Source organism: Mytilus edulis, chromosome 6, assembly GCF_963676685.1.
Source record: "Mytilus edulis chromosome 6, xbMytEdul2.2, whole genome shotgun sequence".
Classification (NCBI taxonomy): Eukaryota; Metazoa; Mollusca; class Bivalvia; order Mytilida; family Mytilidae; genus Mytilus; species Mytilus edulis.
In genome coordinates this window covers 317,838-389,926 of record NC_092349.1, presented here as the reverse complement: position 1 = coordinate 389,926, position 72,089 = coordinate 317,838, and the positions used below count along the sequence as shown (strand labels likewise).

Sequence of the window (72,089 nt, the reverse complement as noted above, 5' to 3'; positions counted from 1 at the left end):
TAATTTTGCAACAAAAAGACGTATTTTCTATGTTGTCACTATATTAGCTATTATTCATTGTGATATTGGTCAATAAATCCAAATTTGAAATTTAGCCTAAAAAAGGGGCCAATTGAGGCCCTTATCGAACCTACTTTTTTGGAGCTTTCAGTCCCCCCTCGCTAGGAGACTTTGGAATAACTTCCGATTTAACTTTCGGAGTACTACCATTCCATAAAAAAAAACTACTAATATCACGTTGTATTTTAATTACATGAGATGTTGGTACATGTGTAGATGAAATGACATAAATAAGCTTCGATATTGCAAGTGATTTAAAAATTACAATTTTACCGATCAAGGAAAGGTTTCTGATCCTCCATAGTTTAATTATTGATTCCATTTTTTCTATGCATGTATCTAAATTAGAACAAACCATTTCTTCAAAAACATTAAATTTTAAACCTAAGGATTTAAAACCATCTGTCCATTTAATAGGAAGGGAACCTTCTTTGTTAAATTTATTTCTTCCAATCCATGTTGCTTCGGTTTTAGAAAAATTTAATTTTAATCCTGAACACTTCTCAAAATCGTTAAAGGAATCTAATAAAACTTGCGCGGAAAATACATCTTTCAAAAAACAAGTGGTATCATCAGCCAACTGTGAAATTTTGATTTCAGTATCCCCAATTTTTATACCAGATATATGATTGTTCTTACGAATACTTATTGCCAGCAGTTCAACGGCCAAAATAAATAAAAAAGGAGACAAAGACACACACCCTTGTCGAACACCTCTCTCAGTTGTGAATGGACTAGAACTAAATCCATTATTAACGACAAGACTAGATATATTTGAGTATAAAGTTAAGACCCATTTCCGGAAATTGCTACCAAAATTAAAACAAACCAATACTTTTTGAATAAATTTCCATTCTAGCGTATCAAACGTCTTTTCGAAATCGACCAGTAATATAAGCCCTTGATAATTCTTTAAAGTAGTTAACAATATAATATCAGCAATGAGTCGTAGATTTTCACCAATGTATATACCAGCCACATATCCCGTTTGGTCCGGATTTATAAGCTTTGGAAAAAATAATTTCATTCTTTCCGCAATAACTTTGGCTAATAATTTATAATCAAAATTTAAAATAGAGAGGGACGCCAGTTCGACAAGAGTGTTCTATCTTTATCTTTCTTTTGAATAAGAGTAAGAATACCCCGTCTTTGGTCTATTGAGAGGGTTCCGGTTTCGAAGGAATATTCATAGCTTTCTAACACATATTTTTTTTTATATCAATCCAGAAAAATTTGTAAAACTCAGCAGTAAGCCCGTATGTACCAGGGCTTTTATTATTTTTAAATATTTTTTAAAACTTTAAAGCACTCAGAATCTGAAATATCTGCATCGCACATATCCTATTCCAGATCTGTAAGCTTAGGAATAAAATTTAAGTAAAAAAAATTAGAATCACCTGAATATTTATCAGGGTCTTCTTTAGATGCGTATACATTTTTCATAGAAATGTCTCTCTTCGTTTTGAATTTTTTCTTGTGACACAATTTCAATGTCGTTTACAACTAATTTGTTTATACATTTATTTTTATAGTTGCGTTTTTCTAATAATAAGAAATATTTTGAATTTCTTTCATTGCCTTCGCAGTGCTCGGCGTGTGATCGTATAATAGCCCCCCCCCCCCCCCCCCCCCTTGTTTGATTATTTACTATTTCCTCTAAATCTTCTTTAACAGTGTCTAATTCAATCAAGAGATTATTTATATCTTTATCTAAATATGTATAAGAGAGAGTTTTTTGAATTTCGTCTGGTCGTTTTTTTAAATTGGACTCTCTTTCCCGTAATTTCATGTTTTTATATTTCGAATATTTGACGGTTGCGCCTCTTATTTCACTTTTTATGGTATCCCATTTCAAATTTTTATTTTCTAAATTGTGATATTTATTATTACATTATGATAAAGTATTTTCTACTATATCCACATAATTTTTATCTGTCAGTAAACCCGAGTAGAATTTCCAGAAACCGGGACCTCTCTTACTAAAGTTTTCGCCGGACCATGTCAATTTGATAAGACTATGATCAGTTTTTATAGACGGGACAATGGATGTTTTGGTAACACTGCTAGACAAAAAATTCGATATCAGTCAAAAATCTAAGCGATATTGTATAAGAGGGGTTCTTGGACGCCAAATATATAATCTAGAATCAACATTTTGTGTCCTCCAAATATCACATTACTCAAATTCTTCTATAAAATCTTCTAATTTACTCGTATATTTGGCAGGTGTGTTATATTTTGAACCACCCATTTTTTCTAAGGGCATCCGATACAGTTTCAAGGGAGTTAACTCTTGGCGCGACGTTAAGCGTTTGAATTCCCGCAAAACGTCACTTTTTGCGGGACGTAATGCGTGTCATTTTCCGTAATACGAAACCTAATGTGGAATTTCCATGCTCCAATTTCTGTTTCTCCAATTTCTGTTTCTCCCGAATGCTAATTTCTACGCCATTAATATTAGTCAGTGCATTTGATTATACCAGGATAACAGTCTATTAATAACATAATAAGAAATAAAACATATTACTGTTTCTTTGAGATCTTCAACAAATATCGTATAGTGAGCAATCTCAAGACGACTGACCCTTTTGGTGTTACTAATAGAATGAAATTCAAAACAGTGTAGCTGTGGCCATTGATTGACACATTAAAATCATCCATTGACTGGGACAATTTAGGTGAACGTTTGTATGTAACGACCAATGCTCACTATGTACTTTTTAAAGACACTTAAACTATGGGGTCACCAAAGGTTCTCAACACCTAAATAAAGTAATTCGAAAAATTAATCAGAAATAACACGATATTTTGATTTATATCAATTATATAAATCAAAACACAAAGGTTATTCCTGATTAATTTTTCGAATTATTTTATAATTAAAGGCGTTAAGAAACCTTTGGTGACCCCACAATTTAAATGTCTATCGTAGGTACGTCGTGAACAGTGGTCGTTACAGACAAACGTTCACGTAAATTGTCCCAGTCAATGAATGATTTTAATGTGTCAATCAATGGCCACAGCTACACTGTTTTGAATTTCATTCTATCATGCATGTCAATTAAAATTTTATTATCCACGATTTGGTCCGGATCCGATTTTTTATTACAGCACAGAAAACCAATGATATTTTAAAACTAATACCAAAAATGTATGTACACGAAGAAGTCAATTTCCTTTCTGAAAAATTTATTTAATTTATTTATGTAAACAAAAAATAATGCCGCTAATACAAACAATGATACAACTTTTATAAAAGAACAAAGTTTCTATTTCCTCCACGTTGCACGTAGTTTATCTAACAAAAGGCAATAGCAAACAATATGTTTATGCACCCGTAAAATTTTTTACGGGACGTAAAATGGTATAGAAATGCCCGCGTCCGTCTGTCCGTCGTAAATATGGTACAGCATATTATCATTAAACTGAACATGGTTGTTTTTTCAGTCATGATGGTCAAACGGTTTGTATCATTTTTGGTGAACTTTTTAAGTTATAGGACTTTGTAACGAGAACAGTTTCTTTTACAGTTCGCGCTGCATCTAGAAAACGTTTTATGACTATTGCTCTAAACTTTACGCACTTCTTAGTTATATAATTCTGAAGAACTTGTATATACTTTTGAGAATGATTCAGAATTTGATTTTAGAGTTATTGAGTTTATGACAAAAAGGGGCTGGGGGTTGACATGTCGTGCCGTATCTCAGGAAGTCAGTCCTCCAAGTTAATTTCATTGTATTGTTCACACATGCTTGTAAAAATTGTACCTTATAGTTATATTTATGTATGTTCTCTATAACTATGTAATTGTAGTTTTATGAGAAATAAAGTATAGTATAGTATTCAGAAACTATCTATAATAATTGCATAGAACTTCACATACTTTTTAGTTAAATTATTCTTAAGATCTGTATACCTTTTCGTGATGATTCTTTATAATTCATTTTTGAGTTCTTGAATTTTTATTGAGCTTCAATTTGGGGATCATATAAAACATGTTGTGATATATAAACTTATTATTGAGCAAGAATAATGAATGAGTCAGGATATACCTAGCATGATTTCCGTACGACCCCCGTGTATTAAAAACATATATTATGTTGGGGTTTTTTTTCATGAGACGAAGGGCGTATCATGCGCTCGAAGCGCAGCTGTTTATTTTTTCTTTATTTTTTTTATAAATATATTATAGAAATGACAGAATGACAGAAAATACAATGCAATTTTCAATATAATTAATATTTCCAAATGGCATAACTCTTTTAAAGAATAGTTGATATGCACTGATCCATACGATATCAGTTTTATAGAAAGTTGGCAAGAATCGTACACTTGAAAAATCTAATTAACCAGAAGTCCGGTAGGACAGACAGGGGAATGGACATGCGGTATTTTATGTACGCGCTGCGGTGAAAAAAATATATAGTTATTTACCAATAAAATTACGCTATGAGAGAATGATTTTAATTGCAACTAATCGTAATATATCCAGTCCTCTCGCTATTAATTCAATCATTTTTTTGCAAAATCAAAAATTTCAAAATTATAGTTTCTCTGTCTGGACAAAAGCATCCATTAGCAAATTGAAGATTCTCCTTTGTAACATTTTGCTTCTGTTTTCTGACCACATAAAACAGAAGATGTGATATAATTGCCAATTAGACAACTCTCATCAAGAGACAAACATGACACAGAAATTAACAACTATAGGTCTTCAACAAAGAGCAAAGCCCATACCGCATAGTCAGCTGTAAAAGGTCTCGAAATGACAAGGTAAAACAACTCAAACGAGAAAAGTAACGGCAACTTTGATTACTGTCCAAACGACGCTAACTTTTTTAAAATTCGTATCAACAAAAACGGATTTTCTCAGTGATAAAAACGTGAATTAAAGGATATTAAGGAGTATGTGTAATGAAACAGCAGCCAACCAAACAAAACAAAACAAAGAACAACATCTAGAGGTCATCATACAGTATGAAATAATATACGAGTGTGTACAGTAAATGTACCTGTATGTCATGTTCTAAATTGCCGAGTCTTAAATTTTTGAAAGCCGTAAAAATTATCAACAGTCCGTAATAACTTTCCTTGAGAAGTTTCTCACTTAGACCACAAACACAGAGAGGTATTTGTTATTCACATGATTTTACTTCCGAAAACAATGTTACCAATTTATAGATAGTACTTTACAAGTAATATTTATACATCTGAAAAATGTCGCCGGTAATTTGAAGCGATAACGTCGAAATTGTCTGCCAGCGACGTCGTGCACTTTAGCGCTAACGTTGAGGTTACAAAGGGGTGACGCAATTTTTTAGGATAAATCGTGATTATCATGGAATCCAGCACGGTGACCTATATTTTTTATTTGAGATTTCGAGAAAGCATGACAAAATGCAGTTTATGCAGAAAAATGATAAAAATGACATTTTCAGAAACAGTTTTTTTCCATTTTTTTAGATTTAGAAAAATACCACTTTGAGCATCTGGTCCGCAATGATTGATTAATTTTATAGTTATTCGTATAGTGATTTATTTTTTTCCTTATTGCCACTTATCACAGCTTCAGATTGAACCCGATCTTAATAATTTACGACGAAGAATATCTGCTCCAAAAATTTTATAACATTGCCTAATTTTTTTACAAAATTGCAAAAATCCCCAATTTTCAGCCTCAATTTTCTCGAAAACAAGCACGGTGACCTATGTTTTATTTTGTGTTTTATTTTATAACTCGCCAAGGCCTACAACATATTTCAAAATTATAAAAATGACATCATATCGAGAAACTGTATCGGATTCATCTGCTATTTTTTCCTTTAATATATAATCTGTTGAGCTTTTAAACAAAATAACAACACCTCTAGAGTTCGTTTCCCCGTGCGAAAAATAAATATCTCCACCCCATTCTTTTTTCCATATAGTTTCATAGGATTCAATACTGTGTGTTTCTTGTAAGAAAATGATGTCGCTCTGAAATTTTTCCAACCAAAGAAACATGGATTTGCGTTTAAAATCGTTTCCAAAGCCATTTACATTAAGAGACGTTAAATTGATACAATAATTAGCATTTTCTAGTTTTGGCTTCACTCTTATTAAATTCATATGTAATACACGTAACGTAGTTGAACATTATATAACTAAGTAGAACAAAATACAGAAAAACATCTCAAAAATACAATACAATACAAAAAGAGAAAATTCTCTCTGTTCGGTCTGCCTGACCTTAACCATATGTTTAATATTAATGTTTCTAATATTCATTGTTCAGTCTCAATAAAACAAATGTAACTTTCTTTCATTCATGACAACAATACACTATAAGTAAACCAGTTACGGTTTAAATTACATGTAACTTTCATTCATACATAAAAGCAATACAATTTACAACCTTTACTATAGATGACCCAATTACGGTTTAAAGTACACGTGCACAGGTACACATACATTCTTGTCGTAATTTTTTGTTTACCTTTTATTGTCGACGTAAGAATATGGAACACAGTTGTAATTGCCAATATATATATATTTAATAGCAACAGTTGGTTGCATTTATCATTGGATTCATGAATGGATAGTTGTTTGCATATATCCGGTTGGAATTACAAGATTTGCAATGGGTGCAAAACGTATAAAATTGCGCTTATACATGTGAATGGATGTATATACTTTTTGATCACCAACATAGGCTAGCTGGGGAAATGTATTCGTGCGTTACAAAAAAGGAAATCCGGATTCATTTTATAGAATACCCTCTACTAGAGGTAACATGTTTATTCTAACGTGTGTATGTGCAATTTATGTAAATATATTGTCAACAAAGAAAAATGTGGGATTTTTTTTCACCGGGATTATAGTAATACACAAAGAAGATGGTTACATTCATGATGTCTGCGTACCGGTACCGTAAGTAAATTATGTTATATCAAATCGCAATATATGCTGCATGTATCTTTTTGACTTTAGAATCATTGTGTATGTGTCTTATGCAGTGAAACACGAACTTAAACGAGTCATGATTCGAGTAGTCGTTACTGATGATGCTATCATTACTGTTTCGCTATTCCATGACATAGGGGTAGACGAACTATGGATTGTGTTTGGGATGGCAAAAAACTTTGGATTAATATTTATCAATGGCCTTTCAAATGCACTAGGAATATTGAGTGATCACACACACTTATTGTGATCCATGCCTTTACCGGTGGTGATACGGTTCTCTGTTTGCTTGAAAACGAAAAAAGTATGTGTGGGAGACATTGATGGCATTTGAAGATGTGACTTTAACATAAGGAATGATGATTGATCAGCCTAAATCACCGGGGTTTTACTGTAAGATCGCACAAACTTATCCGATCGGGCTAACATGGTAAACGAAACAAGAAAATAACTAAGGGGAAGGCTAATTGAGGCTATTCCCACGACTCGGCCTAGTCTTTTCCAGCATGTAAAGCGTGCAATATACCATTGCGGATGTGAATGAGTACCAATCTTGGCAACTAGTCCAGACGCTTATGAAAGGCGAAGGTACAAATATTATTCATAGGAACTCTTTGTGAGGCGTCTTCATCTTATCATGAGGTTGTACATTATGGATGTAAGAAACAATACCAGTCTTTGTAAATCAGGGAAAATTAGCTCTCCGATTGTGAATAAACATGTATTTGCGGCCTAACGAGTATGCTGATTGGGTATAATGTCCTTACCTTAATAAAATACCTTGAAACTGTAACACGAGTGGAAGAAGTCTTGGATGCGTATGGTAGTTGTAGCAACAAATGCTCAGGATATTCTATCTTATCCACCACATGATGTATTTCAAGCTTAGGTCTAAGTTCACATTAAGAGGCAGGGCAGACACTAGAATCATTGTGTATGTGTCTTATGCAGTGAAACACGAACTTAAACGAGTCATGATTCGAGTAGTCGTTACTGATGATGCTGTCATTACTGTTTCGCTATTTCGAGACATAGGGGTAGACTAACTATGGATTGTGTTTGGGATGGCAAAAAACTTTGGATTAATATCTATCAATGGCCTTTCAAATGCACAAGGCAATGCGTGATCACACACACTTATTGTGATCCATGCCTTTACCGGTTGTAATACGGTTCTCTGTTTGTTTGAAAAGGAAAAAAACTGCGTGGGAGACATTGATGACATTTGAAGATGTGACTTTAACATAAGGAATGAAGATTGATCAGCCTAAATCACCGGGGTTTTACTGTAAGATCGCACAAATTTATCCGATTGGGCTAACATGGTTAACGAAACAAGAAAATGACTAAGGGGAAGGCTAATTGAGGCTATTCCAACGACTCGGCCTAGTCTTTTTCAGCATGTAAAGCGTACAATATACCATTGCGGGTGTGAATGAGTAACAATTTTGGCAACTAGTCCAGACGCTTGTGAATGGCAAAGGAACAAATATGATCCATGGGAACTCTTTTTGAGGCGTCTTCATCTTATCATGAGGTTGTATATTATGGATGTAAGAAACAATACCACAGTCTTTGCAAATGTGGAAAATTAGCTCTCCGATTGTGAATAAACATGTATTTGCGGCTTAACGAGTATGCTGATTAGGTATAATGTCCTTACCTTAATAAAATACCTTGAAACTGTAACACGAGTGGATGAAGTCTTGGATGCGTATGGTAGTTGTAGCAACGAATGCTCAGGATATTCTATCTTATCCACCACATGATGTATTTCAAGCTTAGCTCTAAGTTCACATTTAGAGGCAGGACAGACACTAGAATTATTGTGTATGTGTCTTATTCAGTGAAAAACGAGCTCAAACGAGTTATGATTCGAGTAGTCGTTACTGATGATGCTGTCATTACTGTTTCGCTATTCCGTGACATAGGGGTAGACGAACTATGGATTGTGTTTGGGATGGCAAAAAACTTTGGATTAATATCTATCAATGGCCTTTCAAATGCACTAGGAATTGAGTGATCACACACACTTATTGTGATCCATGCCTTTACCGTTTGTGATACGGTTCTCTGTTTGCTTGAAAACAAAAAAGTATGTGTGAGAGACATTGATGGCATTTGAAGATGTGACTTTAACATAAGGAATGATGATTGATCAGCCTAAATCACCGGGGTTTTACTGTAAGATCGCACAAACTTATCCGATTGGGCTAACATGGTAAACGAAACAAGGGTTAGGGTTAGGGTTAGGGTTAGGGTTAGGGCTAGGGCTAATTGAGGCTATTCCCACGACTCGGCCTAGTCTTTTCAAGCATGTAAAGTGTGCAATACACCATTGCAAGTGTGAATTAGTACCAATCTTGGCAACTAGTCCAGATGCTTATGAAAGGCGAAGGAACAAATATTATCCATGGGAACTCTTTGTGAGGCCTCTTCATCTTATCATGAGGTTGTACATTATGGATGTAAGAAACAATACCAGTCTTTGTAAATCAGGGGAAATTAGCTATCCGATTGTGAATAAATATGTATTTGCGGCCTAACGAGTATGCTGATTGGGTATAATGTCCTTACCTTAATAAAATACCTTGAAACTGTAACACGAGTGGAAGAAGTCTTGGATGCGTATGGTAGTTGTAGCAACAAATGCTCAGGATATTCTATTTTGTTCACCACATGATGTATTTCAAGCTTAGCTCTAAGTTTACATAAGAGGCAGGGCAGACACTAGAATCATTGTGTATGTGTCTTATGCAGTGAAACACGAACTTAAACGAATCATGATTCGAGTAGTCGTTACTAATGATGCTGTCATTACTGTTTCGCTATTCCGTGACATACAGGTAGACGAACTATGGATTGTGTTTATGATGGCAAAAAACTTTTGATTAATATCTATAAATGGCCTTTCAAATGCACTAGGCAATGAGTGATCACACACATTTATTGTTATCCATGACTTTACCGGTTGTGATACGGTTCTCTGTTTGCTTTAAAAGGAAAAAAAGACAGTGTGGGAGACATTGATGGCATTTGAAGGTGTGACTTTAACATAAGGAATGATGATTGATCAGCCTAAATCACCGGGGTTTTATTGTAAGATCGCACAAACTTATCCGATTGGGCTAAAATGGTTAACGAAACAAGAAAATAACTAAGGGGAAGGCTAATTGAGGCTGTTCCCTCAACTTGGTCTAGTCTTTTCCAGCATGTAAAACGTGCAATAAACTTAGGCGAGTGTTTTGGGGGACGAGCTTAGAATTGGTTGTATGCTACTCAGTCTAGGCGCTAATGAATTGCACAGGGGCAAAGAGGATCCCTTCTAAAAAAACTCTTTCTTAGGCCTCATCATTTTGTTAGAAGTTTGTACGTTGTGGATGTAAGAAAGGATGCCGCGGTCGTTGTTTATGGGAAAAATCAGGTTCCCCGTCCACTGTCTTGTATGCATGTGGTGGTGACTGTGAATAAACATATATTTTTGGTCAAATAATAGTTTTTTTTAAAATGTTTCAGCAATTTAGTGATTTTATTTTGTTTTAATCAATCTATCCAAAACTCTACATCGAAGATATGGATTGAGGACTAACCTTTGAAATTTACGCCATATTTTTTACCGGAAGTGTCAACTTTGTATTTAAACAATTACAACAGAATAGAATAAGTGGTTTTGGGGATAATTTTAAGCCAAAAGTTAAATGACCATCACAAAAAAACAACATTTTCTTTACATGTTGAATAAAGTTGAACATTTAAATAATAAATTGAGATATTTCTATGTCCGCCATTTTTGATATTACCGGAAGTAAGGGTTTTAAAGATATACGTCTTATACATTGTATCCATGAAAAGCACTAAAGAAAGTTTCTTGCACAATGTAATGATAGTAGCAATACGTTAAAACACACTTCAATTACCCTCCCTAAAAAATAAGCTTATTTTAGTACAATGTCCGCCATGTTGAATTTTACCGGAAGTAGGGTTTTTAAAGATATCTAATCTATATAATATATCCACAAGTAGTATCAAACACATGTTTGTACTAAATATCATGATAGTAGCATGATAATAACACCTATTTATATACTAGCCTTCGATATTGGGCTGATTTAAGTATGATGTCCGCCATTTTGAATTCTACCGGAAGTGAGACATTTTTTGCAAATGCCTCCCTATCTGAAATCAAAGAGTTATAGTTGAGGAAGGTCTATGACAAATTTCATGCTTGTAGCAGGATGTGCACAATTTTTCACAAAGCCGAGGTACACCAGATAGGAAATAAGGTTTTTTTTTTTTTAAATTTATATTACTGCGTTTTATGCATGACGTCACAAATAGTACCCATTTTGATTTCCAACAAAAAACAATGAAAATGGGTTAATTTATATTGAATATTTGGACTGGAAACAAACTTTGACATAAATAGTTCTATACAACTTTCTAACATGTCTTTAAGTCAACTTAAAAAAAAATCGGGACAAATGTGGCCCTTACCGAACCTACTTCTGTCGTTTCAGGGTTTATGAGTCAGCCATACCGTGGGTGTGTTTTCAAATTCATCACTCAACAAATTCCTGTTTACTGAACTCTTTCATATTTTTACACTATTAACATTAATTTACCCAGTTGTTGCGAAATATAATCATCACTCACGAAATACCATTACAAAATATTGTTCAAGTTAAGAAAAAAATATGTAATAAGAATATATGCATTTAATACGGAAGCCCTGGAGTGCCATGCAAAAAAAAAATTTCAACTTGTGCGCACAAGTTGAAATTTTTTTTTTTGCATGGCACTCCAGGGCTTCCGTACATTTAACATAATTTAATGAACATATCTTAACCAAAAGGAATAAGAGAGATATGAAATTAAAAATATGAAAATGGGCATGAACATGAATATGAACATGTAAATAGATGTTTTAAAACATGCAAATACGTTTATTGAAAAGTACTATTTTTGTTCCGAGATAACGCCGTTTTAATATCAGCTTGCCACCGTAACCTTATAAGTTATAGGACCTTATACAACTCGATTTGTTTTTTTATGAAAGTTTAAAAAACATTTTTACATGTTTATGCTCATTTTCTTATTTTTCTACAACATGTACAATACATGTATTGCTCAGGTAACGGTGTGTTGTGAGATTCGTATTTCTCTGTCTTTATATTTAGTGTCTTTTGTATATTCTAGTTTTCCCACATGTATGATAAAATTGAGACTGAAAATGGGGAATGTGTCAAAGAGACAACAACCCGACCATAGAAGAAAACAACAGAAGAAGGTCACCAACAGGTCTTCAATGTAACGAGAAATTCCCGCACCCGGAGGCGTCCTTCAGCTGGCCCCTAAACAAATATATACCAGTTCAGTGATTATGAACGCCATACTAATTTCCAAATTGTACACAAGAAACTAAAATTAGAATAATACACGACTAACAAAGGCCAGAGGCTCCTGACTTGGGACAGGCGCAAAAAATGCGGCGGGGTTAAACATGTTTGTGAGATCTCAACCCTCCCCCTATACCTCTAGTCAATGTAGAAAAGTAAACGCATAACAATACGCACATTAAAATTCAGTTCCAGAAAAGTCCGAGTCTGATGTCAAAATATGTAACCAAAGAAAATAAACAAAATGACAATAATACATAAATAACAACAGGCTATTAGTTTTTTTTAACTGTTTTTTGTCATGGCATTGCCAGTTTCCCTTTGACCTATGAGTTATGAGAGCCCATTTGCAATTCAATATGTTTTGTGGTCTGTCAGGGTGGCTTTGGAATTGAAAATATAGAATAAGGATGTGCTGATGCTATCTTTTCAGAAAATACGCATAAACTTTGTAGTATGGTTAGTTTTTGGAATAAATTTCATATACATCATTTTATTCTTTCTTACTTAAAAGGAAAATAACATCTACTTTTATGTAAATAAATATTTAAGAATTGACTATTATATTTTTTCTGTCTATGAAGAAATAACATAAAATATTTGGTGCACACTGAATAACGCGCGTAGCAGGTTATTTAACAGTGTGCACCACATTTTTTATGTGATTTCGAATAGACAGAAAAAATATTGCAGTCATTTCTTATAATTTAATCATAAATTCCTTTTTAAACCGTAGAAAACCATGAAAAAACGTTGATGGCGTCACGGTCACATGACTAAATTATGTCTATGGGCTCATAACAAAATAACGTCAGCCAATCAGAAGACGCGTTACATCCAAAATTTAATTATTCGATTATATTATTTGATGATTAATTTGGATATAGTTGGGGTTTTTTTGTTGTTTTTTTTTGGCAATGTATAGTCCTGTTATTAGAATCATCAGCATGACAAGACAGCAATAACGGGATATCGATCATTGTTTGTTATAGCGATCTGTGTACAAATTATGTGATAAACATGACTTAGCTTGGATGTCAGTGATCGATGGCTATCATATTTGTTTTAACCGTTTATCAGGCGGGTAGGTTTTTCGTTTGAATTTTTTCATCTTTTTAATTTGTCAGTGTCGGGATAGTTACTAATAAACTCATCATAGATAACAGGACTAAATTTAGTATTTACGCCAGACGCGCGTTTCGTCTACAAAAGACTCATCAGTGACGCTCGAATCCAAAAAAGTTAAAAATGCCAAATAAAGGACGAAGTTGAAGAGCATTGAGAACCAAAATTCCGAAAAGTTTTGCCAAATACAGCTAAGGTAATCTATTCCTGAGGTAGAAAAGCCTTAGTATTTAAAAAAATTCCAAAATTTTGTAAACCGTAAATTTATAAATATTACCATATCAATAACAAATTCATGTCAGCACAAAAAGTGCTGACTACTGGGCTTGTGATACCCTCGGGGAAATAAATCTGCACCAGCAGTAGTCCTATAATATATATGACCTCGGGGGCATTATTTACTATTTCTATTTACTGTTCTGCAGCTGGGGCCGTGTCAATGAAAGTATCCTAGGACATGTCCTAAGATAGGTCTTAGGACATTATTTAGGATGGTCTTAGGACGTGTCTGAGACATGTCTTAGGATGTAAAACAAAGCTGTCTTAGGACAGTCCTAACTACGATGGTCCTAGGACCATCCTTACACATTTATTTTATTGAAAATATATGTAAAGATTTGTATGTCATAGATTGCATTGTATTTTAGAACCTATATGTAAAGAGAGGGGGTGACTCTTATATAGAAAACAATTAACGCAAAATAAAAGTTAAAGTTTAGACGGAATACTTATACAGGCCCGTAGCCAGGAATTTCCAATGGGGGTTCGTTGGACTCATGAACTCGACTTTCACAGTCACAATTTGAACAAAACGTTGACTTTAACAGTGCTTATTTGATTTCAAGGGGGGTTCGTCCGAACCCCCCCCCCCCCCCCCCTGGCTACGGGTATGTAATAAATACGTTATTAAATATGATAAAAGATATAAATGAACTTAATACGAAAACAAAAGTAAATGGTCACAAAACTTTGTGATATTTGTGCTGCAATTTTAGTACATAAACTAGTTTTGTCCTTAGGTCCACTCGATTTCATTACATGTATCGAATCAGGATTAGGTAAAAAAGAAGTAAACTTTTCCCCATATTTGAATTATTTAAAATATGTTGCTTATGATGATAGTATTGTTTAGGCTTCAAAACAGGCAGCACGAAATAATTTAATATAATACAATTAAATCTTTAACAAACATCAAACAATATTTTTTTTATTAATTTTATCTAATAATAGTTTAATAATGTATTAGTATTTTTAGTATTGAGTTTATGCCATATTTGTTGTTTTTATTACGTTTTAGGACGATGTAACCTTTAGAACTATCCTAAGACACCTAATTGTATATCCTAACTTTAGGATCAAATTTAGGACATATTTTATTTTAGGAGACTTTCGTTAACCTGACTTAGGACTAAGACGTGTCCTAAGACCATCCCAAGACATGTCTTAGTCCTAGGACAGCTTCGTTGACACGACCCCTGATATTTATTTTTACTATCAATGTGCCACCCTCGCATTCAAAAAAAATAAAAAATGAAAATATCAGTATAAAAACGTTAAAAATTGAATAAGGATGCGAAGTCATATGTTATACATATGTAGGACTATGCCTGAGGTAGAAAAGCCTTAGTATTTCAAAAAATTCCAAAATTTTGTAAATAGTAAATTTATGATATTACCATATCAATGACAATTCATGTCAGCACAAAAAAGTGCTGACTACTGGGCTTGTGATACCCTAGGGGAAATAAATCTCCACCAGCAGTGGCATCGACCCAGTGGTTGTAAATAAATTTAGGACTAAATTTAGTATATACGCCAGACGCATATGTGTTTAGCTCATTTTTGGAAGCTGTAAAGTGAGTTATCTAAGTAGCTTACGTCTACGCTATTTCCTTTATGGTTGTGTCAATAGCAATCTTAGCACATCTTCTTATTCTTATATAAAAACTGAATGTTTTGTCTTGTGTTCTTTATTCAAATGTCCTGTTATTAGAATCTTCAGCATGACAAAACAGCAATAACGGGAAATCGATCATTGTACATATGTATATGTAAAGTTAATGAAATTATTTGTTGAATTAGTATTTTTTTTAAGTTGGATAAATTTCCATTGTGGCAAAAATAATATCATCAAAGTAAACTTTGCGACATGTTTGGAACGAACCTAGCATTCAAACACGGAAATTACCCGTTTACAAAGGTTTAATTTGACTTCATTAATCTATTTTCCCTTTTTCAAACCATTCTCTAACGTTTTTTGGTTTATTTTGACGTTAAATTGGTCATTATGGGATACGAATGTTAAGCGTCAAATGTTTGTAAATTAAAAACAACGAAAACTCATTTATCATTTCATCATTTTGCCTCCAGTGTCTTTTGGGTCTTTACATCTATGGTAAAACGAATATCACTATCCGAAGCTTCATTTGTATTATCATATTAAAATAAAATTTAGAAAGGAAACGGGGAATGTGTCAAAAATTCAACAAACCAACCGAAGAACAGTCCAACGCCACTAATGGGTCTTCGTCACAACGAGAAAACCCCGGAGGTGGGCTTAACTTGGTCTCTAAACTAAAATATACAAGTTCAGCAAAAATGGACGTCACAATAAACCCACAAACATATAATGAACCAAAATTTGAAGAAAAAAAACATTAAATTTAATGAAAATCTTTTAATTCAAATGCATCATTGCTACATGTAGGAAACTGTCAATGAACACCAGACCTACACAAAAGTTTGTTATCAGTTTTCTTGTATTATATCATTAATGTCACATGTTTTCTCACATTTCTTTGACCTTTCATCACAATACTTCCGACACTGGCTATCGTCTTTTCGTTCTATACAGCTATACGCTTCAATGCACTTGAAGAAATCTGTCGCACATTCACTTCTACATTGTAAATCTGCTGATACAGTTCCAAATGCCAAGAAGGCTATTGAAAGGATGTAAAGAACAACAACCATGTCTGTTCTGAAACAATGATTTTGAATAATTAGAACATGGAACAAAAGTGGGTTCAATCATAAGGTGGATGCGGGACCTAAATTACTCAATTGTTGAATCCGGTTCCTTACTTTGAAGAAGAAGAAGACGAGGAGATGTCGTATGAATGTGGTTTATTTTTGCCAATTAAATACTTGATTAATTGATCTTCGTTTACTTAACATCAAGTGGCTACACTTTCAAATGTACTTTTGCTTCAAACTGTGGCTACACGCGTTTAAGGTTTTTCACACGTGTCCACCCGTACGTATGTATGGTATCTTCCGCAAATGAAGACAGCATGAATAGTTTTCCTCTTTAAAATTAATTATTTGTCCTTATGTCTTTTGTGAATGTAATTTACTGTATTTCTATAAGACATTTTTTAATAATACTAATTTATAAAAGAGAACACCCGTTTCGGCTATTGTAAAATGATTTTTTTAATTTATATCTTTTACATATAAAATGAGATATAGAACATATACAATTATACGATTCTACAACAATTACATTTCTAATTTTAAAATCACATTTTTTTGTTTAAGTTTCTTAAATTATCAAAAGTCAAATACATTTCACTCCTTCAATTCGAGAATCACTTCTTTCGGTTAGTGTCTCATATCATTGGCCTACTGTCAAGATGCATATTTCTTTACGTGTTACATATTTTTTTTTAATTTCTTGTCGTTCATTTTTTTATATGAATAAGGCCGTTTTTTTTCTCGTTTGAATTGTTTTACATTGTCATTTCGGAGCCTTTTAAAGCTGACTTTGTGGTATGGGCTTTGCTCATTGTTGAAGGTCGTACGACGGTGACCCATAGTTGTTAATTTCTATGTCGTGTTGGTCTCTTGTGGATAGTTGCCTCATTGGCAATCATATATATACCAAATCTTTTTTTATATATTAATTTGATGTTAACAAAACATTACTTACCTCTTGTTATAGACTACTGATGAGACAACAATGTTGACTTGCCGAATTTAAGACCTGCTTGAAAATGAAATTTTGGTGTGTAGAAATGTCAATATATATCTAGGCAGCTAAATATAATTGTTATTTTCCTGACCACTCACGCCATGACATTTGTTCATTATATTTCAATTATGAATTATAAATTATGGTCATTTTATAAATATAATTCTCTTTGTCTTCCATTTTATATTTTTCAATGAACTTTTGCCCGCAATTATCAAATGTTATTTAATTTGATACAAACACTGCAACTTTCAAAACAAGTTGAAGGTCTCGTTAGATATTATAAATGATGAACTGTTACTTTTGTAAAAGCGACTTTCATATGTAGTTTCCTTTGCAATATTAAATGTCTATAAAATGTTCTGTGACCTCACCCTTCTCATATAATATAGATTTTAGAAATCTATAACTATTCAAATATGTTTAACCTCAAAAAGGAGATAATATTTAGGCGGCACGTCCTTTTATTACCTTGCATATACATGTAGGAAGTGCCCCTCTCCGAGCAATTATAAAAGCACCATACCCTTGCTTCTGAAATATTTAACTGGTGAGTTGGCTTTTTTTGTGTCATGACTTGTTACGCCATATTCTTGAATTCATAATATTGATTAATGGATGTCATTTAACATGGTTGAACAATTTGAAAAGTGAAATATGTTAAAAAATAAAAATACAAAAAATACAAAATTCCTAAATATCATTGCTACGTCATTTTGGTGTTTGGTGAAATTTCTTTCATTATTAATCAAGCATACCAGATTTATGAATAAGAAAAAAATAAAGATATCCTATATCCTTCGTGTGTTCAGAATAAAATTAACGGTACCAATTTTGTTGCACCAGATGCGCATTTCGACAATACATGTCTCTTCAGTGATGCTCGTGGCCAAAATATTTGAAATCCAAAGCTTATATAAAAGATGAAGAGCTATAATCCAAAAGGTCCAAAAAGTATAGCCAAATCCGTGAAAGGAATCAGAGCTTTGCATGAGGGAGATACATTCCTTAATTTATAATAATTTATAATATTTTGTAACAGCAAATTTTAATAACACAAAAAATCCGTATGTTCATGCCAGTAACGAAGTACTGGCTACTGGGCTGGTGATACCCTCGGGGACTAATAGTCCACCAGCAGAGGCATCGACCCAGTGGTAGTAATAAAATTAACGGTACCAATTTTGTTGCACCAGATGCGCATTTCGACAATACATGTCTCTTCAGTGATGCTCGTGGCCAAAATATTTGAAATCCAAAGCTTATATAAAAGAGGGACGAAAGATACCAAAGGGACAGTCAAACTCATAAATCTAAAACAAACTGACAACTCCATGGCTAAAAATGAAAAAGACAAACAGAAAAACAATAGTACACACGACACAACATAGAAAACTAAAGAATAAACAACACGAACCCCACCAAAAACTAGGGGTGATCTCAGGTGCTCCGGAAGGGTAAGCAGATCCTGCTCCACATGTGGCACCCGTCGTGTTGCTTATGTGATTACAAATCCGGTAAATAGTCTAATTCGGTAGGTCATATTCATGAAAGGGAAGGGGATTGTAGTTACGACGTAAGGAACATATCCGATATCATTTGTGAAACGGTTATTCCATAACGGTCAACCAACTCGTGATGGCGTCCGTAAAATTTATATAAAAGATGAAGAGCTATAATCCAAAAGGTCCAAAAAGTATAGCCAAATCCGTGAAAGGAATCAGAGCTTTGCATGCAGAAGACGTTACATTTACTTTATCAGTATAACTAAAAAAAAATATTGCGTTTAACATAATTGCTTGAAATCTACAAACAAAAGATAAGAAAAAACAATAAATTTAAAAAAAAAGTCTCAATTTAAGATCTTGCCATTACTATTTGTACATAAATTAGGCCGTAAGTTTTCTCCTTTGGATTATTGAACAATTGTCTTTTCGGGGCTATTTTTGCTGAATATGCGGTTTGAGCTTTGCTCTTTGTTAAAGGACGTTCGATGACCTATAGTCAAGTTACATGTAATTTCTGTGTCCCTTGGTCTCTTGTGGAGAGTTGTCTCATGGATACCACACTTTTTGTATTTGAATTCTTCATGCAATTAAGCAGCTTCCCAAGTAAAACTGTATGAAACAGATACAAACAAACAAACAAACAAACTAACAGATACATCTCAGCTGCCAAACAATGTCAGTTGACAGTGACTTCGACATTTTCCATACAATTTACAAATGACATTATACCACACAGAGCTTGGGTTATGTTTTAATCTAATCCCAATCTCAGAAAAGGAGCTACATGTCTTGAATAATATGTTTCCTAAATATTCTATTATAGTATTATTGTATGAAATTGTTTACTTGCTGAATTTTCGATTCAAGGGCAATATCTGATATTGGATTGGATAACTATAGGACAAGTTTGTTTATTTTATTTGGACAGTAACCTAACAACACAAAAATATTGAAAGACTGTGTTGTATAATCATGTTGCGGAATATAAAGCTGATTTAGTTTTTCAATTGACCAAATCTGAGCAATTCATTAAGTAAAAATACCTAGAAAACAAAATAGCAAATATATCGACCTCCAAGGCTTATTCATAAAGGGAAAATCCATATTTGTTCCCCCAAAACAAACGCTATCAATCAATGGAACAGATGAAAAACAACTGCCATATTCTTTTTTACAATACTGACCGTTAAATGGAAAATACTACATTTTGTATGTATCATTTTGAAAACAAGTTGAAAACCCACCCATGTTGACATTCGTTTAACAGAGATTTAGACCAGGGCTATTTTTACAATTTGTTTTTATACAAAATTATAAACAGGTGTTGTGATTTCAATTAATGTTAATTTATTCACATAACGGTTAAAGAAAAATTACCTGCAGAAATAGGTTGAGATGTTGCAATTTGTTTTTATACGAAATTACGTATTTCCCAAAACAGGTGTTTTGATTTTAATTAATGTAAATTTGATAACAATACGATTATAGAAAATGACCTGCAGAAACTGTTTGAGATGTAGAACATTTACATATATTTCCTACCAGATGCACAATAACTTGAGTTAGCCCTTCTCATTATATTTTTTTGCAGTGTAATCACGTGTAAACATTTGTAAAAGATTATCATCTTCCTCGCTGTTGGCGATTCAAATTTATATCTTTTAATACCTAAATATGTGCGAAAATTTAGAAATTTTGTTTTCATATCGCTTCATCAGCCTTAAGGGGAAATATTTAACTTGTAAACAGCTTCAACCACCACCTGTATTAGACAAGTAAATTCATTGTTCATCCATTTATCTCGTGTTCGAATAATAAAAACAACACATGTAAAATTGTTCATCTCCACTGGGTCAATTCAGAAGATTATTGTAAAATAAGTGTGATATAGTATGTGTAATTTCGCTGCATATGGTCAAATTACTGAATATTTGGCGAAGTTAATTTTAAATTACTTTAAAATGATTTTCACTATGGATGCTTCAAATCTGACGTAAATATGCGAGAAGAGATCACTGTGACTTTCAAATAATAATTATTAACATCAATTATTTACGAATAAACAGAGATTAAATTTATTGTTGAGCACTATGAATCGTCATGGGATACGGCGTCAAAGGTGCTTCAGCTTATACGTTCCTCCGCAACAGGACAAAACGGAGCGAAGACTTCGATCGTTCACACACGGCAGTACTAGTTTTGATGAAACTCTTTGTAAATCAATCAGTAAAATGACCGATATTCTATCAAATAGTGATGGAGATATTCCGGCCGGAAGGAATGAAAACTTTCACCGGAAGCTATGCAGATCCGAGGCTCATTTCCTTCGGAAGACGTTTCAAAACAAAGAGGTAAGACGTAACACCACAAAGTAACAAGTAAAACAGAATGTAAGTAAGAGAACTGACGTACTGTACGAAAGATGACTATCAATCCCTTGTATTATTTGATTTACCTAACTAACTCATCTAAACAAAGAACCTCATGCATGTAATATATTGTTGAGAAAAAATAGAAATATATTTTGGATAAATAATGACCTACATATTTGTAACTAACCGGCCCTCCACATGAGTAATATGGATCGGTATCAGGGGATGGATGTCTTAACTAGCAAAATTTCAAATAGGAATACGCTTGGCTGCTATCCCTTGATCAGTGAACGTATTCTTTAGTTTCCTATGTTGTGTCATGTTTACAATTGTTTGTCTGTTTGTCTTTTTCATTTTTAGCCATGTCGTTGTCAGTTTATTTTCGATTTATGAGTTTGACTGTCCATCTAGTATCTTTCGACTCTCTTTTAAAGCAGACCGTGGGTTGATATCATGTATGGTTTTCTAGTTACGTTGCTCTAATCGATATGCTCGTTTAAAATGTACTATCAAGTTCTAATACACCTTGCACTGTTGCAAAGTAAACAAGACATTTTCATGTTCAGATGGCAATGACCCTGCCGGGAAGAAAAGTAACAGGATAATGAGGAAACGTAGGGCTATATATAAAAAAGAATATGTGGTATGATTGTCAAGGATAAAACTCTCCACAAGAGACCAAAATGAAACAGAAATTATAGGTCACCGTACGGGCTTCATCAACGAACAATTTAAAGCCCGTGTCAGGCTATATCTTTTTGCTGAAGGGGGGTTATATTTTGGAGACTGGATCAGCTAATGAATGAACTAAGGATTAAAGATTTTTCAACTATGTGAGAATTAAACCAGCCTTGTTTAATGAGCTGTTGTAAAGAGTTGGTGCACGAATCAGGAAGGCATTGTGAGAGCGACAATATCCGTATATAGACGTAGTCATATCGTAATTTAGGCGTAGCGGTTGTAATACAAGCGTGAAATAATCGTAGTTTCAATCTGCGACTAGCGCGTATTTAACTACTTCCATTGCGCTCCGTCTACGACCTGCATACGAGGTTACAGCGACTACTAAACACACCTGCATACGATGTTACAGCGACTACTAAACACCCCGATCTTGCTAAGTTAATTTTGAGCGTGTTCTAAATTGTCGAAGCTTTGTCACGCTCTACCTGGCTCCGATACCACTCCGTTGCTAATACCCTCCTTAATATTTCACCTCGACCATGTATGTATCTTCCACGACCTGGACTACTTTAGATAGTTGCGCGGTCTTCGTCTAATGTGAATCTCTTTATAGTTTGTTCTCTCTCTCATATGTGCGTAAACAACATCAACCACTAACACAAATTCCATCATGATACATTAAATAGTAACTAGTGGTTGAAGGTCAACATCATTAGTCATTATCATGTTTAGAACACCAATAATAAATTTAATTTTAAATTCTTGACACTAATAGTCCTATTAAAAAGCACAGAAGTCTAATTCGTGGCGTTTAGAATAGCACTTTTAAAAGGGCCGTAACTTAGTCATTTTCAATTATACCATAACCAATTTAAGACAATTATGATATTTATAAACGGAGAAATTGCCAGAAAGTTTTTCAAAAGAGTTGGTATTACTAAAACCATCTGCATTTTTCTTTAAGACCATATACATGTATAAGCGGAACAAAATTGAAAAACAATACCAATCGTTTTATAGCCTTATCAACTAATGATATACCAAATGATTGTTTTCTGTTTAGTCATAAAGAGCTACAAAGCAATGTTTTTAGATTTTTATAAAAGGTCGTCCAGTTAAAAGTTAAATCAAATTTTATATGCACGATTCATTAGGTCATTGGAAAAAAAGAATCCAGTCATAATGATTACTCCATTAGAGGAGAGTCATGCTATTACATATTTGAGATTCAGTTTGGGGCTTGTATCCCTTTTCATTTAGCAAGATAAACTAATTCATCAAGATGTACATTTTGTAGTGGGTTTTATGTTGATCACAATTTTCTTAAATAATGTAGTTTTTGGACTATACTAATTAACTGCTTTGTGTATTAGAATGGCTATGATGATGTCTGACCCTTTTACACTTTTGTCCCCTTTCGTCTTCCTAATCTTCCTTGACGTAATGATAGACAGCTTATGATAGATAACTAATTTTCGTCACATGCTCTTTCTTCTTTTTATTATTCGTAGTAAATCTAAATTTATTCCATTTTATTTTCACTGTATTAAATTAACTTGCACTTATCCCTTCGATCTTAAAATAACAGAAGTGTATACATCTTGTTCCTCTACTAGAAAATAAGAATAGAGGGACACCACATATAAACTCTTATGTGTAAAAGTAATTGTAAGATTGTAAGGATAAGAGAAAGTTAACATCAAATATGAGAAAACAATTTGAAATATTAAAGAAAATTTACTTTGACCTAGTATATATTTGTTTACTTTCTACACATTTTGACTTTGATGGAGAGTTGTCTCATTGGCAATCATACCACATCTTCTCATGTATATTCATAAAATTTTCAACACAAAAAAGGAAACAATAAAAAGAGGTACAAGTGGCTGTGATTTGTGTAAAAGATGAATGTCCCAAATGAAAAATAGTAGGAACATTATTTTCAAACCTTTTAAAATATTGAAGTGATGGCACAATGCAACATTCTTCTAGAACTTATAGCAATATTTTAAATAAAGAATTAAGTACTGCAATATTAGGCCTGCAATCAGCCAACTGTTGTGGAAATCACAGTCATCACGGACGCCCATCAATTAGCATAAAAGGTGTTAGCTGCTACAGACATCATGACAGTGGCATGCAAGTCGTAATCCGCTAGGAAGTATGGAACACCTCAATGTCGGCATTAAGTCTGATTATGAGCAAATTTTTGTTTGCTGAAGTTGGCACTTATTCTGGGATTCACTTATTTTTGTGGGTATCAATTTTCGTGGATTGCTGAAAACTTGCCTTTTCGTGGATATGTGGTTTCATGGTTTTGCCATATTCTGCATACAACCTGATTATGAATTCTAATGCAACAACATTTGTAACGTTCATTTTGATTGGATAACGTCACTTTCTTACATGGCATCAATTGACAATTGATGCTATGGGACGTACGCGCAAGCCCAGACGGCATATGGAAGATTTTAAATACATGTTTTAACGTTGTTTTCTGTCAGTTTCATTAGAATGGAGATAACAATATTGTATTTTAAGCTCCGACGGCATCAATTTGGGATTTGATGGTCGCAAATACCCGTTTACTGTCTCCGCTAACGCGTCGCCAGTAAACTTAATTTGCGACCATCAAATCCCTACTTGATGCCGTCGAAGCTTAAAATACAATACAGTTATCTCCTACATTTGTAAGTAGTAATTCGTTGAACATTTGAATTTGTGTTTCACATTTTTCTTCGAAAACCATGAAAATTAGTATCCAACGAATAATAATAAAACCGCAGTATTCATGAAAAATAAAAGCAAAAAGTGTTTCATGTTGAAAGCTATATCAACTGTCATAGTTTATGTTGTTGTTATTGAAGTCGGGATCTATCTGTTTTATCTTAACCGATGTCATATCAATAGCGTTTAGAATGTATTCTGTTAGTCATACATATAATAGTTAAAAAAAAAAAAGGTTCATCTAGACTTCAATGCTCAGACGCATTGGTGGCCTTGGACTGTTTTCTGCTCATTGGTCGGGCTCTTGTGTCATTGACACATTTCCCATTTCCATTCTCAATTTTATCAGTTAAATCTCCATGCATGTTTTAAATAAAAGAAATAGTTATACATTAGTGATGTTAGGTACTGACATTTCAGCTTAGCCTTTTAGAGAATCACCGTCCATATTTTGAAAAAATGATTTAATACAGATGACATTATCTTGATTTAGAAAAATCATAGCATTTGTTTTCAGAACTTGAATTTAAATGTCAAAAGTAATTTACACAATTTAGAAATACTATACTCAATGGAGCTAAAGTTCATTCATAAGTCAATGTTTTAATTCATATATACGTGACCTGATATTGACATGTTTTAACTGATCATGTACAAAACTTTTGTCACTATCAAAATACTTACCATGCAGCAAGTAGACTAAAAAAACACAAATTTGACCTAATACAATAGGACCTTCCATGTCTGTGCCATTGGTCTTTTGTGGATAGTTGTCTCATTAGCAATCATACCACATCTTCTTTTTTATATATTCCAGTAAAGCTGCGGAATGGCGAGTAACGAATAGCGAATAATTCTTTTGTTTATAAATGATGTTGCTGTTTATATGAAAATGATAGATTGATTGATTGTTGTTTGCTTAACGTCCAGTGGGAAATATGTCATGCAAGGTCTGGACGATATATGAAAATGAAAAGATAAACCAAATTTCACAGATTTCCGTAAAACATTAAAAATGTAGAATTATAATTTCTAGATTGTTTTAATTCGTTTTTGTTTTTTTTTAATTTATTTTAACAGTTCTACGTTTAATGTTCTTATTGTCAAATATATAGGGTTTTCCCCTTCTGCGTTGTTTTGATTTACGAAGACTGTATTCGACTGGATCTTTAGATACCGTTTAATTGTGTGAACATTAACTTTAATAATAAATAAATAATACAAAGCACGCATTTTATAGAATACGAAATAAATTGTATACTTATCGGTTACATCTTAAATCAAACGAATAGCAGAAAAAGGTTAACATGGTGTAAAAGATGAATTAAAACCTATCTTCATCAGGCGACATTATAATAGAATTAAATAGGTTTTTATTCGATAGATTGTAATTGTTTGAAATAACAAAAAGGTTGCATTTTATTGGTTAAACTTTTCATATAAATTGTAATTTGTTTAAAAAGTTAGATACCAGTTTGTTCGATAATTTTCAGATTTATTAATTGACATAATTCATTTTTACAAATTGCTAGAATTTAAAAGATGAACCGGCGTCATGATAGGAAATATAGTATTGATACTGTTCAGAAATTATGTGAAAAAGACTGTAAAAAAGAAAGACGAAACAGTACTGACGGATCTGTCGTCCACTTTCTTAATCGTAATGATCCTCATTGGAGAACAGCTAACACAACAAAAGACACGTCAGTGTTAAATTCACATCGCCTCCTACGACGGTCTAATCCGGCATATCGCGGTGTAAACTTCACGGGCAAGAGGCAGGTAAGTGTTGCCTAACCACTCAATATCAATTACAAAATATTTTTTTCGATAGTTTTTTAACTTATAAGGATGCTAAAAAGAAGCATTACATGTTAATAATAACAAATTAATATGAAGAACAGAAATTTACCAAAAATTCCAGTTTTCGTGTAAATTCTGTTAAATGATCGTGTAGAGTTATTGAATTGTCTTTGAGCACATGCTTTCATGTATAATCATGATAATATATGTTGTAATTAGTTTGAAACGTTGAGGGCGTTTATTCTGGATCCTCTTATTGGAAATTGAAAGTGCCAAGCTTTCTCTACATAACTGAACTCTTGCAGCAACTCTTTGAGAAGTTCACAGGTGGCTTGTTGCAAGGCTTTTATCTGCTTCTATATAGTATGACCTCCTTTCGGGTTTAAATGTTAACGTGTCGCCCTAATCTATGCCCAGCAACTGCTTATTGCATTTATTTATTTGTTTTCCGCCAGAATATGCATATATTTAATTAATATTTGTCACTGAACGTTAAGGAAACAACAATCAATAAGTCATTTCTACCTAACGATATAGATGTAAGTTAAAAAGTATTCAGGCTTATATGGTGTGATGTTACACTATTGTTTCAGATAAGGATGAAGGCTTGGTACCATTAAAACGTTTAAAATTGTTTGCACCTGTCCCAAGTCAGGAATCTGATGGTCAGTAGTTGTCTTTGTTGATGTGTTTCACAAGTGTTTTTTGTTTCTTGTTTTTTTTTTTTAAATAGACTAGACCTTTGATTTTTCCCGTTTTAATGGTTTTACACTAGTCGTTTTGGGGGCCCTTTATGGCTTGCTGTTCGGTGTGAGCCAACTTGAAGTCTCCGTGTTCAAGACTGTAGTAGATCTTTGATGATTTACTTTTATAAATTGTGATTTTGATTAAGTAAATTTAAGTCACAGTTGAATTTTACATCATAGTTCAGCTCCCCGTATAATTTTACATAACTTGAAGACAAAGGGGAACGTTAAATTGGATAAAGATCATCAGCTAGACTATTGAATTTCTCGCTACATTAAAGACCTGTTGGTGACCTTCTGCTGTTGTTTTTTTCTGTGGTCGGGTTGTTGTCTCTTTGGCACATTCCCCATTTCCATTCTCAATTTTATCGAAACACGTTTGAGGATGCATTATAGTTATCTTAAGATACATTAAAACATCGGACAGGAAGTTGGGAAAAGTCAGTAAAGTGGACTAAGTTCGAGCAGGCGGATTAAGGTACTTATCATTAAAAAAAAGACATCACAAGACTTTGGTGATGTAGGAAGCTGCATAGGTGCTTCATAATCCCTATAATTCAGTCGTTATACATGTATTTCACTCTGTAACACAATTTGTGTTTCATATCATTAATTATTAATATTATTACTGGAGTATTAATTAGGAAATTCATTAAAAAGGAATTAATTACAGCATAACCGAACATTCTATGAAATGTACACTTTGGACACTTTTAAATAACGATCTGTTCAAATATTATAGACATACCATGTATACCCTGCAGCCAATAAATGACCATGTCTACTGTGAAATAACATGTATCCTTCAGGGGGGTAATTGCAGTTTGACAATTAACCATAGACTAGAATTATTTAACATCCAGACGAATACGTAACCGGCCATTAGCTATGGGCCAATGTTTATGGACAACTGGATATATAAGATCCAGCTTTGGACTTGAAGGAGGACAGATTGGTACAAGAGATTGGTACCGGAGATTCCGTCAAGGTCTCCCCCCTCGTGGGTAGGCTCGAAGATATGCTCTTAACATCCGAATTACTCCATAAGGACGAAACCGTTATACTATACGATCACGTGCCCGTGTGAGATACTGAACATTCGAACAATTCTACTTTAAAGACAGTTGTGAACATTCGAACATTTGAACTTTAGAATCTTTCTTGACTTTGTAATTACGTAATAAAATATATTTAATCATTACTGACTGTGTCACATAAGTCAAAATTTGATGCCGTTTGACCAGGATCGACTTGGATTGTCTAAAATAACGCGAAGGAATATAAAAGGTAAGAACTCAGTTACTTTCATTTTTCTTAATGGACAATCAAGATATTTCTATGTCAGTACAACAAGTAGAAATGGCTTTTCAAGGGATGGCACACATATTAAGTAAAGTTTTTGATTTAAAGGAATTGAGGCCGTATTTTTTTAAAGGCTAAAAATCTGAAGTTTGTTCACGAGATGTGGTTCAAATAAAACTTTTTATTGGGTGTTTTAAGGTATTATAGGTCAATATAAAAATTATGAATATTATACACATTTTTTATCAGAATGAAAGGTTATTTTTTTGTGTTAATTTTTATGCGGTACGTGTTGTTTAAGAGATAGGATAGATTACACATATGATTCTTAAAAAAATAATAAACCGGTTTTTTTTGTGAAGTTATAGAGAAGCTAGTTTTTCGTTTAAAGTAAATTTGTAAAAAGATAAAATGTTTGATACATTAGCATTTTTTGTTCCGTATTTAATGGTGGTTTTTGGTCATATTATGGGTTGTTTTTTTGAAGATACACTCAATTATTCTAGAAAACATATGTTTTACGTAAAATGAGTAGAGCACCGGTGTAAATTAAGGTTGAATTAGAACCTTTGGTAGATGAAGTTAAGGGTACATTGAGGATACATTGTTTGCGTATTTTAGCCATTGATAAGTATGGATTTACGTAAGTTGGTAGTGTGTACGCACATTTGTTTAGAGAAAACAAATAGTCTATAATTTTAGATTCCAACCCCTTCTTCGGTTGATTAACATAAGTGATGTTAGTAATTAAATGGTGCAAGTTTTTTTTATGGTGTTAGATTACGCCATATTTACATATTGTTAATAGGAAAAGAGACGTATCTTCAGAAAATAGCACATAAATATGTTTTGCCCTAAGGGATTTACATACTAGTATTGTTGTGGTAGATTGATATTAAATTAAGAAAAAAAAAAAAAAAAGAGACATACGAGCGTAACGAGAAAATTTAAGTGAAATAGATAATTGATATTAAAGGAAAACTAGCTTTACAGTAAAATTGAAATTTTTCATGAACACCTTAATATGAGGATTAATATTAGAAATTAAGATAAGAATAAGGAAATAATTAATTAAGGAGTTGAAGAAAGAATCTTAACGATGTGTCAGTTTGTTCATAAGTAGGCATAGATTTTTTTTTAATTGTTTTAGTTTTTAAGATGTTAGTTAAGTTTTAAAATCAGATTTCAATTTATACCCTAACGCTGAGCCGTATTGAAATGTATAAATAGGATAGGCAGTAGGTTGGAAATTTTAAAACAAATAATTTTTTTTTTATTAGATATATAAAAAAGGAAGGGATCATTATGATAAGGACACTTTATACTATTTTTGAAAAAATGTAAAAGATTAAGGAGAACAACATTTTTTTTTTGCAACAAGATGTTGTTGGTGTTGTTGTTGTCAAATATAAAAAAATAGTCAGTAACAAGACGTAGTTGAAATTTTATCAAAGGAATCTTAAATGGTTTTTTTTTTTAAAGAGTGATGAGAATAAATCTTTGGTCTTTACTTAGAGTTAAGATTAAATAATGAGGCACTAAGGTTAAAGAAATAAAAGTATTACAATTGGTAACAAGGTAAAATATATTTTTTTTTATTAAAAAAAAATGTTTCATGTGTATCATGTAGGTGTAGGGATTACATTTAATGATTCATTAACTTATTTGATTGTAAATATATACATAATTGTATATCTTAAGTAATGAATAAATAAACATATCTTGTTTTTATTAGGTAGATTTTCTCAAAATTGTAGACGTTGTATACAAGATTTATTTATTTTTATTTATTTTGTTTTTGTTTTAACCAGATAACTTGATAGTTTTTTTTTTTTGATTTATACAAAGAAAGTGTTTTATCAAATTTAGCTAGGCTTGAATAATCAAGAGAACTAAAAGATTTACCAGACGATTGATAATGAAAAAAAAAAAGAAACAAAGGGGAAGTTGACAATTTTTAGTTTTCCAAATTGAAATAAGTTTTAATTTATCAGTGGGGTTAAGGTGCGATCTTCATTGGAATAGCCATATTTTTGTACTGTTAATTTATTAAGAATATATCTTGGTTAGCCAAAAAGAAGGGTGCGAGTTCGAGTTCTAATGCCACGAACCGTTGGCACAACATGGTGTCAACGCAATTGGTTGGAACAGATGTTACTGCTTCCAGAGAGACTGATGTTTTCCTCTGCGCCATTGCTCAAGGACGAAACTTAACCCAATGACGATGTTATTAACAGCCTCTTAAGAAGGACGAACCAACCAGCTAGATGCACCAACTACTTCTAAATGAAGATGATGATGACTGACACTTGTACAAAGATTTGCGCCCTTTCCAGTAGTTGATGAACATTATACTATGATGGTGACGGAAATAAAACATGAACTATTTATACTGAAATATTGAACTTATGATTCGAATGAACTATGTGTAAATATATCCAGATATTGGACTTGATGAATGTAATGAACTTATTATATCCTGATATTGGACTTATAGAACTTTATAAACTTTAGATGTGTGGTGATGGTTACCGGAAACCTTACAATGAACTATTAGGATAATCTACAGGAAGAAAAACTACCGTATTTTATTGAACTTTCGTTCTATTTTGGATGGAAGGCATAATATGTAACACAATTTGTGTTTCATATCATTAATTATTAATATTATTACTGGAGTATTAATTAGGAAATTCATTAAAAAGGAATTAATTACAGCATAACCGAACATTCTATGAAATGTACACTTTGGACACTTTTAAATAACGATCTGTTCAAATATTATAGACATACCATGTATACCCTGCAGCCAATAAATGACCATGTCTACTGTGAAATAACATGTATCCTTCAGGGGGGTAATTGCAGTTTGACAATTAACCATAGACTAGAATTATTTAACATCCAGACGAATACGTAACCGGCCATTAGCTATGGGCCAATGTTTATGGACAACTGGATATATAAGATCCAGCTTTGGACTTGAAGGAGGACAGATTGGTACAAGAGATTGGTACCGGAGATTCCGTCAAGGTCTCCCCCCTCGTGGGTAGGCTCGAAGATATGCTCTTAACATCCGAATTACTCCATAAGGACGAAACCGTTATACTATACGATCACGTGCCCGTGTGAGATACTGAACATTCGAACAATTCTACTTTAAAGACAGTTGTGAACATTCGAACATTTGAACTTTAGAATCTTTCTTGACTTTGTAATTACGTAATAAAATATATTTAATCATTACTGACTGTGTCACAACTCATTTTAATCACTATATTTACAAGCATTACTGCCAAGTTTTGTTTTAATCAGCTTATTAGTTTGAGAGAAATTAAGTATAAATTAAAACGAAGTATACAGCGATTTGTTAAAATTTTTGTCCAAAAATACAAATCTGACACGCCGCATCATGATAGAATATAATCTTGAGCAATAAATTCTCCAATAAATAATTAAATATTCATCCAATCTGCATACAAACAGTTGAATGTTGATACACAAGATCATTCTTGAGATGATAAACACCTCTAATGTATATTTTTGATTTCATTACAAGATGTCTTTGGGTCCATTTATGCCTCTAACTCCCTCAAAATTTGTACTTTTTAGGCTAATAAATCAAACTTTTTAGGTTACTATCACACGTTTATGAATGAAATGTGACAATAAAAGAGTAATTTAAGTGTTCAAGCTGAAAGCATGAACTATCCATATAAAAATGTAGTGATTCAATTGAGGTTTTAACGAGGCCTTACGTAAAAGTTAAGTTTAAGTAGCGTTTAAGAGAGGGTCATATAATAGAATTCATCTTATTAAATAATGTGTTGTTACCGTTTCAAACAGTTATGTTTTAGAGTTACTTAGGATCAAGTTTTCTTTAATGGCACAATATACTTATATAGGAAATTAGAAAAAAAAAGTCAGAAAAAACTACTCTTGCAGAGCACTGGCTTGCTCTACCTACTTATATTCATGGAAGAGGCCTCATGGAAGAGCCATATTTCAAGAAAATTTTCCCTCAAATAAGTCTTTGGACTCAATCCACTGAGAATATTTCATTTTCAATATTTTCGTGAAATAACATGATAAGTGTTTTGCATGATAGATAATTTGTTAAAATTTTGGCATGTTTGATAAAGGGGGGATCAAAATTTTCTAAATGTTTTTACTGGGGGTGGATCAAATAAAAATAGTGAAATATTTTGGGGGGATCAAGAAATTTTGTATGTTTATTTTCAAAATGCCCACCCCATTCCCAAGTAAAAAAGTAAAGGGGGCATCTGCCCAGTCCACATCTTATGTGGTAAAAATTTGGTTAATTACATAAATAGTGAAACAATGAAGCATGGCTGGAGCAGTCAGCGTTTCCCCCTTTTGAAAATTTCTTAATCCGTCACTGATAGACATTTCTAAAAAGTATTTTCTGACAATGTACTGAAAATGCATTTTATAAGGCACTATTACTGAAATTCCGTATTAAAATAAGTATAATAAGGTCATTGTACGCATATAATCATGTATTGCGTTGTTTTGTAAATAGCCTTTTAATTTTGAGTGCAACTCCATAGTGAAGGAGTATCATTTTCATGTGAACACGTTATACAACAATTGATTCTACTATTGTGTTTTGGTCTGCTTTGTTTCAAAATTTAAAAAAGGATGTAATCCTGAGGAGACATAAAGATACTAAAGTACACATAGACCAGGAAGTTTGGAGTTCAAACTCATATACCTTTAATTGTCTCTTTTTAGAATATGTTAAAGAACATCTAGAATGTTGGATATCAATATATTAATGATGTCATCACAGGTGCATATTTACTCATTGTATTCAAACCACTCCTTCCGAAGTTATAACAGAAATACCCAAAAATATGAAACAGTATAACAGAACACCAATTCAGAATCCTTTTCATTTCCACCAAATTTTGCTATTTTCACAGCTTTCTTAAACATTAACTTCCGTTTAACTTTATAGAAAACTATCTTGAAGTGCTACATATTTGTTTTTCGTTTATTTTTTTCATAACTTAGGCCGTTAGTTTTCTCGTTTGAATTGTTTTACATTGTCATTTCGAGGCCATTTATAGCTGGGCTTTGCTCATTGTTAAAGGCCGTACGGTGACCAGTGGAGAGTTGTCTCATTGGCAATCATACCACATCTTCTCTTTTTATACTACAAGCACGGTATGTTTACACGTAACGCATTTGGTTTATTTTTCTACAATATATCAAGAAACGATCGCTACATTTTATAAAATGCTTTCGTTCATGTGCCAGTTTGTTGTTTGCCTTATGCGAAATGAGTGTTTATAAGTTGGTCAATATTTTATTATTTATGACGAGCTGCAACATTCCTTGTAATCATGATTAATATGATGATAGTCCACCTATAAATATAGTCATACTCACTGTTATTGCAATGAATAATATATAGCGTAGTTTTTTGCAAAAGTATTTTTTTTTTTTATGTATAACTTTTTTTCAAAATAACAGCCAACAAGCAATTTAATTGATTAATCAGAGAAAACTGCTCCTACAACCGATAACCAAGAACAACATAATACATATGTAAGACTCACATGTTGTATTTTGTGTTGTTGGACATTATGTAAAGAAATCATGTGAATACTTTATATGATACAAATCAGCATAACTTTTATGTTAATTTGTTTAACTTTCTCACGGTAAAATGAGCAGGTGTTATATGAAGTCACGTGACTTCAAACGCAATAGAACAGCATGCAATTGCAATTATTTATTGAAATATAAAACTCGTCCAGTATGGGAATTAATGACAATATAAACAATCATGTGTTGGTCTAAAATGATTATTTTTCTATGGCATTTTTAAACGTCAGGTAGATTTTGGTAACTATATGTTGTAGCAGCTCTTTATGCTGGATGTTATATTGTTATCTTCCTGAACCTGCACGAACTATTTACATTGGGCATTAAACAACCAACGATCAATCAATCAATGCTATATTTATTAATACAAATGCGAATTGTATTGTTATGTTAATGTGTTGTAAATAGTTGTTTTTTTTGGTTTTTAAAGGAATGACACTGACCTGTTTATTGTGTTAGGTACTGTCGTATCCGTGTATATGGGTGCTAGGCACGGTGCTGGTCCATGTATATATATCTTAATTGACTATCAAGCTAATGACAATAACCTTATCATGAAATGGAAAGGACAGCACCCTCGGTGGGTTCCTGTGTTATTGGAAATCATAAAAACCCCGTCTCGAAAGTTCATATTGGTTTGGTCACCTATAGTCAGTGGTTTCATAATTTTAGTTTTGTATTGACAAAAGACATATATGAATCTGACAACATACATGTATGACCATAACACAGGCGTCACAAGTGGAGTAGGAACTGTTTACCCTTCCGGACACAAAACATATGCCCGATGGTCATTACTGCTTTGAATTTGTTTTCTGTGCATTATTTAATCTGTAGTCATTTTAAAACATATTTTGACAATACGTTTTTAAACACGGCTTCTTTTTTTGCATCTAAGACGAGTTCTTAATGTATGCAAATAGATTTTATTTAGATTATGCGCATATATGTTGTAGTCCTAAGGGACAGAAAATATCACTGTTTTTCCTAAGAAATGCGTTTTAATACAAACATTTGAATAATGTGGCCTTGCTTGTGGATGGTTGTGGTAAGACTGTTTAATTATTCTTCCATTTTTCTAATTTATTCATCAACAGGTGTCACAGTATGCACAGTTTTCAACTGTTTCATATAATTTTCCACGTCAAGGTCTATCATAGTTGACTATACGGTATGTTTCTGATTGTTGAAAATCCTACAGTGACCTACAATGTATAGTTGCTTAAACTGTGTCATTTTGACGTTGTGTGATTTTTGTCCCCAAACTCCGAGACAGCAGTGCCGTTGCTTTGTTTAACTTTCAGTCGGCGTAGCAATGCTAAGACAATGTGACCATTGTTTCTGAGTTTGAGTTGTCCCATTGGCAGTCATACCACATCTCTTGATTGTGTAGAGTAACCACTCTGACATTAAAATACCTCAAAATATTAATGTGATATTTAATGTCCTATAAATGAATGTTGTGTGTAATGGGAAAAAAAAGTATATTAGGGACATACCGTTTATATTCATCAATTATGTTAAATGCGATTTAAATATAAACAAATCGATTTGCACTCGTCATACCTCGCCTAATTTAGTGCCTTCATTTAAGGCTTTAAACTAGGTTAGCCGATTGGGCCGATTGGTTGACTGAAATAAAGTTTGGTTTTACCTATTTTTCTTTGCATACACTTAAACAGTTTGATTCTATATAATAAGCAATAAATAAGAATATAAAAAAATGAATTTCCTGCCATTGTAGGTGGTGATCTCTGTGCACTCTTTCTTCAAAAAACGTGCCGCCACGAAATAGGATAAAGCACTAAAATTATTGTTTAACATTCAATCAATCAACATAAATTAATTAAAGTACGATAATCCTAAAATCTTGAAGTTTTGAAATAAACATTTTAAGTGTGTGAGAAGATGGAAAAGAATTGTGTCTATTGAAGACAGTTACGTTAGTGCCACGGAACAAAGTAGACAAAGATAATATATGCGCTTATGTACATCTAATTGCAAATGTCTAGTAAACCTGGGAACAGTATAAAGAAAATTATTAGAAAGGACGAATGAAAAACTGACCTTATGAATATGTGGAACAGGGATGCAATTCGGAGCCATTCCATGCAGAAAAGGATATTTTCTCGGGCCTTTTCCTTGTATGCAATGTTCCTCCCAAGAATACACCACTTGTTAATTTTTTGTTACATTTCAATACATATGCGCCTGGAATATATTAAAAATAGTAATAAACCAGAGTTAGATTACGTGTCCCGGTAAAGAAAGATTTGTTTTCGCTTTATCCTGCTTTATAACTCTTTACAAGCTATTTTTACTTTAGTTTAGGGAAAATTTTGCAAAGACTTAAAATGAAAGCCCCCTGAAGTTGGTCATTTTTTGTGGTTAATCCGGCTTATTTGGCTGTCCATACCGAACTAATTTTGACTTCGTTTCAAAGACACAATTTTCAAACCTTAAAATGAAAATGCATACTCAATAACTCATAATTTTATCTATCAAGTTCAAATTATTAAAACGTAACAATGTTTGTATACACCAAAAAGTTTTATTCTGGCTTTGTCAAATGGAAGTGATTTTTCTGACTGGACGAATCCCATCTTTTTAGCACTTCTGTGCATTCAATATTGCAAACATTGTCACTTCTATGTATGCAGATGCAATAGTATTTGGTGGGAACATTTTATGTGTGGAAAGGAGTTGAGTTGGGTACCGACCGTTCAGATCCAAATATTGAACACACCTGCATGCCATTATGATTAACCACCTTGTTGTTTTAACTAACAACCAGTGCTACAAAAATAATGCATGATTTTAACCAATTTTTTCTTTTCAGTGTTTTTTTTTCTCCATTTTTTTTTTTGTCAGCCCGCAATAGGAGGCGACTGCCTACATGTCTCTATGTTATTTACGGCCCTGTTTGAGGATGCATTTTAGTTATATCAGCAAGATACATTAAGACATAGAACAGGAAAACGGACATGTAACGTTTTCCGTGTAAAGCTGATCATTGGTGAGCCCATTAGTGTCGTGATTTGAAATAAGTAAAAGTCAGTAAAGTGGACTAAATTCGAGCAATAAACAGGTGGATTAAAGGGGACAATGTTTCCAGGCTACAACTTTTGGGGGGAACTTTTGCTAATTTCATATCAAGGAAAACAACGTAGCATGACTGAGGAGTCAATGAGTCCCCTCTTATGAAAATTTCTAAATCCGCCACCGATAAAGAAATTTCTGATGAAGATTTTCTGATAGTGCACTGAAAATACATTTTATTAGGCACTATTACTGAAATTCCGTATTAAAATAATTAAGTATAATAAGGTCATTGTACGCATATAATCATGTATTGCGTTGTTTTGTAAATAACCTTTTAATTTTGAGTGCAACTCCATAGTGAAGGAGTATCATTTTCATGTGAACACGTTATACAACAATTGATTCTACTATTGTGTTTTGGTCTGCTTTGTTTTAAAATTTTAAAAAGACGCAATCCTGAGGAGACATATAGATACTTAATAACACATACACCAGGAAGTTTGGAGTTCAAACTCATATACATTTTTGTACCTTTAATTGTCTCTTTTTGAAATATGTTAAAGAACATCTAGAATGTAGTGATGATGTCATTACAGGTGCATATATACTCATTGTATTCAAACTGCTCCTTCTGAAGTTATAACAGAAATCCCCAAAAGTATGAAACAGTATAACGGAACACTATTTCAAAATCCTTTTCAATTCCACCAAATTTTGCTTTTTTTCACAGCTTTCTTAACCATTAACTTAAGTTTAACTTCATAGAAAACAGGTATATCTTGAATTGTACATGGATCACCTTTTTTCTTGCCAAATTTTAACCTTTGTTTAAAGTCTTGTAAGAAAGAACTGTTTTTCAGAAGCCAAGTACCACTAAAAATAAACCATGTTTTTTCTAGAAATATCAAATGAATATACTATGAAGCGCATTAATCCCTAACTTTTCATTCAAACTCATAGACAAATAAATTTTAGCTTAATATATTTCTTTTTCGACAAAAGTTTCATTTGTGCAAATGTGTTGGTTAGAATGAAGACATTAAAACACTGTTTCGTGTCAAAGTAGGGCCGGGTACTTTACATACGTCGTCAATTGGAGGGAGTGAATTCATGGAGGTCTGACACTGTAAACACTCTATGTTTAAACGTAACGCATTTGGTTTATTTTTCTACAATATATCTAGGAACGATCGTTACATTTTATAAAATGGTTTCGTCCTTTTGTCATTTTGTTGTTTGCCTTAAGCGAAATGAGTGTTTATATGCTGGTCAATATTTTATTATTTATGACGAGCTGCAACATTCCTAGTAATCATGATTAATAGCATGATAGTTCTCTTATAATCACATACTTACTATTGATGAAATGAACAATATGTAGTGTAGTTTCCTGCAAAAGTATGTGTACTTTTTTTTTCGAAATAACAGCCATTGAACAAACAATTTAATTGATTAATCAGAGAAAACTGCTTCGACAGCCAATAACCAAAAACATCATACTACATATGTAAGACTCACTTGTTGTTATGTTGTAATGCTGTTGGACATCATGTAAAGAAATCATGTGAATACTTTATCTGATAAAAAATCAACATGACTTATATGTTAATTTGTTATGCTTTCTCACGGTAAAATGAAAAGGTTTACTATTATTCTATTATGAATAAAATCCATATAATTGGAGATAGGACTTCGGCCTCGCCCCCTATGGATTTTACAAACCCTCTATGGGTCCGTAGGGGGTCAGTAGCGAACAATATAACTTATAATCTACTCTTTATTGGTGGTTCTATATACTGTATTTGTTTTTATTTTGCTGTTTTAAGGTTTTCTTTGTTTGTATGTGTGTTCAAAGTTGATATTCTTATTTAGCTAGACACTAGTCTATCTTATCAAATTAAGCTTCACAGAACTGTTATATCCCCTCCTTCTTTTTAAATGCTAGATTTAAGGGATACTTGTATCGTCGTGACTGGTAAGGTTTTTTTTTAGTTTCTGTACTTTTGTGAAATGTACTATACATACAGGTCTATTTCGCCTCTCTTTTGTATATATCTCATTCTTATGTGCATTTGTTTCTAAACTTAGCGCTTATTTCAATGCAACAATGCAAAAAAATCTTACAAGTTCTTTATTAGATTTTTTGATGGCGTATTAAATCATAATCCTGTTACCTTTGATAACTATTTAGTAAAAATGTTATTCCTTGAAATGATTTAATATCTATCAAAGATGTGGAACATGTTTTATTATGATAATTTGGTAGGCAATGCAGTACGTGTCTCTTCCATGACAGTCTTGAACATAAAAAAACTAAATATTAAATAAACAATACTCCTTATGCTCTATGCTCAAGTTGACTGTCATTGTGCAACTCAGTTAATAATATGGAACCCTATGGGAAAAACCAGAGAACTCCTTTTGTCAGAACACACTGTCAAACATCAAAACATACTATCCACAATGATCTGTGTCTACACTTGTTGTATCCTCAAAATATATGTACCGTCTGTGCAGACAAAATAATGTGATTAATTTTTTAAGCTATTTTTATATACCTATTAAAATACAAAATGCATAACTGTACCTGCAGAATTTTTTATCAAAAATAAAACCCTTTAAATCAACTGTAAATGATCAATCTTTGTAAATCCAGCTTTGGAAATAAAATAGAAGTAATTTATATAGCTAACGAGAGGAAATAACTAGAACTCGAAGTCCGTTATTTATTTGGCATTGTCTTAACTTTACATGCTAACTTTTCTGTATATACAGTTGTTTTTCTTTCTTTTTGGTTGCGTGTACTTTTTTTTAACTGGAAGACCATTCCACATTCAATATTAAGGGAAAAAGAGGGGGGGCGAGAAGCGGGAGGATGATTTGCTTTATTAATGAAACCGGAACCCTAGATTCTCATTACAAAATCATTTTGTCTCCACAAAATCATTATCATCTCCTGTGAGATTCGAACCAAGAACCTCTGTTTGACAAGGCAGCACTGTAACCAACTGCGATTAATAAAAAATTACACTTCCCTAGTTTAACCTCTTACGACTGACTATACGTATATACTGAAGAGAGGCAAACCCGTCATATTGAAATGCTGGCCTGAAATATTATTGTCCAACATGTGTTCAAGACTGACTCAACATGATTCTCCCACACAAAATGCAGGATATTCTCGAGTGCAAAGTTGGCACTTCTCGTAATGAATAAGTCTGTCTAACAACAGCAGGTGTAAAAGAGATATCCCTCCAAACCGGAAACTAATTAAGAAACACGGCATCTTTGTTTGCATCGATACGAAATCCAAAATTAAAGAAGAGAAACGAGTTTTAATGTATGCAAATAGATTTTATTTAGATTATGCGCATATATGTTGTAGTCCTAAGGGACAGGAAATATCAATGTTGTTCTTTAAGATCTGCGTTTTAATACAAACATATGAATAATGTGGCCTTGCTTGTGGATGGTTGTGGTAAGACTGTTAAAATATTCTTCCCTTTTTCTAATTTATTCACTAACAGGTGTCCCAGTCTGCATAGTTTAACATTTTTTTGTTCACGTCGATGTCCGTCATAGTTGGCTGTACCCTATGTGTTTTACTCATTGTTGCGAGCCGTACAGTGACATATAGGTGCTTAAAACCTGGGTCTTTGTATTCAAATTCCGAAACAACAGTTACATTGCTTAACTTGAATTTAAGTCAGCGTAGAATAGTTCAGACTTTTGGAGTTTAAGTTGTCTCATTAGCATCACAACTCAATTATGTGTATAATAACCACATTGACACTAAAATACAAAGAAAACATTTGTGATTTTTAATGTCTTAAATGTAATAAAAAAAGTGTTTTTAAAAGGGACATACCGTTTATATTTATCTATATTAAATGTGATTTAAATATAAATTCTTTAACAATCAAATCGATTAGCACTCGACATATATATCCTCTAATTTCGTATCTTCATTTAAGTCTGAAATATAGGTTAGCCGATTTGTTGACCGTAATAAAGTTTGTTGTTACACATGTACATGTACCTGTTTCTGTGCAAAAACTGTTTAACATCCATTTCTTAGTTGAAGTATGAATAGTTTGATTCGATATAATTAACAATAAATACACTATAAATCTAAAAATAACATTGTACTAAGTGTTAATATTTTCGATGACTTAATATATAGCCTATGCAGATATATATAAATTAAGTACCAATTTTGTAAGAATATAACAGCCTGACGGATGACAACCATTAAAAGAAAAGAAAATATGTTACTGTAACAGTATATCATTTTTTTTTCTGAAACTTGTTCATTTCTAAGATTTGATTTTAAATGTAGAGGAAATAAAGTGAATATCTTTGGTGACATAGAGGAAAATGACGAACACTGCATCAGACAAGACCGACACTGAGTGGGAATGTTTAGTAGTTGTACATACGGCACACGAGAACACAATGATCATGACAGAAACAGTTTTTTTTTTTCGTCCTTATAAAATATCTAGAAGAGATATAACAGCACTATAATCTATTTTACCCCAGTTGGGGAAACAAAAGCATAGAAAGCTGATAAACGGTAATTTGAGCCGTAAGTGGATTCCTCCGGTCACTCTATCTTCCTCCACAAACAAATCTTGCCGCCACGAAATAGCAAAATGCACTTAAATTAGCGTTAAACAATCAATCAATAAACATGAATTATTTTTATTACGACTATCCTAAATTCCTGAAGGTTTGAAATAAATATTTTAAGTGTGTGTGAAGGTGGAAACGATACATATCTATTGAAGGCATTAACATTGATGCCACGGAATAAAGGAGAGAAATATAATATGTGCTAGTGTACATGTAATTGTTAGTGTCTAGACGGCTGAACAATAAATAAAGAAAAAAATGGCGAATGAAAATCCGACATTACGGATACGTGAACAGGCCAGCGATGCAATTTGGAGAATTTCAGAATTATCACACCAGACATTTTTTAAGCCCCAGTCACACTGTCACGTTTCAAGAGCTACGTTTTAATACGTTTTGAAAGCGTAGCGAAACGGGAATACACATGTACGTAACGATCGAGCGTAGTGAAACGTAGTGATCCTTTGTTCAAAATGGGACCTGTCTCGTATGTTTTGAAAATTCAACCACAAACGTAGCGAAAATTAAAACCTTGGAAATACGTATCAAATATAAAAAAGAAGATGTGGTGCCAATGAGACAACTGTCCACAAGATACCAAAATGACGCAGACATTAACAACTATAGGTCACCGTACGGCCTTCAAAGCCTAATGGAACGTAACAAAACGTGCTAACTACGTATCGAAACGTATCAATGCGTGGTGGAAACGTAGGTCTACATGTACTAATACGTCGCAAAACGTGATAATAACGTAGCACAAACCTAGTAAAACCTAGCTTTCAATATAACGGTACATTTTTATTCAAAACGTAGTTGAAACGTAGCATTTTAAAATGTAGTAAAACGTGACAGTGTGACTGGGACATAACTGAAAATTTTATTCTAAAAATGTGGAAAATATTCAGTTTTTTGGATAATGAACTTCATCGGTTTTTCTGGCTTTTATATGAACTATAAAAGAAAAAAACATTTTTTTGAAGATTTTAATATTAAAGTCAGCATAATGTTGTCTACGTCTATACGTTCAGATAGTAAAACGATAATACTTTTCGCCTCGTGTGTTTTTTTTTTTTTTGTCCGCAGACAACTAGGGTTTATAATAAGAAATAGGCAACGCCAATATACGTCTTTCATAACCTTATCGTCTCAACAAAATCACAAACATAGTTATATAACAGTGGTTTTCGTGTTTAAGACAGCGACCTCTGCCTGCCGACGGAATATTTTCAGTATGTAAATACAAGAAAAATACTTAATTTTAGAATAAATTGAAAAATAATTGAGATAAATCACGTATATTATATCAAGATGACAGTTGAATTTCTTTATCAGGGGGTAGGTAAAAATTCCTTCTGATAAAAACGTCTTAAATAGAAAAGAATCTATAATATCAAGTATTAGAGAGCTCTTGTCATTTATCAGCGATTTACGGGGGTACAAAAGAGGGGGAACATTTATATTAGAATTTATTTTTGAAATAGTTGTTCTTGTGCTATGGTCAGTCAATTAATGCGATAACAGATTACTAGCGTACGTGCTGTTATGCCATTGTATACTACTGCTACATTTGTCTTATTTTTTGCAGCAAAATAGTTGAGACTTATTTGAGATGAGCTTTTATTAACATTCACTGTCCGAGTTTGCCAAAAAAAAGACATAAACAATTGATTTCAACCGTCTTAAACCATCCGAAAGACAATGTTAATTTAAATGTGTTGTCATATATAGTTAGTGCTGGTGATGTGTGAAAGAAATTTGATCCTCCTCCCTCCTCCTAAAAAAAGAGGGAACAAAAACAAACATATATTATATTTAAATCCAACATATCACTAACTCTAACTTAAAACGATAAGTGTTAGGGTCAGATTGTATTCCTAGTTGTTTCTGCACACCGAAAAAAAGCAAAACAGTTTCTCTTTATCGGAATAGCTGGTTTTTTTTAACCTTATTTTTTGAAACCTGATGCAGATTCGATCAAAAATCTTTTTTAATTTATTTTCAACTTTTAGTATTCTACAACTTTCCTCCCTCTATTTCATTCAGAATTGCATTGTAATGGTCTTTCTTGTATCTTGAATCCTTTGGCAATCTTGACCTTTGCTCCTGGTAGATCTACCCCCTCAACTACCTCTTTCTGTATTGGTAAGGACACCATTTGTTTGTATATGGATATAATCTGTTCATAACGTGGTATAAATCAAACTGCTTGTAATATTTCATAAATTTTAGCTAAGTAATAAAGGTGCGTTCAAATAATTTTTCCGATTGAAATATTTTATCTTCGATCGAGATTTTATAGCTACTAAAACATTGATCAAATATTTCCAGTCCATTATTCGTGAAGTATCCACAACAGAATATAGTGACGTTACAGTACTTTATTTTAAAGCAATTGCAAGTGAAAAAATAACTTTTAATAGTTTACATAAACTAATAACTTGAATTTAAAAAAAATAATTACGGTAAGATTTGTATGTGCTTTTTAACGTGATCTTTGGACCGTTATATAATAAATACACCGTTTTTCTATAGAATAAACTATTCAAGATTTTAATATTGGAATATAAGTGCAATATGGCATCTCCACCGAGATCATTAAGTCTCCCGTCAACAACTCATGGGCCAAGTAAAGCTATGCAGAGAACTGGAAGTTTGCCGTGCACTGGATCTCTAAGAACCAGCCAGTATGGACAGTACCTAAAACCCTGTTCGTCTTTAGATGATCTCGATGAACATTACACCGAATCTTCACCGTCCCCGGGGAGTGCTGAAAGTTTACCCGACGGGGGATTTTTCACAAAACTAAAAAGGAGATTATCCTCAAGGAGAAAGAATAAAAATCGGCGAGATAGGAAAGGATCAGAGGATTTATTCTTGGGAGTTTTATTCAATAATGATGTCGGAAGGCGGTTAAGTAATTCATCCAGGGATAGTCTACCCAAGGAGTTCAAGGTATTTTTTATTCTTGGGCGTTTTATTCAATAATGATGTCGGAAGGAGGTTAAGTAATTCATCCCGGGATAGTCTACCCAAGGAGTTCAAGGTATTTTTTTATTCTTGGGCGCTTTATTCAATAATGATATCGGTAGGAGGTTAAGTAATTCATCCAGGGATAGTCTACCCAAGGAGTTCAAGGTATTTTTGAACATTTCACCATTTTAAACCCGCTGGGTGATAGCAATGATAATATTTGATCCATAGTGTGTTCATGATAAACCCACCATAGATACATGCATATAATTACTTATGTTACTTATATAACAGCGTTGTTTTATAATGTTATAGTTATTTTCCAAGTTTCTTAAAATTTAAGGGGTCATTCATTTGGATACATACAAACAAAGATTGACCTAGAAGGAAATATGCAAGTGTTGCTATAATAAGACGTTCGAAAAAAAGGTGGTACAGCGTTTCGTCGTATAATTTCACAACGAGAAAGATCAGTCAAAAATTGAAAGTTAAATTAAATACATGTAGTGCGCTTAACATATTTGTTTGTTTTGTTCACACATCGTTGTCAATATAAGGGAATTTGATGCTACTGTCATACAAGTGATAGGTTAAGCTAGCCTGTACCAAGTCAGAAATATGACAGTCGTTATCCATTGATTTATTGTGTTTGAGCTTTTGATTTTCCGTTTAGATTAGGGACTTTCCGTTTTGAACTTTCCTCAGAGTTCAGTATTTTGGTGATTTTACTTTTTTCCATGATGAATTTTAAACACGGTGTAGATTCTATAACCTATTCGTCAAAGATTCAATAGCTATCGGACATATGCATAATATTCTGTTCTTGTCCTGATTAATCATGAACTATGTGTTACTGGACATTATGCAATAATAATCACTTCATCTATATTTCAACCGAAAAATTACATCGTCTGTAATAATGTCAATACATGTCCGCGCGTGTAAAACTCTATTCTTTTTTCAATTTTTCATTTTTCTCTATTCTTTTTTTATATATCTGCCCTTTATTCTGCTCTTTTTGCTAATAATTCTAGAGTCTGTGTCTTGTCCTGAACATACATGAAATATTTGCCGCTGGACGTGTAGCAACCAACAATCAATCAATACAGTTTGTGTAAACACGATCCAGACTCTCATATCGGATATAACGACAAAAGTTTTGAGATATTTCGCCTTTAGTTATTTTAAAACATTTATTACAATATTTTTGTCACACTTCTGCAGATATAATCCAGTCTTTCAAACTAGACATTTCCTGATTTTACTATATCTTATTCTTAACCTTAAGAGACTATTTTGTGAGTACTTAATATGTCCTTGGCAAATCAAAATATGTGCATGTTTTACATAATGATATGAACATTACGCAACATGTAGCGCTTTAATTTTGACCTGTATTGAATATCGGGTTTTACCATATCTGCACCGGAAATGTAATCCACTTGAAAAATCATATCTTGTAAAAAAATCATTATACATATTCTGTCGATGTCTATTGTTGAATATAAAAATCTTTAAATTAATGCTCTCAAAGTATGCAGATAATACTAAAATTAGTTTTATAACCCATTTACAACTATACGATGATACTATTCGTTTTAGAAAAACGAACTGCGCGTTAATATTCTTACGGTCGGTTATCAATTGTATAGACATTTATCCATTTAGTAAGTTAATTCAAAATTACAAAAGGTGTATTACCGTGATTGTTAAAAGTGTCATTAGTACATGTTTGTAAGGATACGGGTGGTAAAATAGGTAAAATACCCGTATGTAGAAAAGAAACGTATTGTACAAACGTTTCAAACAGTTAAATTTGTAGATAAAACAAAATTCACAATACGATGGTTTTAAGTTATACTGGAATAAGATATAAGTAAATGTCATTTTAAATGGGAATGAAAAATGAAAAGGTAAAATTTTTTTCGAATTAAAAAGACGCAGACTCCCCTATGACACCGTCCTAGACTGTCAACTGAAATATTTTGAAATGTTTTGATTATTGTATTTATACTTAAAACACAAACAAATCACTTTCGTTATTTACTTGAGTATTAGCCACAAAATGAATTTACACTTTAGGAAAATCTTCAAAATACATGTACATAGAAGACATCATAAGTACTATATCAAACATCATGATACGCAATATATAAAACAGCATCGAACGGTAAGATTTTAATATACATTTTATTTACTAGATATTTTCTAATCTTGGTTTAATTTTAAAAAGTCCTCGAAAAGTTAACAATTCAAAGTCAATTTGATAAGAGGTGTGAATTTGAATGTCATCATTTGGACTCCAAGCAATTTATCACGGACACACACTCAAAATGTCGCAGACCTTTTAAAACACTCCTTGACTTTATTTCTTTAAGGAGTAGTACTCTGCAGTCGCGTGCTTTTGATTTAAAATTCAAAATCTTATCGCACGTGCCATTTAGCCTTGCACAGTAAGACCAACGTGCCTTACAAAAAATATAACTCAAGTCTTATTTGCAAAACGGAAAGTTTATTTACTACCCATGATTCTTTATCTGAGGGTACCATAATTGAATGGGGCTTCTTCATTTCTATATTATATAAAGATATATAGGTATGTCAGGAATCTGATGTTCAGTAGTTGTCGTTTGCTGGTGTGGTTCATAAGTGTTTCTCGTTTTTTATATAGATTAGCCCGTTGGTTTTCCCGTTTGGATGGTTTTACACTAGTAATTTTTGGGGCCTTTATAGCTTGCTGTTCGGTGTGAGCCTAAGCTCTGTGTTGAATTGAAGACCGTATCTTGACCTCTTTGTTTCCTCACTAAATATGCATGCCATCTTTGTAACTGGATGCGACGTTAGCCCTTAAAAAGTATAGTTTTAATGTGAGATTATAAACATATCATATTTGACATGGTTTACCCAAATAGCTACCAATTTTAACTAACAATAGTCGTACCCAAAAAATATTTCTTTCTTATCAATCCTTTTCATAAGACACTTCGTAGCAAGAATAAATTGTGTCGGCAATGCTACTGTCTCATGTCTGTGTTAAGGAAATTTGCTTTTGTCATACTGAATATATACTGTTGTTTCTTATTTGTGTTTGTAACTATGTGTTGTTTATTATATTTGTAAAAGAATATTATATTACAATGATATTATATTATGCTCCTTGTGAGCCTATTTTATGGAAATAAAGCATCTTCTTCTTCTATACTATTTCTGTACTTGGTAATACAAACTCAGTAGTTTTAATCGTTTACTATCGTGTGATGTTGGGTTACCATCTCGTTGATAGTTACATCATAAATCTTTCATTGACTTCTTTCATGTACACCTTTAAATAATCAATCAGAATCAAACAGTTCACCCACAATGCCTCCCACACTCTAATTTCCGGGGCGTCAGTTGTCAAGTATAAGCGACTTTATGATAAACTTTTCATGGCTACTAGTATATTAAAGGTGGACTATAAAATTACCGTGATATACTTATCACACTTTCATTAACATACATCGTACTTGTATAGTTATAGTAGTCATGAAACTGGTAAATATTTATTTCCAAACAATCTTTACGATACAATGAAAGTACTCTAATAGTATCTAGATTTAATTTGGATTCAGAATTCGTGGTTCGTGCATTTTAAAAATTGATATGTTTTATGGGTTTTGATTTCGATTTAAGAAAAAGAAATCATGAATTAGATCAAGTTTAAAAATGCTATTGAAAATTCATGTTTTAAAGTCAGCCTGAACAAGTCTCTGTTCAGTGTGAGCCACGGTTCTGTGTTGAAGACCGTACTTTGACGTATAAAGGTTTACTTTCATAAATTGTGACTTAAATGGAGAGTTGTGTCATTGGCACTAGTACTCATACCGCATCTTTTTAAATCTATTACAACGACTGTATCTGACTAACTACGATGTGTATATCACTTATTCCATTTCCCAGTTTTTCTATACTTCTGGTTCTTCTTGGTTATATTTGTTTTTGTAATTATATTAAGTAAAGTGCTTTGCCTGAAATGATTTTTAGTGTACAGTCTTTTGACATTAACTCTAGTTCTTTTTGGATCGACAATAAAAGTTGTAAATCAGTTTAATCTCGACACTCTGTCCATAAATAAATATGTACGCAAGGGGAACCATTTCAGTGACTTTCGTTACTAGGTATATTCAGACATTGTAGTACATGTATTATATTGAATCGATCTTTCTTCCATGGTTTATCTTGATGATTTTTGTCTAGAAAATTGTCGTCAGAGGTCGATCTTTAACAGTGTCAGTTCACATATTTTCTCGCCTCGATAGCAACTTGAGAGTCCACACAGATTTAATTTAGGATAGGCGTTTGTTCATTGTGAAGACTGTTAGTTGAACTCTAAATTTTCCATCTAGAACGAAATTCAGTAAACGTCATAATTTCTGTTAACTTTGCGTATTGAGTAGTTGTCTTGATAAATTTCATGTTTCTTTCAGAATGAAAATATTTACCGAGGCTTATTACGAGGACTGTTACATCCACTTGGCATACCAGACAAAAGTCCAGGACTAAGACCTGGAGATTTAATTGATCATTTAAGAGAGGTAGATATGTTGAACATTCTTATGACGTAGATTTTATCTAATAATAACTTGTAAACGTCACAAATGTGTTTGAATTAAATGGGCGATGTTTCGTTAAATGCTTCCTTAGATTTAAATGACTTCCGAATGTTTATACAAAGATAAATTTATAGCTAGGGAGTTTATTATTATATCATCATATGGAATGTTATTCAAAAGACCTTGATGAGGTCAATCGCATTTATATATAAACCGACCTTGTGTAGGGCAGAAAAGATTACACTATAAATATTAGTTGACTATTTAGTTATGATCTAGTTATGTTATGATTTTGAAAACTACATTTTTCTGCAAAATAAATTGTTGTCTTTTTAAGAATTGGGACTTTAATTATTACTGTGTATTTATCTTTTGATGTCATTTATTTCATTTTTTTATATTTTCTGTCCATCATTTTCTATTCTTAATATTTAAGCACCCTATTACTAGTATTATGTATTCTTTATTTTTAGCCTGTTTTTTTATCTGTTTACGTTTTTATCCCTTTATTTTGCGCTTTTGGTCGCAACTCTCTACTTCGCAAACCCTCATGATGATGGAATTATAAAACAAATTTTAATTATGACTCACTTCACCCTAATATTGTTTTAAATAATTTGATAATCAATCAAATAAGAAAGTCCATATTTTCTTTCTTTCTGATTTTGATAATGTTAATATATTCTTTTGGATATATTTAGATATTTGAAGTAGACAGAGATGAACACGAATATTTCATTAGAGAGGAACTTGTTCACAGGGTACGTTAATATTGCATACATAAATACAAATATTATTTTTTTATAAATTGCACACATATAAATACACAAAAAATGTACTGCCTATGTATGTATGTAAATTTCAAAAAAAGTTATTTAGTTTATACTACATAAGGCTGCTTGTACCAAGTCCGAAATATGACAGTTGTTTTCAATACTTTTGATATTTTTGAACTTTTCATTTTGCCATTTCATAAGAGACATTCTGTATTGAATTATCCTTGAAGTTCGGTATTTTTGTTATTTCACTTTTTATTTCTCGAAACTGTATATCAGAAAACAGTATGCTAATACTTTATTAGAAACCGTGAACATACCTACATCATTTATACAAAGAATAATTATTGATATTGTTTACAGCCAAAGCACGTCCAAGTAAAAGTGTCTATTATTGAAGGACAAGGCCTGGCGTGGTCAGGTGAAAAGAAAGGTATAAACTATGCATCTTTTTGAAATATGTCATCCATATTATTCTCGCATGCTATTAATTTTCGATAAAGGAAAAGAAGGCGAACATAGGTGCCTACGAATATGTACATGTAAAACTATGATCTTTCATTTTAAACTACATCTATATCATTACAATACAATGCTTAGAAATTCTTTAAGAACAATTTTATTTTAAATATTTATTTTATACACATTGAAAGTTCAATTACGCTGTATTGATTGCATTAACAAAATCTAGTGAACCTGTGTTGTTCAGAAATAACCTTATTCAGTGACCAAAAGTTTTGAAAGCTAATAATATAAACATTAATTTTGATAGCACAAATAAAACAGTTTGGACCATTATGGGTACACAAATATATAATATTAATGATCACAGGCTTATAATTAAAAACGATATGCAAACATTTCGTCTATATCATTATCGCTTTAAATTAAAATAGGTGAAAAGCGAAATCAATACAAATTTACCCTTACCTCTCAGTTTACAAACCATATATTTGCAAACTTGTGTCTCTTACAGGAGATTTTTACTGTCTAGCAAGAATTGTTCATCATGGAAAGAAATCACCAAAAATATCCCCAAAAAATTCGCCAAAGTTATCACCAAAGATGACTCATTCTACTGGCTCATTTGATGAAGCAGATATCTCTAAAACATTAACTGTAAAGAATTGTTCGAATCCACAGTGGAATGAAGAATTCAGTCTGTAAGTGATCCAAATGTTGTTTATTTGTCTTTTTTTCTTAGACATAATTTCACACATGTATCTTTCACAAGTCCGATCGACGCTAAAATGACTTTGCTGCCTATTGATGAACTATCATTCGTGGTACTGATGTTAATGCACTAGATGCACATTTCGACAATTTATGTCGCTCCAATGATGGTCGAGGCCAGTATGTTTGAAACCAAAAGAATAAATGAAACTTTGAACTGCAAATCAAATCAAAATGGACCTAACGTATAGCGAATTCCGAACAAAGATACGTGTTTAACCTTTGAAATACTTTCAAGATAAATTAACGCAACAGTAGTTTCCTAATGTTAAATCTCAACGTATTTTAGTGAAAATCGGTAAATACAGGTATCAAAATGAAAAATAAAATATTTTTATACACTCTAGTCAACACTGTTTTTTTTTTTAATATATTCAACATTAATCAAAACTTTTTTTCAGAAATATAGATAATTTCTTTACTGATGAAATAAAGATTTATATCCGTGACCAAACTGTGGAACAAGAAGCTTTGGGACACCACGTTGATAGACATCATCATGAGCATAAATTTAAAAGGTAACTGTGATGAGTTTATTTACACTCCTTCTCCGAAATAAAAATGGTCAGTATGAAGGTTGAGATCCATTGAACTGAAACGGAAATTTGATCTGAACACGCTCTGAAACATTTGAAAGAAAATACAGATTTCAAGGAACTTTAAAGATATTTTTTGCTTGCTTGAAATTAAGTATTGTACGAACTCATATGTAGTCAATCTTGTTCTACTAAGTCTTTTAAAATCGGTGTAGACAGAATACTTAATATAATATTTGATAATTAAAACTGAATTCCTATCTTTTAACTACGTAACTATGTACTTAAAAATCTTGTCATTGACTCCGAAGTGTAAATTTAAGAAACCAGTTTCGTATTATTTTTCGTTAAAATCTCGTGAACTAAATTTTCAGTTTGCTTCGTATGATATGGCATTCTAGTGAACATGACAAATCGAAATGTGGATGCTTTGGAATGGTATCAATAAATGTCAAGGTAAGGTCATATATATTTGGGTAACTTTAGAATTATATTCATTAAACTCAAGATTATGCCATCTATATATATACATTAGGTTTTTTTTAGAATTGTATTCATTTAACTAAGTATTAGGTCATACATTTGGGATAGTGTGAAATGGCATCCATAAATGTGAACTAGGTCATAGATAGTCGGAATGATTAATAATGGTAATCAAAGATGTCAAGGTTTATGATAAATATTTGAGAGTCTACATAAGACTCATCAGTGACGCTCATCTCAATAAAGTTATAAAGCCAAACAGGTGTAAAGTTGAAAAGCATTTAGGATCCAAAATTCCCAAAAGTTGTGCCAAATGAGGCTAAGGTAATCTATGCTTCGGATAAAAAAAATCCTTAGTTTTGTTAACAGGAAATTTATGAAACAGATAACGGGAACCACCAACAAAATACTGGACATAGCATCAACATCTGACCTCATTACAAATGAGACGTACATAACGAATAACACATTATCCTAATAACATGCATATGACAATAGTGTAACACACTGATAATTTAACTGAAAACAAATGTATCATTACTTCCGAAATCCAAGGTGAATTTAAAAAGAGGCAGACCATGCAACGTTATCAATCAATGGAAAGAGTGGAAGCAACTGACATATTTCTGACTTGATACCTCCTCCGAGCTTGATACATGCATTTATCATGTTTTATAGCTAGCTAAACTACCCGTTGTTCAAGTTTGGTTTATTAATGAAGTTGATTGAGCAACTCAAGTAGATATAATAGAATAATTTAATATCTACATTTGTGTACACATTAATCACAACTGACAAAAGCATTCACACAAGCATGCAAATAAATGTAACAAAAACGTCAACATGAAAGGCATAAATAGCAATATCTGAACATGCTATTCAATATATAAAAACAAACACAAAAGAACAAAACACAAATATATATTTCGAGTGTTCTTAATGAATGTTGAACAAGTACCAGAAACTGATATGTTTGTCACAGTTTTATATACATTTTTGTAATTACTCGCCAAAATTCAATACTAATAAAAAGGAATCAGCGTATATACATAAATTTTATGTCATGTGAATTTGTGGCGCAATTACTACATAAGTAAGCCGCCTACCATAACCAATAACAACAAGAAACATATAATATGCACATTGATATTTTTCTGTTAAATTTCGTATCAAAATAATATTTGAGATATTGATGCATTTTTAGGATGTGGTTGCACAAGGAGTTGATAAATGGTTTGACGTGACAGAATGTGGAAATAAAAATGTTGTTGTTGCCAAATGTCGTATTAAGATCAATCTTTGTCATAGACAGGTAAGTAGTTTTTACTTATGATAATTAACATGGAAAATTAATCTTGAAAAATGATTATGTTTTGACATTCAATTTGAAAAAAAACCACACCTTCTAACGTGCAAGATGACCAATGACAAGCTGTGTGTGTTTTATATAATAAATATTGGAAACTTTCAGGTAGATATCAAGATATAAAAACCGTAGTTAATTAAAAAAAAAAAAAAGAATCTACGACTGTGAAAAGCAACACGACAAAAAAAACATCAGCATCTCCCGTTTCGACTTTGAATATAAGTTAAATGCGCTTATCTCAATTCCAATTACTTATTTTAGCATTCGTTTCTACCAATAATTCTCTGAAAGTTTCAACAAATTGAAGACATTAACAAACTGGAATTATTATTTTTTAGGATGATATTATGAGCGAAGAATATTTTTCTATCGACGACTACTACCAAGCTGCCCAACAAGTCTACAGTTACGCTGCTAAAAGATGTTTGGTAAGAATCTGTGATACAGTTTTCTGAAATGTTCATTAAATGTTTTTAAGTTACCATGTATATTTTATCAGCTGCCGAATGGTTTCAAACCAAAAACTCACTTCTAATGTAGTGTTTATTATGTCATAAAGGTACACTTACATTTGTTCCGTTATTCATATTTTTATATGCAATTGACAACTTCAACAACCTTTTGTAAAATAATCTTTTTATGCTATTTCAGTTTCCAGGCATAGGTATTCATTTTTAAAAAATAGTTTCGACTATTTGCTTTTAAATTGTTTTTAATGTCATTTTCTTTGATGTCTATGTTGATTTTGCATTGTGATTGTGTTGATTCAAGAGTAACGATAAGTTTTATGTAGTCGAAAAGCATGCATGACGTATCAATTATAATCGTAGAGAAGTTTGTTCCACTGATTTAATTATTCGGATATTTCATATTTATAGCAAGATGACATGCCAATGGAAGCAAAGATACCACCACAGGATAGAAGAGTACTAAATACATTTGCATCATCTCATCAGATATCAGATCTGTCTCAAGCTATTATGTAAGCATTTTTTATTGTTTATTTCCAGAATAAAAGGATACTTTATATTACAAATCTTTGTTAAACATGTATAAAGATATTAAAAGATGTGTCTGAGTGTCAATGAGACAAATCTCCATCCAAGTCACAATTTATAAAAGAGGGTCGAAAAATACCAGAGGGGCAGTCAAACTCCTAGATAAAAAATAACCAGACAACGCCATGGCTAAAAATGAAAAAGACAAACAATAGTACACACGACACAACATAAATATCTAAAGACTAAGCAACACGAACCCCCCTCAAAAATTGGGGGTGATCTCCACATGTGGCACCTGTAGCTTTGCTCATCTTACTACAAACCCGGTCATAGTTTCAACTATATTATGTTGTTTATTCATTATTATATTTAAGCATATTTAAATTTTCTTCATAAATTAAAAATATGTTATTTGGTGTTATTTCTTTCAGTCATGTGATCATTTTGTTAGAATGGACAACTGAAAATGACAATTTGAGTCATACACAACATGCTCTTGTAAAACATATACAAGAATTACAAATGACTTGGGTCACGAAGCAGTTCAACATATCAACAGCAGCACAAAAGATGCCATTAACAGATGCTGAGGTACTTTTATGATTTTATTTTTTAACCTTTCCTGGTTCAAAACAGTGATAATTATTTCGATTTATGATTTTAAAAAAAAATGATCTGGATAAATGAATTGGTATAACAGAGTTTAACAGAATTATGTCTTAATGTTATATTTAACATTGCCATAAAAGTTGGAGGTTTGGCATGCCACAAAACCAGGTCAACCCACCATTTTTTTTCTTTAAATGTCCTGCACCAAGTCAGTAATATGGCCATTGTTATATTATAGTTCGTTTCTGTGTGTGTTTTATTTTAATGTTGTATTTCTGTTGTGTCGAAGTTCTCCTCTTATATTTGATGTGTTTCCCCCAGTTGTAGTTTGTAACCAGAATTTGTTTTGATCTCAATCGATTGATAAATTTCGAACAGCGGTATACTACTGTTGCCTTTATGTATCATATTTGACTTAGAAACTGATGTCAAAATACGTGTACTTCATCACTAGTTGTATAAATCTATTCTATCTACAGATAGGTTGGTATAGAAAAGCAGCAGCTGGTTACATAAAGTGTATCAGTGATCATTTAGAAGAACTACCAGAACTCTTCCCACCTTCTGTTGACAATGTCAACCTACTTAAAGCAAAGTTAGGGTAAGTATAACATGAAAACTGTTGTATGTATTTCATTAAACGATCCAAGTAAACTGTTGACACTTTTTTTGCAATTATCAATTTGTTTTGTAAAATCGAAAAGTCTTTCACACTGAAACAAGAGATAAAATATCCTTATCAACATATATGTATATATAGTAGGGTAATGAAGATTTCATCAAAAAAGAATACAACAATATGGTAATAACATCCCCAATTTAACGTGGTTCTGAGGTACATGTTATCAAAACTCAAAACACACTAAGTGCTAGGCTTAATGACGTGAAATAAATCTTTCTTGGTTAATACAATGATTAAAATTAACGTTAATTAATGTGACATATGATTACAGATTTTCCGTTTTGAATTTTCCTCAGAGTTATGTTGTTTTTTTTATTTTACTTTGTAGGTTTTCAAATCTTAATGTAACTTATTCATTGTAGTGTGACAGTACAGTTGTTAGAATTGGATTTATGGGAATCAAAGAGTTCTCCACATAAAGATTTAGCACATTTACTTCTGCATAAACTTCAGGTAAGGACCATTGTATTTTAATAACCACACATTGATTTCTCAGGAATGACTGTCCATAATATGACAGTTGATTTCCATTCGTATGATGTGTTTGAGTTTTGACATTGCTATTGCCATTTGATATAGGCCGTTTCATATTTCACTTTTTCTTTGCATGCATTTGTTTGTATGTATTTTTGTTTATCTTTTGTACATTAGGGAATCTAAAATACATATATTATTATCTTACCAATGTGCTCATGTTTAGAATCAATTCAGCAAATGTGTCCATGATGTTTTCAGGATTGAAAAGTATTACAATGTTAGATATGCTCTTATAATGTTTATACACGAGCTTAAATGTGTATTCTAATTGTAAATGATTAAACGTCAAAGATTTTCTATCATTGTTTGCAGATCGTAATTGCAATGTTTAACAGAATAAGTCATGTAATAATTATCAATTTAAATTTTGTAGAGTGATGTTGACACCTATACCCACAACAAAGTAGAAACCATATCTATGCATGACTTGGTAAAAGACCCGGTAATTCCTGAATTAAATATTCTCGGAGAAATAGTTGATAATTTGTCATCACATTGCTACCCGATGGGAGTCGTAAGAACCTTTTACAACTCCATAGGCATCAACTATTACCGAATAGTATCCTTATCAGCAGAGAAAAATGTGAGTTGCTTGCTTTAAAATTCAAACATATTCGTGAACAGTTTTATTTCGGTCACAGATCTTAATAACTTTTGAAATAATTATTTAGATCATGTGTTTTTATAGGTTTTTTTTTTTTTATTTATTTTAAGGTCTTTATAGCTTGGTGGTTTTGTTCTCTTGTGCTGTGTGGTTTATTACTCATTTCTGTTGTCCTTTTATATATTTCTGTTTTTCAATAAATATTCCTCAGCCTCTAAATAAAACGTATAACATTTATCTGAATACTGGTGGTGGTTGATCCATTGTGTACATTTACCATGCCAAAAGACAAATGACGATATTTGTTCACTTATTTTTCTATTTATCGACGATGCCTCATTTTCAATTGTTACATTTCGATTGAGTGGCAATTCGTGTGATGGATTCTGCATGCATATCCGCAGATGCTTTCCCTGTCGATTTTACTGGTCTTGCTTCTCGTAGCTTTCCTTTGATTCACTCCGGGTAAACATCGGTAAACTACTACTGCTTCTAACTCAACTGGATATAACATAATTGAACGTTATCTTTAATTGAAACCTTATGTTTCTGATGCAATGATAACTACAAAATTCGTTATTATGTACAAAACAATGTATTTTGTTTTTAACATTTTACAGATAAGTACAAAAACCAGAGAACTGATGATAGAGTTGGACAAATACCAAAGAAGATATCACAAGTTTTCAGTTAACATAACCGAAAGCAGCAAGCTCGCTCTTAGAATCTACTTCCTTGTGAGAAAGTTTTATAACATAACACGGGATAATATTAGTAGGAGGTATATAATATTTCTTATATATGTTTTTATAATATTTTGATACCTTTAATACGTTGACGATTGTATCAAATACAGAAACAAAACAACAGGAAAGACGTTGGTGTCATTAGAAAGTCAAAGCTATTCTGTCAAGTACAGAGAAAATACCACAGATTTTTTTTTTATAAAACTATATTTATATAAACTTCATAAAACATTTTAAAAACTGAAATTACTTTCATTAATTTTGAAATGTAGTAGGATGTTATTGTTGTTAGTTTTTCGTTACACTTCAGTGTTTCTAATGTTTCGTTGTTTTCCTCTTATAGTTGATTTGTTTCCCTCGGATTTAGTTTGTTACCAGGATTTGTTTTCTCTCAATCCATTTATGACTTTTGAACAGTGATATACTACTGTTGCCTTTATTTACGCTGGCATTTCAATTTGAATATCATCTCTTGCATGAGTTTGGAATATCGTGGATACGTGTTTTAAATTTGATATGAAGCTTGATAATTTAAACTTTCTCAATTCACTTTCACAAGGTTTTAATTAGAAATTATAATCTATTTTAATTGTATTTCAATGTGATTTCAGAGACGTTTTCAGACTAGCAATATCAAACTATCAACAATGGTTTCAAGAGACCCTTGTTTTCTGGATTCAGACATTTAGAACAGAGTGTATGACTCGGATAGAGAAGGCGTTGGAGATAGATAAGGATGTAAGATTATACTCAAACTATTTTATTCTCTGCTTCTCTTCTGAAATATTACAGGAAAAAAGAACAAACAACATTACAACACAACAATTTCCTCAAAATAATATTTTAATTCATCAGTTGCTAGGCTGGCAAATACAATTCCGTAAGCAAGGTAATTACAATATTTACCATAGTGTATAGCTTAGAGATAAACAAATTCACATTTCTTTAAGGATGACGTTCATTTTTCTGTTTTGGCTAATATGAATATATAGTTAACTGTTATTAAGCAACTCGTTTTCGGGTTTGTCTATTTTCTGTATTTTTTGGTCTTTGTATTATGTATTCGGGTTTTGTTTTCTGTAATTAGTTAAGACTTCAGTTTTATCATGTATATTGTTTATATTCATTTGATAAAATTTACTGTTTGCAATAGCATGAATTGTTCTAAATAATAAGGATGTTCTTATCACAAGCAGAAAACCTAGCCGTATTTGGCACAACCTTTTTCAACTTTTGATCCTCAGTGCTGTACAATTTTGTACCTTTTTTTGACTTTCGAACTTTTATATTTGGGCGTCACTGGTAAGTCTTGTGTGGACGAGGCGGGTTTTTGGCGTATTGAATTTTAAACCTGATGCCTTTTGTTATCTATTATTCATGTGTTTCTTTGCCTAATACGTTCTCCTTTTTACTTGTATTGTAGTCCTGTAATATTATGTTGTCATTTTAATGTTATATTTAACATTGCCATTAAAGTGTGAGGTTTGGCATGCCACAAAACCAGGTTCAACCTACCATTTTTTTCTTTAAAAATGTCCTGTACCAAGTCAGGAAAATGGCCATTGTTATATCATAGTTCGTTTCTGTGTGTGTAGCATTTTTACGTTGTGTTGTTTGTTTTCTCTTATATTTTAGTGTGAAGTCACATTACTATGAGACGTGTCACGGTACTTTTCTATCCCAAATTCATGTATTTGGTTTTGATGTTATATTTGTTATTCTCATCGGGTTTTGTCTAATGCTTAGTCCGTTTCTGTGTGTGTTACATTTTAGTGTTGTGTTGTTCTCCTCTTATATTTAATGCGTTTCCCTCAGTTTTAGTTTGTTATCCCGATTTTGTTTTTTGTCCATAGATTTACGAGTTTTGAACAGTGGTATACTACTGTTGCCTTTATTTGCAATTCTTCATTAGTTTTCAAATTTAAACATTAATCTACTTTAATTTCATATTACTTTATCTATAAAGCAAATAAAAAAAACATTTCACATCTAATGATTTATTTCTCTTTTTCTGTTGATAGGTTGTTCTTGTAACATCACGGTGTAAATTTTCAAATTCCTCTGTGGATGTTCTTGCCTGTTTTGCGAAGGTAAGAGTGTGGACCAAACTATTTATATCAATTGATTAACAATGTTTATTGTTATAAAATACCGGATTAAGTAGATTTCAAAGGTAATTCTTAAAAGTCATAAAATTGCAATATTTAATTCGTGAAACTTTTGTCGATATTTTTATCACAAGTATTTTGTCATCACCATTTTTTTTCTATGGTACATTGTGTCATATAAGTAAAGAAATTGAGAGATTTGATAACTGTTAATAATACATGTATCTGGAACTGCTCTTTTTAATAGTAAACCAATCTATTTCTAGATAACAGAAGAATGGAAGGCTATTGATTTCCATGATCCTGACTCATCGTTAATGGGTGTCACAAAAATAACTGATGTAAGTTATGTTACTTTTTATTTGTCTTCCGTTAGTGTTTATACTCAACAAGTTGACAGTTGTGTTTCAGTCGGCTGATATATGTATGGTCGATATAGCTTTTGTCCTTTTTTGTGGGCTTCCATCTTTTTGAAATCACTTGGGAGTTCGGTTATTTCAATTTTTCCATGACATTTTAATTAAATATCAATGTCAATCGCTTTTGACTTGAGCATTACTGATAAGTCCTATGAGGACAAAACGCCCGTATGGTAGTTTTATTGGCATACTTAAGTATACAAATTTTCTCTTCACACAGAAAGGGAGAGGACTTTTTGCAGTGGAACTTGTCACCTTTGTTTTAAATAAACACGAATATAAACGTATGTCAGCAAAATAATCTTTAAAACAACACACTCAGTCCGATATGCGTTTTAAATAGAACAAAAGAATTCGACCTCTTGTGTTTAGAAGGTAGAAAAGTGAAATGAACTTTGTATACGGTTGTCAAGATTTCACAAAAGTTACTTTCCGTAAAGTCATTATAAATATTTGCATTCACGTTGTTTAATTTTCATATTGTACAATTGTTGACAATGCAACTTGCAAACAATCGTTTTCAAAACGACCATAAGTCAAGCTGTTACGTCATTTAGGGGTCTCCTTATAAACTGCTACTTTTTTTTGCTGGACATAGAAAAAATCTGGGAAAAATTACAAAAATTGATAAATGAATTGCCAATCGTTTAAGACCATTCCCAAAGTGGCACACCTAAATTTGACATTTGGACGCAATTTCAAAGTTGGATGTTATATGACGGGGTTTTGTTAATTATTTTTTGAATCGAACACACCCGTCCTATAAATGTAACATCACATGACCTTTTAGTGATTAAAACTAATTTTTTTAAATAATATTTGCATGTTTGACATGTTTTTTTCTTTAACAATTACATATACACCGACAGTCATAATTTCTGTATTATTTAAAAAAGTTTTGTTACACATTTTGTTACACCTTAGTTATACAGTAACCCGGATTGGTTGACCATTGTGAAGTTGAGTTTTTGGGGTAGCATAAATTTATATCGTTGTACTCTCTTTGTTTGTGTTAACCAATTGTCGTTCGGAATTATTTTTTATACGTCATTTATTTATCTTGCAATTTCTTGTAATTTAGTTTGCGTCTTATTTCGTTGGTGTCATAATCACCGTACGGCCTTCAACAATGAGCAAAGCCCATACCGCATAGTCAGCTATAAAAGGCTCAGATATAACAAAGTAAAACAATTCAAACGAGAAAACTAACGGCCTTATTTATATAAAAAAAAAATGAACGAAAAACAAATATGTAACACATAAACAAACAACAACCACTGAATTACAGGCTCCGGACTTGGGACAGGCACATACATAAATAATGTGGCGGGGTTAAACATGTTAGCGGGATCTATGTTTGTGTTCGATCATACAGTATAATAAGTCGGTAGTTGCCCGCGAATGGATTTTTTTTATTCTTCGCGTCTTATTTGTTGATTGCAGTTGGTTTTTGTTTTGTGTCATGTGGAGATATGATGTGATTTTTTTTTTTTTATGTGTTTGCATCTTAAATTGGGATTGCACCGAGTTATTTCATGATTTCTTTTGTGCTATATTTTCGATACATTTTTAGTCTATTTTATAGCATCTTACAATTGTCCGGCGACATAATGTGATACTTTTTTTGTTCGCCAATATTTTTCATACGATTTGAATTTACTATTTTTATCTTTTTCTTTTCTTATTAGTTTACCTACAGTCAAAAATTTGCAAGACATTAAGAGTCTTTACTTATTTAACCGTTTTACATTAGACTCAATTTTCTCAAACACCTCTCCCTAGTTTTCAAGAATATCAAAGTTCCCTTATATTAATTTTTACCGTATACGGTGGCTCACTCTATTTTTCTCATACTTGCTCACTATAACAAGTCAAGTACTATAGTAGTACACCGGTGTCTTCATATTTCATGTACTGCACATGCGTATATATATTACGCGAGTGTGAAACATGCAGACAATACTCTACTAAAGCAAGCCAGGAAACAATCCATCAACAAGGAATTAAGACTGAGCTAAGGGGAGCTCGCTCCAGTATTGCTCCAGTGATTCCCTATGTTTAATTAAACATATTTCCCCGACGAAAGCCCCCCCCCCCCCCCCCCCCCCCGCCTATATTCTTGAAAACTTGAAAACGTTGTTCTTATACATACTTATCTCCATGTTATTGTCTCAAGTCTTCAGTCTCTGCACCGAACTCTTACAATCAACCAAGTCGTTGCTAAGACGGTGCTTAAAAGAGCAGCGGCTTGGGTTAAAATTGTACTTACTAGATAGTCTTTGATAATCTGTTACAGTTTTGTACAAGAGTAATGTTTGTCATGCTTAAACCTTTGGCATATTTTGTAAGTTGAAAAATGAATATACTAAAGACCTTTTTTGGGTGTTAACATTTGCGGTTGACTGGCATATTTTATGTAGAATGTACAACCTGTTTTATTAAAAAAAAAAAATGATTCTAAAAGATAACGAAAATTAAGCATATGCTCTTTTAACTGTTCTTGAACAGGGCTCCAATTTTAAAAAAAGAAAGAGTTCAGATGATCAAGTTCTTTGAAGAAGGAGAAAGGGGAAACCAATAGCACTGCTATATCATCTCAGAAATTATATAAATAATTACCATTAGTATTACAAGACTATGAAGGATGCATTCACATCTCTTCTGTTATGGAGACGTTTGACAAATTCTGTATATAAAAAAAAACAAGTTCCTTTTGTGCCATAACTTTATTCATATAGATTATTTCTCCTACATATCTTTATATATTGCTTTCTTTAGTTCAAATTGGAATCTCAGATAAGCATCTGGTACTTTAAAACCTCTACTCTCTGTTCCATGCCTCTGGTCGACATGTGTACTTCAGAATAATTACTGACTGTCAAATGTATAGCAGAACGTACATAACTTCTTGATAAAACAAACTGCTGTCTATCTCCCTTTTCGACACTGCAAAAAAAAAAAAAATCGAACAGGCAATTAAAGAGGGGGTTGCAACCACATGTTCGCGTATAAACGGATCGGAATTCAATTCTCATTCTGTAAACAAATATTGTAGGATGCGTTAGTGTCGAATCCTGAAATTTGTAAGGTATTTTGGTGTTTTAAAAGCCCCTCCTCCTTTTTTATAATATACACCACAAAAAAAACAATCTCATTAAAATCCGATGTTCTGATACGCTACCCTCCACTATATAGTGTCGAATCCTGAAATTTGTAAGGTATTTTGGTGTTTTAAAAGCCCCTCCCCCTTTTTTTAATATACACCACAAAAAAAAAATCTCATTAAAATCCGATGTTAGTGGAGGGTAGCGTATCAGAACATCGGATTTTAATGAGATTGCAAAAAAACAACATTTAGTTAGGATAAAGAACTAATAAACGATAGTCCTATAATGTAAGGCTTCAGAGTTTCATATCTTTAAGATTCAACATGTTTATCGGATTGTTTTTTACTATCAATGTTGAACCGTTCATTTTTATCGGATTTTTTTAACTACCAATGTTGAACCGTTGAACCGTTGAACATTGATAGTTAATAACAAACATTCGATAAAAAATGTTGAATGTTAATTATATGAACCTCCGGTCTTATATTAAAGGACAATATATAACACTTCTGAGGTTCATATCATTTACATTCAACGGTTTTATCGGATTTTTTTTTTACTATGAATCGTTCAACATCAATAGTAAAAAAAATCCGATATACAAACGTTGAATATAAGTGATATGAACCTCCGAAGTTTATATAATAGCATTACGGTAAATATAATAATTAAAATTCAGTTAATTGAGTGTGGGAGGCTATTTTAATCCACTTTCTGAGTGTGTATTAAATAATGTTACAATGTAACAAACCTATCAAACACACCGTGAAAAATAACATTATCTCCCCTGGAAATGCTTAACAACAAGACACAAAAAACTGCTACCTTTTTTTGCTCTATATCACATAATTATGAAAGCACATTACATAGATAGGGAATATTGTGCTTGTGTACACGTTTAAATGTGTAGGTGGCACACTCAGAACGATCGTCTCTAGATTTTTTTTTTTAATTCGTCCCGGCCTTTCCGGGTTCACGTAGCAACACGTTTCTTTCCTGTCCAGCTATTCCTGATTATCAATTAATCCAAAACATGCATTTATCACAAGGCAACAACTATTAAACAACTCACCTATACCAATGGTGATCGTCTAATTCCTAGCTGATTCTTTTAATCGTACCTTTCTTGACGACACCCATCGTTGTAGCGTCTACCATTGGAGGTAGCGAAATTACATGATTTGACAGGAGAGCGAAATAAACAAGGGGAGCAATTTTATCGAACCGCATTCCGGACTGCACTGGCTTCTCGCAAGCAACCCCTCCTTAACCATCCTGTGTATCAGTATAACCTTGTATTTGCAGTTAATTTGTGATGGTGCAAGACTGTATGTGCAGAAGATACAAAACATTTTGGAGAGAAATTGTTACTATGATGATGAAGAAAAAACATTTAATGTCACTGACAGGGTAAGTTCTAACAGATGACGTCACAATGGAAATTTCTTTTATGTATACTCTAAGCGGTATAGAAAATGAGATTTTTTTTGTAAGACCTTTTGTAAATTGCAATACGCAATATTTTTCTTTATTTGGAGTTTAAACCTGTTTGAATAGAGAGTTTCAGTGAGTATGTTGTAGATGAAATGCGCGTCTGACATGCAAAATGCGATGACCCTGGTTCTTTTTCACCATATTGAGAAAGTGAGTTTTTCACGTACACCACTTTTTAACAGTATCGCATTTCAAAATGGCGATCATTTAAGCCATGGTTTTTGTAAAAAAAAAAAGAGGCAATAGATATCAAAGGAATATTTAAACTCATAGGTCAAAGTTTGTAAATAATAGATACATGTCTATTTCTTTCAGAATTTCTTTCTTTTGAGTTAGTGTTGCAAGGTTCTCTATAGGATGTTTCCATTGTCTAATCTACGAGAACTTTTAAAACAAGGACACATCCTAATAAACATTGTAATGTTTCATTTGTTGAGTTATCTGTTTCAGCTCTGTATAACACTCAACAATATAGAACACGTTCGTCAATACTTAAATGAACTACCACAATTATTGGAATGGGAAACTGTGGTATCAAGAATCTCTTCAACACACGAGAATGATCGTATAGGAACACAAGCTCACTCGACTCTTGCACGACTTCTTAGTACCACAAACAAGGAGATAATTATGAAAAGTTCCCTGTTACTGACGCAGATTACGGAGAAAATGAAAGTAGACATGGCCGCTTATATGGATATATTTACAAGAAAGAGACCAGAAAAGGCATCTGTAAGTTTATAAATCATTCATTTCAAAATAATCTACTTTATACATAAAATATAATTTTGCTGATATGATAAATTCATACAATGAACCTTAATTTTGTAATAAAACTAAGCAAGATGTCATACAAATCATACTTTGAAAAAAACATTATTTAATGTCTTATTTCTGCAGTTACAGCAACTGGAGGTTTTAAAACTGATTATGATAATTATATATATTCATTTGTCAAGTTGTCTTTGAAACAAACTCAAAATTTGCTAATGCCAACCTTTTATTGTAACAGTTATATTTGTTTTCTTCAGTCCGTTGATAAACTAATTGGGTACATGTCAGTTAATCTAAAGACCCTGCATGACAAAATGATGACACCAACATATTACAGGATGATAGAACATCTGTGGCCAACCATGGTTACTCTTTTAGACCAAAAAATGCTGTCTGGGGTATGTTTTCCTTATCATTGTAGTTTTGAATGGTAAACCACAGTGTAAACTAACTCACTATCTATTTCTTGCATTTTCAATTCATCTCTTCTTATGAGATTTTTATGTACGTTCTGGTTCCTTTTTAATATTTGGTTATGTTAAAGAAGGTAAAGTTAGTAACCTCCTTGGTGTCATGAATAAGTAATAATTGCACCTAACTCATTTAACTAGAGTGATAGTTAGAAATGAATGCAAGGACAAATTTTTCTAATGATATCTCATAAAAAAATTATGAAGAATGATAGCATTTGACACACTATACGTAGATTTCTGGTATGATTTAATATAAAAACAAAATTTATTCACTTTGGGTTTTTTTTCTATTATACAGTACATTTGTAATTTTCTTTTGTAGGAAAGACCGGAGTACTATTATCAGATGAAACAAGTAAGTCTTTTATTGTTTAGTCTCATATAAGATATGTTGTTTCGGATGCTAAATATATATGTCACGTCCATAGCGGAGAATCCACATATACCAATGTTAAAGTCTTTGGTTTGACCTGTCTAGGGTAAGAACCCATCGTTGGCGAACAAGCTACCACATGACATCCGAGACGGTAATTCAATAACGATTAAGATGGTATATAATTTTTAATAAGAAAGAATAATTAACGAATAACGAAACAAGTGCGTATCGCAGAGCAACTGTGTTGCTGTTATAGACGATTATAGTATTGTCAGTTATAGCTAAGATCACTCATCGTACTCGAATTGTGGTATTTTGAAATTAATTGAGATACCGATAGTCCCCGGATTTAACCAATAATTAAATGAACTTGTAAACGTTCCAGGTCAGTATGTTAAAATTGTTGTTTTATTTCGAGGCAGCCAGTTTTTATTAGTGGCGGAAACCATCATCCTTAGATAGTAAAACTGACAATCCTAGTAAAGAATGTAAGATTGAAGACAGGTGAACACGCACGAGAGGGATTCGAACTCACAACCTCAGTGTTGACTGGCTAGCGATTGCAGTAGTAACTACCTCGCCAACGAAGCCTATGTTGTTTTAAAAGATGCGTCACTATTCGAATATTGAAACATTAGACATTTTATTGACCGTATGAATAAAGGAATATGTTGTTTTTCTGGTAATAAATGGAAAATGATAATTCAATTTATAAATAAGAGATAATCATAGTTAACATAATTAAATAATTCAGATAACAGCGAACGGCAATTAAATTCATTTCAGCATGTGAAAGCGTTGATATCTTATTTTGTACGAGGTGGACTTCTGGAAAGACAGGTCAACAACCCTGTTTTTGAAGCTCTGAAAACACGTCTAGACTACAATACTATGTCGACTGAAGATCTGTTGTTGGCTTACTACGACAATATAGCTGACGATATGGTAAGCATTAGTACATATTTTTGTTTAGGGGCCAGTATTGTTTAGGGGCCAACTGAAGCACGCCTCCAGGTACATGATTTTCTGGCTGTATCAAAGACCCATTGGTGGTCTTTGGCTGTTTGCTTCTCTTTAGTCGGGTTGTTGTCTCTTTGACACATTCTCCATTTCCATTCTCAAAATGTAAAAAGTCCATATGATGTCAAAAATTTTTTTATAAATAGAAATACTGGGTATATTTATGAACCAATTATCAATTTTTGTTTGCATGTAATATGTTACATGTTAAAGATTATATCACTGCAAAAGCTAGCAAACTGAATTTAGTTTCGAATACGTTTTTGAATAATTGAACTGTTTTGTGTCATTGTAGGGTACACCACTGGAATACTTTGGGCATCTTGCATTGAAATTTGCTTACATTGAGGAGACAAGAGGCAATATTACAATATATGTCAAGGGTAGGTATAAAGCTTTAAAAATAAATTTCTTATCACTTCATGAAGTTATATAAAAGCAAATACTTTTTTCGGAATTTTATAATCATTACATTTAAACATAGTTATAGCTAGATACATAAACGTATAAATTTCATCATCATGTTGATGTGTTTGGCACAGTGTTCTTTTCATATAAAGTATGGTTTGTTATTTTCTCATTGTTATATTTATTTTACAGTTATACGAGGATGTGACTTACCAGGCTTAGATGTTACTGGCCTAAGTGATCCCTATGTAATACTTAGTTTACATCCGTCAACAATGTTTGGTCATGTAAAGCCCCAGAGAACCAGAATCGTAGAACAAACATTGAATCCAGTCTTTAATACTTCATTTCAATTGTAAGTTTTCTATTATTTGATGTATTTGTTTTAGTCGTTATCATTTATATATTTAAAAGCTCTGATAGCACTTTTGAAGTTTTAAACAATATCACATGTTTCCGTAGTTACATTACAACATATTCCATCAAACTAAATGCATCAAAATAGTTTTATTGCAGTTGAATCAATAAATTAATCATAAATAATCTCTATGAACATATGATAAATATTGTTCAATGCTTGCAGTATCAATTGTCATTGTTGGTTTTGCATATATCAAACTACAAATATTTGTTTATTTACAGCCCAAATGTTCCAAGAGACTACATTGATATCCAAGGAGCTGTGGTATTGTTAAGTGTATTTGATTATGACAAGATTGGGAATGATGACTTTGCTGGAGAAGTTTTGATTCGTCTCTCCTCCATTCCCAAAATATCAATGTCACAAACTGTTGACTCTGCATCTGTTGTGATGATGGCGCTACAACGACCATCTGCAAGTTTAGAAGGACCATTTCAGGTACGTTCATTAATTTATTTATTCCGATTTTGTTTTTCGAACATAAACATATAACAAAAATGGCAATTATCTGAACTAGATTTTATAAATAAAATGATATACAACTATCTCATCGTTGTCATCAACTGCATCTGAAAATCAAATCAAAATAATATCACATACAAGTAAAAGCCAAATTCGTCATATGAATTCTGTGAAAAGGTTGTCTCATTGGAAATCATATCGCAAACCCTTTTCTTTAATATTTTAAATGTGTGACAAGGAAATACGCGTTATAATGTGATAACACTGAAGATGTACAAAGACAAACACCTTTGTTCGATAATATTTTACACATTTCTAAAGCTTGCCGTTTCGTTGTCTTTTAGAATAAGAATAGAGAGTGCATCGAAGGCCATCATAATTTAAATGAGGATATTCGAAAGTTAATTGTATAGATTAGTGACAGGCGAAAATGTATTGTTCATGTATTGCAAAGCATCAGCGAATTCGTTGGGAGAGAGTGATTTCTGTTCATGCAACAAAACCAATTAAAAATGGATAACAAATAGTATAAAATATGTCATTTATTTTAGTATTTCGAATATTGTATAGAAATTTCAGGAGGAAACATTAGTGTTGCCATAATAATTTTTGTCGTAATTTGTTTATTACTATTGAAATAAAATAACACTTTTCTGATTAACATTTTCAGGTTCTTGTGGAACGTAAGTCTTGGGACAAAACAGCAAAGACATTTCTTGCAGACAGAAAAAGATATTTGGAACATCATCGTCCACGAACTGACAGACCGTCGAAATTAACGAATTTCTTCTCGTTTCTAACAGGAGATAAGACCTGAAAAACTATTTGAATTTGATGAACTGATCAGCACTCCCATTGCTGTTTGAAATATAAAAAGATGGTCACATGATTGTGTCTTTCCCATGATGCATCTGCATTTAATTGCATGAACTATAGCGATTAAACGCTTTCTTGAAAGAACAAATTTCAAGTATGTATTACTCAGGAAAATTTAGATTCGAGTTGTGTCTCAAATACTAACACAGTGAACGTCTAGTCCAAGTATTGGAAAACATAAGCCAAGTGTTTTCTTCATATTGCAATTGAAGAATATACACATTCAACTGATTCATTAAGGAATGTGTTAGTTTGCTTCCTTTGTATTCATTATATCATGTTTATTACATTTTATGAATAAATTTGTCATGATTTATTTTGTGTTGATTAATAACTTATAACACAACATTATGTTACATTTCAGTAGACAATACAGCTTGATGTTTGTGTAAATGGTTAAAACATATATAAGCTTATTTTCTGGTACTATTCCGCTCAAGTATCGAAAACGAATTGAAGTATTAAAAATTTAAAAACAATTTGTGAAATTCTCCTTCTTAGATTAATTTTTATCGTGTGTGTCCTTTGTCTTCAGATTTTTTATCATGACTAGTGCGTTTTGCTCATTTGATTTTTTAATAGTTTTATATACAAAAAAAATATAATACAGAGAGTCCATTTACCCTGTTGCTTATATTACTAGAATCACATCCTCTGGTATTGTTCGACGACTGTGTAATAGTACATTATGTATCATACGCATCTAGCCGTTTGTGAATGCTAACAAGGTATTAGAACTTACAAATGGATATAGTGATTCGTATATGTTGGAGGCTATTACAAGGTCTTAACATGACACTTAACAAGGCCATCTTAATTCATCCAATGTTAAATACAGCTTGACGAAATGACACTCTGTAGTATTAGTACAGTAACAGTCGATTGAAATGAATTGAATTTTAAAGAGAGCTACAAATATCTACATTTGCAAGTTTTCAATATTCCCTTCCTTACCAAGGTTCTCATAATCTGTTATTCACATCCTCAGATAGTTTTCGACAAACATAATAGGTGTCATACCACCAATTACTCCCTCAAATTTAGAACGTATGTGAAAGTAGGCCTACTCGGACAAAAAATAGAGCATTTGATGTCATTGTTCACCTAAACTAACCAACAAATTTGCAGAAATGAAACTTTTGTTGAAAGAGAAATATATTAAGACCATTTTGAGCCAAATTTTACCTGTCTAGGAGTTTGCATTTAAAATTGAGGAATAATGCGCTCAATGGTATACTAATTTAAGATTTCCAGAAAACCAGGGGTTATTTTTAGTGGTACCTCCTTTCGGGAGCTCTTTTCTTTCTTATATGATTTTGAATGTATGTTGAAATTTGGCATGCAGAAAGGTGACACCTGTACAATTCAGCATATACCTAGTTTCTATGAAGTTAAACTTAAGGTAAAATATTTAGAAAGCTGTGAAAATTGCTAAATTTGGTTGAACAGATAGGGACTTTTAATTGGTGGTATGACACCTAATAGAATTGGTTGAAAACTAACCGGACATACCTATATAATATATAGTTAATTGCCACATGTACCTCTGTTTGCTATTAATAAGAATGCAATGTGCATTGTTATTGAATGTAATATCAGTATTTAATTCAAATATAATCTTAAATCAATCCTAATTATATCTTACTTTTGAGATATAGTTTTGGTCATTCAAATGTGACGTCATTTGTGTGCCGTTTCAGAATTTCAAATATGACGTAAATTTTTGCGCCTTTTCACCACTTCGTATGTGAAGTCACTTTTTTCACTTTTTTGTGTTGAGGCCTTGACTAATAAGTAGGGTGTTTCTAGTTTTTGTGTTGGTCTTCGTAATGTATCCGGGTTTTGTTTTCTGTAATTTGTTAATACTTCAGTTTTATCATGTATATCCTCTGTATTCATTTGATAAAATTTACTGTTTGCAAAAGCATAAATTGTTCTGAATAATAAGGATGTTCTTATCCCAACCAGAAACACTAGCCGTATTTGGCACAACCTTTTTGAACTTTTGATCCTCAGTGCTGTACAACTTTGTCCTTTTTTTCCTTTCGAACTTTTATATCTGGG

The 72,089-nt window shown here is 32.4% G+C and overlaps 1 protein-coding gene across 3 annotated transcripts; it reads left to right on the top strand.

Annotated features, from left to right (window-relative positions):
* Window positions 1–21,085: 21,085 nt before the first annotated feature.
* LOC139526882 (protein unc-13 homolog D-like) lies at window positions 21,086–70,341 on the top strand. 3 transcript variants are annotated; one of them, XM_071322024.1, is made up of 27 exons: window positions 21,086–21,355; window positions 49,389–49,496; window positions 50,216–50,275; window positions 50,654–50,723; window positions 51,267–51,453; window positions 51,925–52,041; window positions 52,434–52,515; window positions 53,747–53,854; window positions 54,247–54,336; window positions 54,787–54,890; window positions 55,341–55,500; window positions 55,998–56,119; window positions 56,563–56,653; window positions 57,111–57,320; window positions 57,962–58,122; window positions 58,699–58,825; window positions 60,109–60,177; window positions 60,462–60,536; window positions 65,027–65,131; window positions 65,666–65,947; window positions 66,247–66,387; window positions 66,785–66,817; window positions 67,625–67,783; window positions 68,154–68,241; window positions 68,459–68,621; window positions 68,909–69,125; window positions 69,820–70,341. In XM_071322024.1, exons 1-27 carry the CDS (start codon window positions 21,095–21,097, stop codon window positions 69,964–69,966), a joined length of 3,537 nt encoding a protein of 1,178 aa, XP_071178125.1. In that variant the 5' UTR covers window positions 21,086–21,094; the 3' UTR covers window positions 69,967–70,341. The 3 variants fall into 3 exon arrangements, with proteins under 3 accessions (XP_071178125.1, XP_071178126.1, XP_071178124.1); XM_071322025.1 differs by lacking the exon at window positions 21,086–21,355 and adding an exon at window positions 26,254–26,569; XM_071322023.1 differs by lacking the exon at window positions 21,086–21,355 and adding an exon at window positions 44,464–44,904.
* Window positions 70,342–72,089: the final 1,748 nt, after the last annotated feature.

Bases quoted from the DNA above. Each gene is read 5' to 3' on its own strand.
- LOC139526882 (XM_071322023.1), top strand. From the start codon at position 44,527: ATGGCATCTCCACCGAGATCATTAAGTCTCCCGTCAACAACTCATGGG. The intron at 54,891-55,340 runs GTAAGCATTTTT...TATTTCTTTCAG, and splicing joins GATCTGTCTCAAGCTATTAT to TCATGTGATCATTTTGTTAG. The intron at 65,948-66,246 runs GTAAGTTTATAA...TGTTTTCTTCAG, and splicing joins AGAGACCAGAAAAGGCATCT to TCCGTTGATAAACTAATTGG.